General features: G+C 45.3%; 2 protein-coding genes, 1 long non-coding RNA gene and 1 pseudogene across 3 annotated transcripts; all 4 read right to left on the minus strand.

Moving 5' to 3' along the window:
- Nucleotides 1–734: 734 nt before the first annotated feature.
- On the minus strand, nt 735–5,151 carry LOC144266373 (uncharacterized). The gene is made up of 2 exons (XR_013346478.1): nt 5,011–5,151; nt 735–2,099 (listed from the first exon to the last, which is right to left on the minus strand). It is a non-coding gene; the product is annotated as an uncharacterized LOC144266373 (long non-coding RNA).
- A 27,936-nt stretch (nt 5,152–33,087) lies between these two features.
- LOC144266448 (olfactory receptor 5G9-like) lies at nt 33,088–34,020 on the minus strand. Its single transcript, XM_077819898.1, has one exon. It carries the CDS (start codon nt 34,018–34,020, stop codon nt 33,088–33,090), a length of 933 nt encoding a protein of 310 aa, XP_077676024.1.
- Nucleotides 34,021–41,676: 7,656 nt separating this feature from the next.
- On the minus strand, nt 41,677–42,615 carry LOC144266594 (olfactory receptor 5AR1-like; annotated as a pseudogene).
- Nucleotides 42,616–68,307: 25,692 nt separating this feature from the next.
- Nucleotides 68,308–69,246, minus strand: LOC144266449 (olfactory receptor 8U9-like). The gene has a single exon (XM_077819899.1). It carries the CDS (start codon nt 69,244–69,246, stop codon nt 68,308–68,310), a length of 939 nt encoding a protein of 312 aa, XP_077676025.1.
- Nucleotides 69,247–72,089: the final 2,843 nt, after the last annotated feature.

Genomic DNA, 72,089 nt, shown 5'->3' on the forward strand with positions numbered 1-72,089 from the left:
CTGGTGTAAATCAGTGTCGCTCTATTGAACTCCTGGCTGGCTAAAGGAAACTGCAGCACCATGGACAGCTCAGAAGTGGCAGGGACTGGGGAAATGAGAAAGCGCTTCTAGCTTGGCCTGGGGCAGTAGCCCAACAGAGCTGGGCCTTGGCTGCTTGGCCTAAATGTACATTTGCCCTGAGGTAAAGGAGAAGCATTACTAAAGGCTGGGGCTATGGGGCAGTAGCAGTAGGGGCAGTAGGAAGCTGAAAGCAGTTTAGTTAAAGGGACACAGTGATGTGTGGCTGCTATTCTTAAGGTCTCTGGGCCCCATGGGACCTGGAGTAGTGGTTACGCCACTGAGGAAGTGGCCTTCAATTGGACAACAGTAAAAGGGATTCAAAGTACTTCATGTCCCCGATGGATAGGTAGGGCCAGAAGAACCCAGACAAGGCAAAATCATTGCCTCCAGGGAGGAAGCCCTGGGGTATGGCCTGATCATACAATCATAGAATATCAGGGTTGGAAGGGACCGCAGGAGGTCATCTAGTCTAACCCCCTGGTCAAAGCAGGACCAATCCCCAACTGATACCAAAGCTGGGTCTGTTTAAAGATTATGGACACACCCAACCAGAAGGGGTACTTGTCAGAGATGAGTGCCACACTGCTGTTGCCGGCACCCAGTGCCGAGAGGCTGAACAACAGCTTGAGTGGTTCGTTACCCGGTGTGCTGCACCCAATAATCACAACGGGGTGGAGAAGCAGAAAAGTTTATTTGAAGCTTCAAAAAGGTACAGGGAGATTTGAATCTCAAATCCTGTACAACAAAGCAGGAAGTTACACAGGCTTTTATACATCCTTTTTCCCAGCATACTTATCCAATAGTAAGCTGCTCCAAGTATCCATATAGCCAGCCAATCCAGTTCCCAGCTAGTTCCCTGATTCTCTGTATCATTTGTTAAACTATACATAAAGCTGCTTTATTCAGCATTGTTCTTCCATATCTCCCCTGTTTGGCCTTGCTTAGTTTCAGGCAGTCTGACTCTGCAACATACTGTTGCAGATTCTCAGCATAACTGCTGTGTGTGCCTCCAGGCGGGGGGGCCAAGGACACTTGGGCCTAGCACGCAGAGCTGCTGCGAGTGCCTCCAGGCAGGAGGGGGGCCAAGGACACTGGGGCCTAGCGCGAGGGGGCTTCATCGACACTTGTGGTCTTCCATCCCCTCGAGTTACCTAGTGGCCATGCCCCAGTGTTCCCAACAACTCCCCCCTTTGAGAACACTCAACAGCCTTGGCTCTGAGTTTTCTCACTTGGGCTACTTATTTCTTTACAATATGACTTTGCATAAGCACTTTGTGATAGCCCTGAAGAGAATGACTTATTAACTTTTGCAAAAGGGCCCTGACACATGATACTGCACAGCATAATACCAGTAATACAAGCAATACAGGAAAGAGAATTTTCAATAGCAGGCTAAATAAACCACCAAGCCAAGACGACAAACCCCAGCCTGAAAACAAGGTTTGCAACCAATCGTTCTCTGGGGCAGTATAGGCAACCTGTGATCCGGCTCGGGCATGGGCCTCAGCCTGTACCACCTTTTCATAGATCTCATAACTGCACCCAGCAATCAGACTGGTTCGTTAAATTAGCAACATGGTGCGCAAGCGAAACAAAGGAGTTATGCTCCCGATATGCACAGTTTGGAAATACCAATACAGAGAATAACAATGTTACCCAATTAATTATCACCAGAGTCTTCCCAACCCAGGGTCTCCAGTACCTGGGTGGGCCCATTTTAGCATTAAGGTGCCCGCTATTTGTGTCTTTTAAACAGTAGCTTTAGCCCGAGATCATCACTAGATGAGGAGTCAGCAGATTGGACGGTCCACTGTCCTGCTGACGAGGGGGCAGGTACTGCCTTCAGACGAGAGTGATGGATCCAGTTCTTGTGTCCCTCGATCTTTGCCGCTGTATGGGAGATCAGCAGGACGGTATAGGGTCCTTTCCACTTTTCCTGGAGAGGCTCGTCTTTCCAGGTGCGAACAAGCACAGAGTCACCGGGCTGTAAGGAGTGGACGGGAGAGTCCAAGGGGAGAGGCTGGGAATCCTTGGTATACCTGTGAAAAGACAAGAGAACAGCAGACAGGGAACACATATACTGTGACAAAAAAACCATTACCCAACTCCCATTCCCCTGACAGAACCGGGGTGCCATTCATAGGCCATGCCCTTCCAAACATAATTTCAAAGGGACTGAGCCCTAATCTACCCTTTGGGAGAACGCGGATACGGAGTAGGACGAGGGGCAAAGCATCAGGCCATCGCAGTGAGGCTTCTTGGCACACTTTTGAGAGATGCCGTTTAAGGGTCTGATTGGTACGGTCCACGACACCACTGGCTTGCGGTCTCCAGGGCGTATGGAGTTTCCAGGGGATCTGTAAGGCATGTGAGATGCTTTGAATGATTTTTGACGTGAAGTGTGTCCCGTTGTCAGATTCCATCCACAGGGGGAGTCCAAAGCAAGGAATGATCTCCTTAACAAACTTGAGGGCCACTGTCCTGGCAGTGCAGTTACGGCATGGGAAGGCTTCCGGCCATCCGCTGAACCGATCCACTATAACAAGGAGATATTTGAACCCTTGGGTCCGGGGAAACTCAGTAAAGTCTATTTGCCACACTTGTCCAGGGCCCGGAGTGAGTTCTAGGGCATGGCACAGGATGTCCCGGTCGGGGGTTATTCTTTTGGCAGACTAAGCAGTCCGCTTGTACCTGGGCAGCCAGGGGTCGGAGTCCAGAAGTGATAAAGTATTTTCCCATTAGTTGGATAAGTGCTTCCCTGCCAGCATGAGTAGTTTGATGTAGTTTCTGCAGCACTGGCCGGATTAGGCCCTTTGGTAAGAGGACCTTCCCTTCTGAGGAATGGAGCCATCCCTCCTTTTCCCGGAGATTGAGTTTGTCAGTTAGCTGTCTTTCCTCCCCAGAGTACTGAGGAGTTGGAAGTTCCCCTACTGATGGGATAAGGGCATGCATATGGGCGTTCTCAGTCTGAGGGGATGGCAGGGTGGCAGCATGCTTAGCCTCTCTATCTGCCCGGGCGTTACCTCTGGCCACATCTTGATTCTCCCTTTGATGGGCTTTACAGTGTACCACCGCCACTTCTGAGGGGAGTTGTACAGCTTCTAGGAGCCGGAGGATTTGGGGCCCATACTTGACTGGGGAGCCTTGGGCTGTCAGCATTCCCCTTTGCTTCCATAGGCCAGCATGAGCATGCAGCACACCAAAAGCATACTTTGAATCAGTAAAAATGTTGACCCGCTTTCCTTTTGACAGTTCAAGTGCACGGGTCAGGGCTATTAGTTCGGCAAGCTGGGCAGAGGTCCCAGCAGGCAAACCTTCAGCTTCCACAGTGTCATGGAGGGTCACAACAGCATAACCCGCCCTCCTTTGCCCATCTATTACAGTACTGCTACCATCAGTGTACCACTCATAATCTGCATTTGCGAGGGGTACATCCTTTAAATCTGGACGGCTGGAGTACTGGACATCTATGATCTCTAAACAGTCATGTTTCTGTTCCTCTGTTTCTGGCAAGAGGGTGGCTGGGTTAAGGGAGGGGCAAGGCTGTAAGGTGACTTCAGAGTTCTCTAACAGCTTAGCCTGGTACCGAGCAATCCGAGCCTGGGTGAGCCAAAGCCCTCCCTTTGCATCCAATAAGGCTCGGACCATATGGGGAGTATAGATTTGCATAACCCCTCCCAATGTTAGCTTCTCAGCTTCCTCAAGCAATAGGGCAGTAGCTGCGACCGCCCGTAAACATGCCGGCCAACCCTTTGCAACCTGATCCAATTGCTTAGAAAAATAAGCCACAGGACGCTTCCATGCTCCTAACAGCTGTGTAAGCACTCCTAGGGCCACCCCCCTTCGTTCATGTACATACAACTGAAACGGCTTAGAGAGATCTGGCAGGCCCAGAGCCGGGGCTTCCATCAATTTTCTTTTCAGGATTTTAAATGCCCTGTCAGCCTCTGGGGTCCAATAGAAGGGGTCATGATCTGCTCCTTTTACACAGTCGTACAGGGGTTTAGCCCACAGTCCAAACTCTGGGATCCATATCCTGCAAAAGCCTGCCATACCCAGAAATGCCCTGAGCCGCTTACGGTTACTTGGGGTAGGAACTTGACAGATAGATTCCTTTCTTTTTTTTCCCACTTGAACGCTGACGCTCCCCTTGCCTTAGCTGTAACCTGATCCCTCTCCACCTCAGACAACAGGGTTCTCAGGAGGATATTACAGTCGTTTCAATCGGCTTGTGACTACTGAGGCACCCCTCAAAGACTGAAATAAACCTGCTTGCGTTCGTTGAGAATTCCCCAGCCTGTGTTTTAAAAGCTGCTAAGTCTATTGGATTGAATGGCACATGGGTGTAAACTTGCATAGTGGTAGCCTGACGTCCGTCTGCCCCTGGGCAAGCCACAACAGTCTCGGTAAGCAAAGGATAGAGTCCCACCGAGGGGGCAATCTCTGTAACCCGAGGCATCCTACCCTTATACGGTGGGAGTGTGGGGGCCGAAAGGGACACCGGCTCTGCCATTACAGTGGGGGTGGGGGTCTGGGGACTAACATTAGCTGCTACCGAACCAGTCGGAGTCAGATTACAGCGCTGTAAAATATCTGGTCGAGTACATAAAGTCAGAAACAAATGCGCATACATATGTTCATTCCATTTCCTTGTTCTCTGACAGAACAGGAGTAACTGAAGGATCGTGTTGTAATTAATTGACCCTCCTGGTGGCCACCACTCCTGGTCCTCTAGTTGATATTGAGGCCAGTCAACTGTACAGAATCGTTTTAATTGGCTCTTAGTCATCGGATCCGCACCAAATACCTTCCAGTTTGCTAGAATGCACTCTAGGGGCGTACACCGTGCCCTAACCTCTGAGCTCTGTCCCTGTCCCATACCTACAGGGTAACTCTGGGCGTCCCCAGGTTCCAACAGAGCATACAATCCGGATTTCAAAAGGTTCCTACCTTATCCAAGGGACCGGTTCTTCACCGTGGTCTGCAGCTGCTCCTCCCCCACGTCTAAGGGACCGGTTCTTCACCGCCGTCCACAACAGCTTCTCCACTATATGAGTGCGTTGCACCGTTGTACCCTCCGGGGTCGATCAAATCGCGTCTCCTCCGAGGCCCCCGATGAACTCACCGGTGCGCGCTGGGCGTCGGTTCTCGCCGCAATCCTCGACCTCCAGGAGGGGTCCGGGCAAGGCTAAATTGCAGCCTCGTCGCCCACCCAGGGACGCCAAAAGCTGTTGCCGGCACCCAGTGCCGAGAGGCTGAACAACAGCTTGAGTGGTTCGTTACCCGGTGTGCTGCACCCAATAATCACAACGGGGTGGAGAAGCAGAAAAGTTTATTTGAAGCTTCAAAAAGGTACAGGGAGATTTGAATCTCAAATCCTGTACAACAAAGCAGGAAGTTACACAGGCTTTTATACATCCTTTTTCCCAGCATACTTATCCAATAGTAAGCTGCTCCAAGTATCCATATAGCCAGCCAATCCAGTTCCCAGCTAGTTCCCTGATTCTCTGTATCATTTGTTAAACTATACATAAAGCTGCTTTATTCAGCATTGTTCTTCCATATCTCCCCTGTTTGGCCTTGCTTAGTTTCAGGCAGTCTGACTCTGCAACATACTGTTGCAGATTCTCAGCATAACTGCTGTGTGTGCCTCCAGGCGGGGGGGCCAAGGACACTTGGGCCTAGCACGCAGAGCTGCTGCGAGTGCCTCCAGGCAGGAGGGGGGCCAAGGACACTGGGGCCTAGCGCGAGGGGGCTTCATCGACACTTGTGGTCTTCCATCCCCTCGAGTTACCTAGTGGCCATGCCCCAGTGTTCCCAACACTGCTACAGACCTCTAAATCCATTAAAGGGGTCCTTTAGAGTTTGTCCTAACAGCAACCCCTTGTCCATACCCAGAAACCCAGTCAAGCTAGGGAAGAGAGAATGCGCATTATCCCCCTGCCCTCTACTGTCACACAGGAGGGTGGGGCTTCACTGAAACCTGTTTCATTCCTTAAGAGATCCACTGCGGGGAATTTTTCATTTGTTTAAACACCTCCCCAAAATGTAGAGCTGTATTCATCCCTTAATGAATGAGAGCAGAGGGATGTCAAATCTAGCAGGTCATTGATGGAGGAACACTGCGTCTGCTGAATTTGGCCCCTGTGCTAGGTCCCCTTGGAAGGCCTTTTTCATGAACTGTCTGGGATGTGGAGGTAGATCTGGACTTCACAGAGACCAGACCAGAAGTTAACAAGATTCAAATCCATGTTAACTCCTGCTGGGTCCCCTCCACATCTGGATCCCCAGGTTATGTACCAATTGGGAGCAAGTTAAACACACTATGAGCCATTGCTATGTGTTTCTTTGGAGGTGGGAGGGATGGGAGTGAAGAGTTTCATGGCGATAGAATAAATTCACATTCCCACAGACTTTAAAGGGTGTTACAGTTCAATCTAGGGGTTGTTCCCTTGGAATTTGTTCTGATTGTGCAGCTGATTACATAGGGCTATGGGTGTGGCTACACCTGTTTGGTATGCTTCACAGACAGGAGTCCTCTCGCATACTATGTTTCATATGTTCGAATAGCTGACTTTTTTGTCTTGTATTTGGAAGAGTGTAGTTTGTGGTGGGGGTGGAATTGTTTGTGGATTTGTTTGTCTTGTTTTTTGTTTTGTTTGCTTTTTAGTGTATGCCTTATAATGTATCATTTGAAAACTCATAATTTGCTGATCAGTATGGTCCTGATAAAATACGTGTGGCATGTGAAATTTTAAGATTACATTGTATGGTGTTTTCTGAAAACATCCACTCAATGTGCAGTGGCAGTCAAAAAAGTGAACAAAATGTTGGAAATAATTAATAAAGGGATAGATAATAAGACAGAAAATATCAACTTGCCTCTATATAAATCCATGGTACACCCACATCTTGAATACTGCATGCAGATGTGGTCACCCCCTCTCAAAAAAGATAAATTGGAAAAGGTTCAGAAAAGGGCAACAAAAATGATTAGGGCTATGGAACGGCTTCTCTATGAGGAGAGATGAATAAGACTGTGACTTTCTAGTTTGGAAAATAGATGACGATGGGCGGGGGATATGACAGAGGTCTATAAAATCATGAGTGGTATAAGAAAGTAAATAAGGAAGTGTTATTTACTCCTTCTCATAACACAAGAACTCGGGGCACCCAATGAAATTAATAGGCAGCAGGTTTAAAACAAAAAAAAAAGTATTTTTTCACACAATGAACAGCCAACCTGTGGAACCCCTTGCAAGAGGATGTTGTGAAGGCTAAGACTATAGCAGGGTTCAAAAAAGAGCTAAATAAACTCATGGAGGATCGGTCCATCAATGCCTATTAGCCAGGATGGGCAGGGATGGTGTCCCTAGCCTCTCTTTGCCAGAAGCTGGGAATGAGCGACAGGGGATGGATCACTTGATGATTACCTGTTCTGTTCATTCCCTCTGGGGCACCTGGCATTGGCCACTGTTGGAAGACAGGATACTGGGCTACATGGACCAGTATGGCTGTCCTTATGTTCTTAAGGTCTTATTAATATGTTTCAAACTGAGGTTGGCAAAGAGGTCTATCTTAAACAAGGAAATGTGTGCTCTGCTTAATTTTGTATTTAAGCAGTAAACAGAGATATCAAGCAGGAATTGAAACCAGAGAAGCTCAGAAAGGTGAGGAAAAAGTACAAAGGAAACATCTTTGCACATAGACATTTTGTCTCATGGTAATCAGGTGGAAATGTTTCTCAAAAAGGGGGATAGGATTATAAAAGACACCACTCACTCTGTCTCTCTCTCTCTCTGCCCGTTGATTCACTGCATGTGAAGGGATAAAGGAAGCAGCCATTGGACTGGGGGAGGGGTCCTGACCAAAGAAGTTTGGTCAGTAAGACTGCTGAAAGCATGTGGGGATGAAACTTTTGCTTTGAATTTCACATTGTTTGCTATTTTCACTCACTTAAAATCTATCTCTGTGGTCAATAATTTTTTTTTATTGTTTTATCTAATCCAGTGTGTTTAAATAGAAGTGTCTGAGAAACTAAGCTGCATGTATCTTAGTGCTACTAAAGAAATAATGACAATGTAGCTTGTATTGTCCAGGAGAGGACTGGGCAGCACAGGACGTACATTTCTGGAAGGAAATTGAAGAGTGGGGAGAGTGTTGGGGTCACCCTGCAGTATAACCAAGGGTGGTGAGAGCCTGAGTGTAACCCAACTATTCCTTACCAGACTGCAGTTACACATACACGCTCAGCGTGTGATTTGCATGTTATACAGTTGTTTGTGAGTGGCCCAGGTGGAAGCCACTTCAGCAGGGATGGACCCATGCACTGATCCATGGCTGCAGATGCACAAGGACATTGTGGTCATCACCTATCCCCAAGGAGATCCATGGCAGACCCAGTGATGACTCTTCTCTTCTTCACTATGGTAGCAGAAATTATCCCACAGGTATGCAGGCTTGGCTAGTATTATCAGGATTTAGGTGCCAGTTGCAATGCAGTCACTGTAGGAGGCGGTGGTGGTCCTTCCCTTTGTAATTTTTAGCCCAATAGTTGGGGTGTTCACCTGTGAGGTGGGAGGTGCGACTAGCCTGTAAAAACATATTACCAACGATATGCAGTGAGTTCTTTTTCAGAATTAGCTATTTTAGTCATATCTCCATTTGCATGTGTTGTTTGGAGAATTCACTTTCCCACATCCTTTTGAGTTTCTTGCAAAAACTGAGTTACTTTTGCTTCTCGAAGCAGATGGTCAGCTAATTCCTGCCAATCCAAACCGAGGGAGATGGAGAAGTTAACTAAGGGGGGCATTATGGTACTTTGGGCTCTCTCTAGCTTAGGAAGGTAATACGTGTGGTTATTTGTGTATGAAATGTTTGCATTGCATCTACACACATCCACTGGTGGCTAGCTAATGCTTTCCTCCTCACAAAATATTGTTTCCCAGGATACAACACATACACATTGTCCATTATATAAAACACGGGTTACATTTTCCAGTTCATCCTAAACACATGTGCCTAAGGATGTATCCCTACTGCATGGTTCTGTAGTGGCAGGCAGGGAGAGGCATACTCATTTGCGAGAGTCCCACTCTGTACACTGTTGTGTGTCCAATAGTCTTTTCTCTTTCACGGCCCACTAACCCGTAATGCAAGGTAACCAGAAAGATCCCATGGTTAATTTTGGTAGTGGACTGACTTTCCATAGCTCTGCCTCCACGGATTCCTGATGGGCAATTTTGACAATAATTTCTCCAAGTAGCCGTTCAGGCTTAACCATCCTGGAGACATATTGTATCCATTCATGCTTATAGGCATCAAACAAAGATCTTTTCTGTTATTTTAAAAGGTGCTCCAGTGCTTTAACATTTCCTGATATTACCCAGAACATTTCATCTTTGAGTGATGCTAAACTAAGAATTTGCATCTCAGTGCACCCCATGGCTAAGGCAGTTTTGTTTCCCAATTTCAGCTGTTCCTTGCACAGCAGCCAGGTGGTAGTGTTTAACCATTTCCACAGATTCCATGTCGCTTTCAGATTGCCTAGGCCTATTTGTACTAAATCCACATTAGCATCTGCCTGCTTGTGTATGAGATGCTCCTATAATTGTGATACGACACTCAATCTATTTCTGATTATCTCTAAATCTACCATATTCATAATCCCTGTTTGAAAACCAACTCCTCCGAATTCAGTGTCTGCTATATCCTGTTTGGTCCGACCATAGGGACTTTGGTATGTTTTCATCCAGGCTTTTAATATAGAAAGAGAGTAGGGCAAACATTCTGGCTCCACTCTTGACACATTCAGCTGGGTCCAATCCATATTAATTTTAATTTCTACGAACAAAGGATTCAGGAGGACCTTTATGGGGTCACTCTGAGTTACAAACAGTTTGGGTTTCTTTATCCTGATCGGGGTGCTTCTTTTGAAAGAAACATCTTTGGTCCAAGCCCTGGTCTACGCTGGGGGGGAGGGGGATTGACCTAAGATACGCAACTTCAGCTACGAGAATAGCGTAGCTGAAGTCGATGTATCTTACCTTGCGTCCTCACAGCACAGGATCGACTGCCACCGCTCCCCCATCGACTCCACTTCCACCTCTCGCTGCAGTGGAGTACAAGAGTCTACGGCAGAGCGATGGGGGATCGATTTTATCGCGTCTATCCCCGATAGATCAACCATGACCTGCCAATCCAGCAGGTAGTGTAGACGTACCCCAAGTCTTAGTACACGTATCTGGGAACCAAAGGTTGGATTTCTGTGGGATACTGGACAATATCCTACTATGAGAGTTAGTATTGTCCCTGTCTTAATAGGCTCATCCCACTGATATGGTAATCATGGGTAGCTGGAACTCCAGGTGGTATCACCGTAGAGACCCTCTATTTTCACCCCTATTTCGCAGTGGTTTGGTACTCCTGTGGTGTTTATAAGGTGAACCTTAAGTCCCACTTCCCCATCCCAGGCATAAATATTAGTATTTCCTATTGGCCTCAGGATTTGATTTGTATTTTTTTCATACCATTCTAAGAGGATTCCTGGTTCCCTGATGGGGATCCATGATTGATTATTTAGGGGGGAATGATCCTTGACCAGGGGAGAGATTGCAGTGGGCTCCCACAAGATATTGTTGAATATCTGGGACATACAGGCCCCCAAGAACAGGGGCTGCCAAACCTTATACTGAGGTTTCATGAATTTGGAGGGTAGAAGTGGTCGAGCAGCACCTTATGTTCCGAATCCCAGGAGTCCTTTCCTGTAAAAAGTCCAAGACATTATTTTTCATGAAAAAAGTTTAATCTGTGAAACATATACCCATTTTAATTTTCCATCCTTCTCACTCAATACAGTATATCAGTGGGCTGAGGTGGTCCACTATGGAATAGGGTCCTGCCCATTTTGATTGCAGTGAGTGGCCCCTTTTCCCCAATTTAAGACACATGACTTGATCCCCAATTTCCCATAGGGCTGTTTCAGTATGCTTTTGTGCATGGATTTTTTTTTTTATTCATTTGTTCTATAGCTTGTTCGACCCTATATTGGAAAGTGGTTTTCTCTTGTTTCAGCTGCTTAAGCCACTGTAAATATTCATGCTGTTACATTAGGGATTTCTCCCTGATCTTGTGTTAGGTGGCTAGGGTCAATCACAAGGTGCACAGAGTTTCCAAACATAATTTGAAAAGGCTGGATTTTGGTTTTCAGTCTGTTGCTGCTGCAGATATCTGCTAGAATCAGAGGCAGCTTGTTTGGCCAATCTTTTCCGGTAGGATTTACTACTTTCCGCAGTGCTTCCTTAATGGTGCATTTCATGCGCTCTACCTGACCCGAGGATTGGGGTTGGTATGATATATGAAATTTTTGTTTGATTCCTAAAGCTTGTAACACTTATGTAAAAATTTCTCCCACAAAGGCTCCCTCATTATCAGAATCTCCTGTTTCAGGGGTACCATATCTACACACCCACTTCATTAAAAAAATTCTTAGCTACCACCGTGGTGTTATTAGTTTTAGTGGGAAATGTTTCTACCAATCCTGAAAAGGAATCAATTATTACTAACAAGGATTGAAATCCTTCTTTACTTCTTGGTAACTTGTCAATAACATTAATCTGAACCGTATGCCAGGGCCCGAGCCCCTGTTGGTGCATCACGGGTTACCAGTGAGGGGGTCGTGATCTATCCTGTGCACCCCGAATGCAATTCCTTACCCATGTTCTAACTTCAACTTCCATGTTTTTTTCCATTCTGCAACTTGTCTTAACCTATGTAAGGTTCCTTTTACCTCCTCATGCATGAACTGATGGGCTACATTAATCAGTTCTTGCCTTTCCACTTTTCCTGGAGTTTGGTGATTTATAGCAGCACCCATTGGTTTGGGGGCATCAGTAGGGGTGCTTTTAGCTTGGCTTCTAGTTACAATTGCTATACTGTGTTGTTGGGCTATTGTGTCCACCCGACTGTTCCAAATGGCTTCCTTGCCTGTTCCCTTGTTGTGGGCTTTCACATGCCCGATTTTCAATTGCTTAGGATTCTCTGTTACCCACTGGTAAATCCATTTCCACTCATCTAAGTATGCAATATCTTTACCATCCGCTGCCTTCCACCCATTTCTTTTCCAGTCCTGAATCCAGAACTGAATTCCCTCTATGCAAAAATCACTATCAGGGTAAATATACACTGGTCATGGGGAGTCCTCATATTGTTTCAGAACCTGATAAATTGCATGTAATTCGGCATGTTGGGCTGACCGGTGGTCCAGCTGGCCCTGAATAATCTCCTTATCTATATTGATTGCTGCATACTTTACACACCTTTTCCCATTTATTACCATTGCACTTCCATCAGTGAACCAAAAAGGCTTCTCTTGTCCTCTGGTATCCAATTCCTCCAGTGGGGGTGCCTCCACGAAAGCAATTCTCTGTTCCAGAGTAACCTCTGGACAATCATGCCAGTTCCCTTTTTCAATTAATGCATGTGTTAACAAATCTGGTTTGGACACAGTTTCTGTGGTTACCCCTCTGTTAATTGAAATCAGAGTCCGTTGTGCCATTCGAGTATTAGAGACTTCCCCCCATCAGTTTTCCTGACAAAATGTATTTTAGTTTAGTGTGGGTGCTTTGAATAGTGACTGGAGCTATTCCTGTGAGTGGCTCAAAAGATTGCACTGCCCAGACGGCTGCCAGGCATTTATCTCATCTCCTTGCAGCTTCCTGGATTCATATGCTACTGGATCCAGTCTTCCATCCTCATTATGTTGTAAATAGTGTAGCAGCCAAGGCCACACTGTTGGCAGCCAATCGAATAACAAAAGGCTGTGACTCATTGGGAAAATGCAGGGCTGTAGTTGTGAAAGCCTCTTGCTTTAAAAGCCTTAAAGCAGCATCCTGCTCCTCTCCCCACTCCCATTTGGCCTTTTTCTTTAGTAATCGCCACAAGGGGTGCATTATTTCAGCATACTTGTACATGTGTGATCTGAGAAAGTTAAAGCCTCCCAATAGTACTCTCAAGTAATGGGCATCAGTAGGAGCCGGCATTTCTACTAGGGCTCTCAACTTGTGCTGGTCTATTTGCCTTCCTTCTTGTGCAATAATTGTACCCAAATATGAGATTTGGGGCTGCACCAGTTGAGCCTTATCCAAGGCTACCCTAAATCCTGTTTCCTGGATTAATGCTAACACCTTTTCGGTTCTCATTGAGTCTGTGCCTCAGTTTCCCCAAAGTCTATAATATCATCCACGTATGATTTTTAAACACAAATGGTCTATCTTGAGGAATCAATCTATCCAGCATATTTATCACATGCTGGTGTGCGATTGCCAGACTGTTGTGATACCCTTGGGGCTATCAACAAAAAGTCCACCGCTGTTCTTTTATAGTAAAGGCAAACTGATCCTGTGAGTCGGGGTGTAGGGGAATAGCAAAGAAACAATTGTCTAAATCGATTTCTGAAAAAATATTTCAATGTGGCTTGGACCTTTTGTATAAACTGTGTCATGTCTGCCACAATAGGAGCCATGGGTATTGTATCTTTGTTAATCCTTCACCAGGCAACTGTTAGGTGCCAGGACTGGCCGTCTGCTTTTAGTACTGACCATACAGGGGAGTTGAAGGGTGAATTTGTTTTTCAGATTACTCCCTGCTGTTCGAGCTCCTGGATAGTTTGTACCAATTGGGCCTCCACCTCCTTTGGATAAGAATATTGTTTTGGGGGAGGCACTAATTCTGCAACAATTTTTATACAGGCATTGATTTTACCACAGTTTGTTTTCTTTTGAGTCCAGACCAAGGGGAATTTCTGGTGCCATTCCTCAGTTTGCCGGGCCGATAATGCCGCAATTGGCCTTTCTCCCCCTTTTGCTAGTAATATCTTTTGACCAATTTTCCCAGAGTGGGGAGGGGAAATATACACTTTCTATCGGATACCCCTGGGCATATCTATTACTATGCGATTGGTGAACAACCAATCTGAGCCCAAAATGATTTCATCAATTGTGTCAGGAGTTTGGATCAGATCCCCAAAGGTTTTTAGTCCTTGCACCGAAAAGGGGACCTGGGCCCATTCCCAGCCATTGCTGGGGTTGCCTTGGAAGGAGTTTAAGGTGACCTGTTTAACCCCCCTTCCTGCTTTTGGAGTGTTTTTAATTAAAGACACAGAGGCTCCTCTGCCTATTAAAGCCAATGTAGGGGTATGTTTACCCTGCTGAACATACACGCATGCTCTTCCCCCAGGGTCCCAATGGACCTTTCCTATGAACTTCCACCCTTGTGCCCCTTCAGATAGTGGAAGTTCTAGATCAACGGGCCTCTCTATTCATCTGCGGGACAGGGGTATGTGTTGGGGAGAAGCTGTGGTGGTGTTGATGGTGGGGGTGCACTGGGGATTACGCAGCCTATTCCCTTGTGGGTATTTTGTAATCTTGTAGTTTCTCTAACCAAGTCAGGTGTGGGTGCCCCATCCCACTGTGCCCTGTTGTCTCCATCCTACATCAGGGTTCGCCAGGCCAGTCGGCTAACCTCATTATCAGTTAGCTCTCTCTCTTCCTCCCCATCCTTTGTCGAGAGGTGTCGGCCTGATATTGCCGGAGCTCTGGATATACCCGATCCCCCTGCTGAACCCTATTCCCTCAGCCTCAGGAACGACCTCTACCATATCCTCCCCGGGGCCTGGTAATCCCTTTTGTGCCACTTTTGTTTGTATACGTGACTGCTGGTTTTATTGCTGCCACATAAGAGACCCTTTCTTTCTTTATAGTGGGTTGTGGTCCAGAGTGAGTGGTTATTTGTTGGACCACTCCCCTTAACTCCCCTAGGATAGCTGGATTGTTATTCTGCCAAGCTGAAAGTTTACCAGAGTAATAGGGGGCCAAAGAAGCAGCGCAATCCCTTAAGGACTGGATGCCGAACAGTAGCCCATGTATCGGGGTAGCACCGTCAACTGTTACCAGACCAGCCATTACTTGCATCAGAGCCCATCTAGTTAAATAATTCTTGCGGTCCTCATAAGGCTCCTGGACAGAGTCTACAACTTGTGCTATAAAGTTACACTTGCCTATCTGTTCCCCAAATGTTGCCATTAGACCCGGGATACCAACGTCCTCGGTAATAACCAATCTATCCAGAGTGGCTCTATTTTCCAGGCTGCACATACCCCCATGAGTCGATGGACTTCCAAGGTAGTTAGCCCTTCCCTTGCTGCAAGTAAACATGCATTGGTACATCTAGAAAAGGTGTCTTGCTTCAGGGTTCCCAAATTTTCAGCCATCGTCTTTAAATCGGTGGCCAATACTGGAACTGTGGTAACGGTCGTGTTACCCCCACCATCTACGGGAGTCATTACCATGGTGCATTGGATCTCTGCTACTGGGGCTATGGGAGTGCACTCATCATGCCTACATTCCTGAGGATTATCCCATATATCCACCTCCCAAGTTTCCCTGGGGTCCTGTCATAAATATAAAGGGAAGGGTAAGCCCCTTTGAAATCCCTCCTGGCCAGGGGAAAGCTCCTCTCACCTGTAAAGGGTTAAGAAGCTAAAGGTAACCTCGCTGGCACCTGACCAAAATGACCAATGAGGAGACAAGATACTTTCAAAAGCTGGGAGGAGGGAGAGAAACAAAGGGTCTGTGTCGGTCTATATGCTGGTCTTTGTCGGGGATAGACCAGGAATGGAGTCTTAGAACTTTTAGTAAGTAATCTAGCTAGGTATGTATTAGATTATGATTTCTTTAAATGGCTGAGAAAAGAATTGTGCTGAATAGAATAACTATTTCTGTCTGTGTATCTTTTTTGTAACTTAAGGTTTTGCCTAGAGGGGTTCTCTATGTTTTTGAATCTAATTACCCTGTAAGATATCTACCATCCTGATTTTACAGGGGGGATTTCTTCATTTCTATTTACTTCTATTTTTATTAAAAGTCTTCTTGTAAGAAACTGAATGCTTTTTCATTGTTCTCAGATCCAAGGGTTTTGGGTCTGTGGTCGCCTATGCAAATTGGTGAGGCTTTTTATCCAACATTTATCAGGAAAGGGGGGGTGCAAGTGTTGGGAGGATTGTTCATTGTTCTTAAGATCCAAGGGTCTGGGTCTGTAGTCACCTAGGCAAATTGGTGAGGCTTTTTACCAAACCTTGTCCAGGAAGTGGGGTGCAAGGTTTTGGGAAGTATTTTGGGGGGAAGGATGCGTCCAAACAGCTCTTCCCCAGTAACCAGTATTAGTTTGGTGGTGGTAGCAGCCAGTCCAAGGACAACGGGTGAAATATTTTGTACCTTGGGGAAGTTTTGACCTAAGCTGGTAAAGATAAGCTTAGGAGGTTTTTCATGCAGGTCCCCACATCTGTACCCTAGAGTTCAGAGTGGGGGAGGAACCTTGACATGGTGGCATAGTGGTGGGATTAACCTGAAATCATTTTGAGATCCAGTTGAGATTTTTTGAACTAGAAATACAGATTTTAAAAAGGAATTTTTTTTCCTTTGGAAAGAAAGTCCAGAAAGCAGCTGAAACTGAAAGCAGCTTGTTTTTTCTCTGCTTTGTGGCCAAGCAGAGACAAAAGGGGATTATCTTTGTGAATTGCAGGTTTTCTTTGCCTGGAGGCAGGGTACTTAACTCCTGCAGGGAAATTCACAGTCTTCCAACCCAGAGTTTTTTTTTTTTTCTTTTCTTCCTAAAAGTAAATAGGGGGTGTGTGTTCTACCCATTTGCTTTTTCTTTGGGCTGGGTAAGCAGGTTTCCAAGTAGTTGGAGGTTTTTTGCTTTAATTTGGGCCCAGAGCAGAGACAAGGGAATTGTTTTTTTCTGTAGGCTGGCAATCACTATCAGAGAATAGGTATTCTATTCCAGCACAGCAAAATTTTACAGCCAAGTTTTGTTTGTTTATTTCTAAACCTCGGGTGTAAAGTTAGTTAAAAACAGAGAGGTTAGAATGACCAAATCTGCAGCTCGACTACAGCTGGAATTAGCCAAATTTCAGGCTGAGGAAAAACAAAGGGAACATGAAAGACAGATAGAACTCATGCGGCTGAATAAGGAGGAGAAGGAAGAAGAGAGGAAGCATGTGGAGGAGGAGAAGGAAAAAGAGAGGAAGCATGTGGAGGAGGTGGAGAGGATAAAGGCCCGGCAGATTATACCAACAAACCCTAGCAATCCTTCTCCAGGTACCACTTCCCATCCCAAAAAGTTCCCCACCTACAAGGCAGGTGATTATACTGAGGCCTTCTTAGAAAACTTCGAAAGGGCCTGCCTTGGGTACAACATCTCTACTGACCAATACATGGTAGAGCTGAGGCCGCAGCTCAGTGGACCCTTAGCTGAGGTGGCAGCTGAAATGCCTAAAGAACACATGAACAAGTATGAACTGTTTAAATCCAAGGCGAGAGTCAGAATGGGGATAACACCCGAGCAGTCTCGTCGGAGGTTCAGAGCCCTAAGGTGGAAACCAGACATGTCATTTACCCGACATGCCTACCACATTGTGAAACATTGGGATGCCTGGATATCAGGAGCAAGTGTTGAATCTCCAGAAAATTTGCCCTTCCTAATGCAAATGGAACAATTCTTAGATGGTGTTCCTGAGGAAATAGAAAGATACATCCTAGATGGGAAACCCAAAACTGTAATCGAGGAAGGAGAGATTGGAGCCAGATGGGTGGAGGTGGCAGAGAAGAAGAAAACTGGTCGCAGTTGGAGTGGATACCAGAAGGGACCACCCCAGACCACACCCTATTACCGGGGGCTGCCCAAGGCCCCACCTACCTCCCAAAGAACCCTCCAGACCCCTTATCGTCCCGCCACCCCGTTCTCCAGCAACCCTCCTCGCCCCAGTGACCCGTCAGCTGGACGATGTTTTAAATGTAATGAGCTGGGGCATGTAAAGGCCAACTGCCCCAAGAACACCAACAGATTACAGTTCATTGCACTGGAATCACACCAGAGGTCCACAGGCCCAGATACCTCCCAGATACCCTTGGAGCGGAGGGAAACTGTGAGTGTGGGCGGGAAGAAGGTCACCGCGTGGAGGGACACCGGAGCACAAGTGTCAGCTATCCATGCTTCCTTAGTGGACCCCAATTTAATCAACCCAGAGATCCAAGTGACGATTCAACCCTTCAAGTCCAACTCTTTCAATTTGCCTACAGCCAAGTTGCCTGTTCAGTACAAGGGCTTTTCAGGAATGTGGACTTTTGCAGTCTATGATGATTATCCCATCCCCATGCTGTTGGGGGAAGACTTGGCCAATCATGTGAAGCAGGCCAAGAGGGTGGGAACAGTCACCCGCAGCCAGGCTAAACAAGCCGTGAGGCCTAGCTCTGTTCCGGAAACTCCTATCAGGACCCGGTCAGAGGTGATGGACCTGGACCCCAGGCCAATGTCTGCAACAGCAGTAGTGGATCCAGTCCCAGAGACCCAGACGGAACCAGTCCCAGATCCGGAACCAGCCGAACAACCAACACCAGACCCCGTGTCAGCACTGAATCCAGTACTTGCAACCTCAACACCAGAGGGCCCCACCGAACCTGAACTGGCAGCAGCCGATAACCCTACACAAGAGGCTCAGCCGGAGCCTGAATCCCAACATAGTGCACCAGCGGAGAGCTGTTCACAGTCAACAGAAACAGCTGCATCCCCTATATCGCTTCCAGGGGGACCAAGCCTAGGTCCACAATCCCATGAGGGACTGATGTCTCCAGCATCAAGGGAACAGTTCCAGACCAAACAGGAAGCAGATGAAAGCCTCCAGAGAGCTTGGACGGCGGCACGGAGCAACCCACCGCCTCTCAGTTCTTCTAATCGATCCAGGTTTGTTGTAGAAAGAGGACTTTTATACAAGGAAACTCTTTCTGGTGGACACCAGGAAGACTGGCATCCTCAGAGACAGTTGGTAGTTCCAACTAAATACCGGGCCAAGCTCTTGAGCTTAGCCCACGATCACCCTAGTGGCCATGCTGGGGTGAACAGGACCAAAGACCGTTTGGGGGGGTCATTCCACTGGGAGGGAATGGGCAAGGATGTTTCTACCTATGTCCAGTCTTGTGAGGTGTGCCAAAGAGTGGGAAAACCCCAAGACCAGGTCAAAGCCCCTCTCCAGCCACTCCCCATCATTGAAGTTCCATTTCAGCGAGTAGCTGTGGATATTCTGGGTCCTTTTCCGAAAAAGACACCCAGAGGAAAGCAGTACATACTGACTTTCATGGATTTTGCCACCCGATGGCCGGAAGCAATAGCTCTAAGCAACCCCAGGGCTAAAAGTGTGTGCCAGGCACTAGCAGACATTTTTGCCAGGGTAGGTTGGCCCTCCGACATCCTCACAGATGCAGGGACTAATTTCCTGGCAGGAACTATGAAAAACCTTTGGGAAGCTCATGGGGTAAATCACTTGCTTGCCACTCCTTACCACCATCAAACAAATGGCATGGTGGAGAAGTTTAATGGAACTTTGGGGGCCATGATACGTAAATTTGTAAATGAGCACTCCAATGATTGGGACCTAGTGTTGCAGCAGTTGCTCTTTGCCTACAGAGCTGTACCACATCCCAGTTTAGGGTTTTCCCCATTTGAACTTGTATATGGCCATGAGGTTAAGGGTCCATTGCAGTTGGTGAAGCAGCAATGGGAGGGATTTACACCTTCTCCAGGAACTAACATTCTGGACTTTGTAACCAACCTACAAAACACCCTCCGAACCTCTTTAGCCCTAGCTAGAGAAAACTTACAGGATTCTCAAAAAGAGCAAAAAGCCTGGTATGATAAACATGCCAGAGAGCATTCCTTCAAAGTAGGGGACCAGGTCATGGTCTTAAAGGCGCTCCAGGCCCATAAAATGGAAGCATCGTGGGAAGGGCCATTCACGGTCCAGGAGCGCCTGGGAGCTGTTAATTATCTCATAGCATTCCCTACCTCCAACCGAAAGCCTAAGGTGTACCATATTAATTCTCTAAAGCCCTTTTATTCCAGAGAATTAAAGGTTTGTCAGTTTACAGCCCAGGGAGGAGACGACGCTGAGAGGCCCGAAGGTGTCTACTACTAAGGGAAATGTGGTGGTGGTGTGGAAGAGGTGAATCTCTCCATGACCCTTGGGCGTATGCAGCGACAGCAGATCCAGGAGCTGTGCACTAGCTACGCGCCAATGTTCTCAGCCACCCCAGGACTGACTGAATGGGCATACCACTCCATTGACACAGGTAATGCTCACCCAATTAGGGTCCAACCTTACCTGGTGTCTCCTCAAGCTAAAACTGCTATAGAATGGGAGATCCAGGATATGTTACAGATGAGTGTAATCTGCCCCTCTGAAAGTGCATGGGCATCTCCAGTGGTTCTAGTTCCCAAACCAGATGGGGAAATACGTTTTTGCGTGGACTACCATAAGCTAAATGCTGTAACTCGCCCAGACAACTATCCAATGCCACGCACAGATGAACTATTAGAGAAACTGGGACGGGCCCAGTTCATCTCTACCTTGGACTTAACCAAGGGGTACTGGCAGGTACCGCTAGATGAATCTGCCAAGGAAAGGTCAGCCTTCACCACACATCTAGGGCTGTATGAATTTAATGTACTCCCTTTCGGGCTGCGAAATGCACCCGCCACTTTCCAAAGACTTGTAGATGGTCTCCTAGCGGGATTAGGAGAATATGCAGTTGCCTACCTTGACGATGTGGCCATATTTTTGGATTCCTGGGCAGACCACCTGGAACATCTACAAAAAGTCCTTGAGCACATAAGGGAGGCAGGACTAACTGTTAAGGCTAAGAAGTGTCAAATAGGCCTAAACAGAGTGACTTACCTTGGACACCAGGTGGGTCAAGGAACTATCAGCCCCCTACAGGCCAAAGTGGATGCTATCCAAAAGTGGCCTGTCCCAAAGTCAAAGAAACAGGTTCAATCCTTCTTAGGCTTGGCCGGTTATTACAGACGATTTGTACCGCACTACAGCCAAATCGCCGACCCACTGACAGACCTAACCAAAAAGAAACAGCCAAATGCTGTTCAGTGGACCGGAAAGTGTCAGAAGGCCTTTAACAAGCTTAAAGCGACACTCATGTCTGACCCTGTACTAAAGGCCCCAGTCTTTGACAAACCGTTCCTAGTAACCACAGATGCATCCGAGCGTGGTGTGGGAGCAGTTTTAATGCAGAAAGGACCTGATCAAGAATTCCACCCTGTAGTGTTTCTCAGCAAAAAACTGTCTGAGAGGGAAAGCAACTGGTCAGTCAGTGAAAAAGAATGTTATGCCATTGTCTACGCTCTGGAAAAGCTACGCCCATATGTTTGGGGACGGCGTTTCCACCTGCAAACCAACCATGCTGCACTGAAGTGGCTTCACACCGTCAAGGAAACTAACAAAAAACTGCTTCGGTGGAGTTTAGCTCTCCAAGATTTTGATTTCGACATCCAACACATCTCAGGAGCTTCTAACAAAGTGGCTGATGCACTCTCCCTTGAAAGTTTCCCAGAATCAACTGGTTAAAATCGTCCTTGAGATGTGGAAAATATTGTTAGTCTTTATGTACTTGGTAGTATATTTAGAGATGCATGTGTCTTATTAACTCTGTTTTTCCTAGAGCTCCAGGAAGAAATCCCAGGCAGTGTTTCACCCTAGCTGAGATTTGGGGGGCGTGTCATAAATATAAAGGGAAGGGTAAGCCCCTTTGAAATCCCTCCTGGCCAGGGGAAAGCTCCTCTCACCTGTAAAGGGTTAAGAAGCTAAAGGTAACCTCGCTGGCACCTGACCAAAATGACCAATGAGGAGACAAGATACTTTCAAAAGCTGGGAGGAGGGAGAGAAACAAAGGGTCTGTGTCGGTCTATATGCTGGTCTTTGTCGGGGATAGACCAGGAATGGAGTCTTAGAACTTTTAGTAAGTAATCTAGCTAGGTATGTGTTAGATTATGATTTCTTTAAATGGCTGAGAAAAGAATTGTGCTGAATAGAATAACTATTTCTGTCTGTGTATCTTTTTTGTAACTTAAGGTTTTGCCTAGAGGGGTTCTCTATGTTTTTGAATCTAATTACCCTGTAAGATATCTACCATCCTGATTTTACAGGGGGGATTTCTTCATTTCTATTTACTTCTATTTTTATTAAAAGTCTTCTTGTAAGAAACTGAATGCTTTTTCATTGTTCTCAGATCCAAGGGTTTTGGGTCTGTGGTCACCTATGCAAATTGGTGAGGCTTTTTATCCAACATTTCCCAGGAAAGGGGGGGTGCAAGTGTTGGGAGGATTGTTCATTGTTCTTAAGATCCAAAGGTCTGGGTCTGTAGTCACCTAGGCAAATTGGTGAGGCTTTTTACCAAACCTTGTCCAGGAAGTGGGGTGCAAGGTTTTGGGAAGTATTTTGGGGGGAAGGACGCGTCCAAACAGCTCTTCCCCAGTAACCAGTATTAGTTTGGTGGTGGTAGCAGCCAGTCCAAGGACAACGGGTGAAATATTTTGTACCTTGGGGAAGTTTTGACCTAAGCTGGTAAAGATAAGCTTAGGAGGTTTTTCATGCAGGTCCCCACATCTGTACCCTAGAGTTCAGAGTGGGGGAGGAACCTTGACAGGTCCCATATTTCCTCCTCCCAGTCCTGGTTTCCTCTGGGCAAGGTTTGATCCCATTCTCCTGTTGTGACTGCTGCAACCTGACAGGTTGCGAAGCCTAGCTTCTGCTTAAGCTGCTTGATAACTGATTCACAGTGGTTATGGTTTGCAGGAGCTCTGCCTTGTTCTAACGTTAATTTCTTCAACATGCTCTGTAGGACTTGGTTTTCAATTGATATTTTATATTTTTCCTCTACCTGTCCAGTAATCCCTTTTCCCTTGCTTTTAGTTCCCATAGAGTGTCTTTAAGCATGTCCAATTGGCCGTGGACCCCTGTAGTCAATACTTTCCATTTATCTGCTTCTTGCTCACTTGCGCTGAGCTTTTCACACAGTTTAGTATTTTCTGCTTTGGCAATTTGCCAGCTGGAGGAACGCCTCATTACAGGCTTCGCACATTAGCCAGGGTGCCGCTGAATCCCTTTTTATTGGGGTTGAACATTTATAAATCAACAAATATTTTCCCAATTTGTCTTCTAAATCGGCTATGGTGTGGACATCTGCTATTGCTTGTTCCGTCCATGGGCAAGGGCCAAATTTCTGCAAAATTTGTAAAAAAGGAGTAATCTCTTGTACACATGGCAGCTTTTTCAGCTCCACCTAAGCATTGTCCTTAGGGGACTCCTTTCATCTGAACATTTTGTATTTAAGATCTTTGGTTGGTATTTCTAATCACTCTGAGATTCTGTGTTGCCCGTGCTTGATTCGGGACTTACAAAACCCCTTTTCACCTCTGTTACCCGTGCAAGTGCCAGAGTGCCTAAATTTAACCCGCTCCAGGCCAGAGGGAGAAATTTTAAGCCTCCCTCTATATTGCTCGGCCTACTACCACCGAGGGTCCATGCACTGGTTACTTCTTAATTGGTGTTATCTTTTGACGGCTTCTTTCATTCCAAAACACCTCCAGTAGGGTCATCCTGCCCTGGTTTCAATTTTAATAAATTATTTTGTGTTTAAGGGTGCTAGTCTCCACTTCAGGGTCATCAATCTGCCCTTCCTCAATCATGGATGGGTATTGATGATTCTTGAGTGTCGATAAGTCTCTTCACTCCTCCTCCCTTGACCATCTGGCTCTAACAATGGCCTCTACACCTTATCTTTTCCTGATGCATACATTCCTCATCCACACAAACAGTTCTTTACAGAGACCTTTAAAAGGTCACAAATAGCAGTGTTTTATGTTGAACAAGAAAGACATCATAAATTAGACCTTACTAAATCTGGTAACTATCTTTTTCAACATTGGGGCCTGTGCCTCCAAAATTCCTCTAATCTCATTAACATAGACACAGAGAAGCCCGTTTCTGTTACTTAGTTACTTACAAGGCATGAATAAAAAGAAAATAGCTAATACTAGTATCCGTTATCCTATTCATTTATTCTAACACTTTAATTCTTACTTTAAAACTTGCAATGTATATAGCCAAAACATAATCAATTATATAGCACAGTACCCATGGTACAACAGTGTGGCTGTTCTTATGTACTTAACTAAGGAGGGGATAAACTGATGGGGGCAAATTATGGGGTGGGGGATGGAGGGGCTGAAATAAGGGGGTCGACACACCAAGACCTCAGAAGTGTAGCACCATTCTACCTTCCACGATCTACAGACTGGCATCTCACCTGGTGTTATTTTGTCCCACAGAGACCAAAAGATCGAGCATCAGATGAAACAATCAGACCGTTTGGGAAATATTTAACATCTTCTTCCTTCAGCAAATTTCAAAACCCTGTTTAGAAAAAAGAACCATTTTTAAAAAAGACCCTGAAGCTAGAATGTGCAGAGGGAACAAAACCGTGAGAGTCAAAATAAAAGAAAAGGGGGCACGTGTTGGAGATAACATGTCAGTTGAAAATGGCAGCGTGAAGAAAGTGTTTTATGTGGTCTGCTCTGTCAGGGGGCCTGTGTCACACGATCAGATCAACACAGAGATATTCTGCCATCGTGAAAAGCCTGTCAGAGCACAGCCTGTCAGAGCTATAGCACCATGGTTCTCAACCAGGGGTCCAGGGCTCCCTGAGGGGCCGCAAGCGGGTTTCAGGGGGTCCGCCAAGCAGGGTGGGCATTAGACTGGCTGGGGCACAGGGCAGAAAGCTGAAAAACCACCACATGGAGCTGAAGCCCAGAATCCCAAAGGCCCCCACCCAGGGCTGAAGCTGAAGCCTGAACAACTTAGGTTCACAGGGCCCCCCATGGTGTGGAGCCTCGGGCAATTGCCCTGCTTGCTATCCCCTGAACGAAAGCCATGTCTTTTACATGCAGAAAAACAGTTGTTGTGGCACAGGTGGGCCATTGATCATGTGTGTGTGTTGGGGGGGGGAGGGGCGCTCAGAAAGAAAAAGCTTGAGAACCCTTGACCTACAACACCCAAGGCACCAGATTGCCCCTAGCCACACACCCTTTAAAGAAACACTGGACACCAGGTTGTCTTCTCATGTATCAAAAGCCTTATGTTTAAGGGGTCTGGTTCCTCTGTCTCAAACACCAGTTGTGTCAATGGTTTGTGTCAATGGTCAAACGTTTGTTTCTTCAGTCCCCACAACTTGGCCCATATAACCTCCCTTCATTAGCTGTTTGATTTTGGGTGTTGGCAAAGTCTGTTTCAAGGGACTTTTTGGGGTTTTCTTCTTTAATCAACAGGTCTTTTTGAACTGCCCATCCTCTTTGATACAAAAATTGTATTAAAAATTGCAACCACTGTCTTAATCAATCGTTTAGGGAGAAATGAATACTTCAGCAATCCATTGGGCTGTCTTCTGAGCTAAGGAGGAACTTTTGTTTGAGTTCTAGTAGGACGAGGTGGGGTGAGGGGGCTTGTGAAAAGGAAAGAAGGTAGGATGAGAACCTTCACCCCCTTAGTTGTGTATTTCAGGTTTCATACTTGTTGATAGGTCAAGTATCAAACACAAAAGACATATGTTCTTCTGACAATAGGCCCACGTACTTGTGTTGGGGTGGGGTAGTTGTATGGGCAGTGAAAAATCTGGCCCAACACAAAGTACCCCTGAACCACTCAGTTCTCCCCTTTTCATCAAGTCTTCTCTTAAATCAGACCCTTTCCCACTCTAGTTATACCTTTTTATTTTCCCTCAGTTGTTCTGCATTGGAACTTAAGTCTTACCACCATTGCTTTCAGTCATTTCTCATGTCTCTCTGTCATAAATATAAAGGGAAGGGTCAACACCTTTAAAATCCCTCCTGGCCAGAGGAAAAACCCTTTCACCCGTAAAGGGTTAAGAAGCTAGGATAACCTCGCTGGCACCTGACCAAAATGACCAATGAGGAGACAAGATACTTTCAAAAGCTGGGGGGAGGGAAAAACAAAGCCTATCTCTCTGTCTGTGGGATGCTTTTGCCAGGGACAGAACAGGAATGGAGCCTTAGAATTTAGTAAGTAATCTAGCTAGATATGCATTAGATTACGATTTCTTTAAGTGGCTGAGAAAATAAGCTGTGCTGAATGGAATGGATATTCCTGTTTGTGTGTCTTTTTGTAACTTAAGGTTTTGCCTAGAGGGATTCTTTATGTTTTGAATCTAATTACCCTGTAAGGTATTTACCATCCTGATTTTACAGAGGTGATTCTTTTTACTGTTTCTTCTATTAAAATTCTTCTTGTAAGAAACTGAATGCTTTTTCATTCTTCTTAAGATCCAAGGGTTTGGGTCTGTGGTCACCAATGCAAATTGGTGAGGATTTTTATCAAACTATCCTTAGAAAGGGGGGGTAACGTTTGGGAGGATTTTTGGGGGAAAGATATTTCCAAATGAACTCTTTCCCAGAAACCGGTGTTAGACATTTGGTGGTGGCAGCGAAAGTCCACGGGCAAAAAGGTAAAATAATTTGTACCTTGGGAAAGTTTTAACCTAAGCTGGTAAAAGCAAGCTTAGGAGGTTTTCATGCAGGTCCCCACATCTGTACCTTAGAGTTCAGAGTGGGGAAGGAACCTTGACACTCTCTTTTACTGGCTTGTATTATTTAATGACGTAAAGTATCTAAAGTTACAGCATGTGGAAGGTCAAAACATAAAGTGTTAAATAAGACCAGACAATTGATAACTGAGAGCCCTTTCAGTGTGATGCTGAAGCAAAAAAGGTCCTTGTTCTCTGCAGATGCTGCGACAAAATATCCCCAAGCGTGCCAACCCTCTCCTGATTCTTTTGCTATTTTTATTTATTTCCCACATAGAATCATAGAATCATAGAATATCAGGGTTGGAAGGGACCCCTGAAGGTCATCTAGTCCAACCCCCTGCTCGAAGCAGGACCAATTCCCAGTTAAATCATCCCAGCCAGGGCTTTGTCAAGCCTGACCTTAAAAACTTTCAAGGAAGGAGATTCCACCACCTCCCTAGGCAACGCATTCCAGTGTTTCACCACCCTCTTAGTGAAAAAGTTTTTGCTAATATCCAATCTAAACCTCCTCCACTGCAACTTGAGACCATTACTCCTCGTTCTGTCATCTGCTACCATTGAGAACAGTCTAGAGCCATCCTCTTTGGAACCCCCTTTCAGGTAGTTGAAAGCAGCTATCAAATCCCCCCTCATTCTTCTCTTCTGCAGACTAAACAATCCCAGCTCCCTCAACCTCTCCTCATAAGTCATGTGTTCTAGACCCCTAATCATTTTTGTTGCCCTTCGCTGGACTCTCTCCAATTTATCCACATCCTTCTTGTAGTGTGGGGCCCAAAACTGGACACAGTACTCCAGATGAGGCCTCACCAATGTCGAATAGAGACATCCATCATCCATGTTATCATCCATGAAACAGAGTTTAGGAATAGGAGAAGAAGCAATGGGTTTCAATTGCAGCAAGGAAGTTTTAGGTGGGACATTAGGAAAAGCTTCCTACCTGTCAGGGTGGTTAGGCACTGGAATAAATTGCCCAGGCAGGTTGTGGAATCTCCATCATTGGAGATTTTTAAGAGCAGGTTTGACACACACCTGTCAGGGACGGTCTAGATCAGAGGTGGGCAAGCTACAGCCAGCGGGCCACATCTTCCCCGCAGGAACCTCCTGCCAGGCCCCTGAGCTCCTGGCCCTGGAGGCTAGTCCCTGGCGCCTCCCCTGCTCTTCCCCCTCCCCCGCAGCCTCAGCACGCCACCGGCACAATGCTCTGGGCGGCCGGGCAGCGCAGTTCAAGAGCCGCGGCCTGACCCGGTGCTCTGGGCAGTGCGGCTGCACCGCCGCCAGCCACTGGTGCTCCAGGCAGCGCAGTAAGAGGGCACGGGGGGGTGGATAGAGGGCAGGGGAGTTCATGGGTGTGGCCAGGGTTCAGGAGTGTGGATAGAGGTCGGAGCGGTCAGAGGGTGAGGAACAGAGGGGTTGGATGGGGCAGGGGTCCTGGGGGAGCTGTCAGGAATGAGAGCGGGAGTTGGATGGGGTGGCAGGGGGCAGTCAGGCATGGGGGGTCCAGGGACAGGGAGCAGTGGGTGGTGGATGGGTCAGGATCCCCAGCGGGAATCAGGGGACAGGGAACAGGGGGGTTGGATGGGGCAGGAGTCCCGGGGGAGGGGTCTGATAGGAGGTGGGGGCCAGGACACACCTGGCTGTTTGCAGAGACACAGCCTCCCCTAACCGGCCCTCCATACAATTTTCAAAAACCAAAGTGGCCCTCAGACCAAAAAGCTTGCCCACCCCGGTCTAGAAAATACTTAGCCCTGCCATGAATGCAGGGAACTGGACTAGTTGACCCCTCAAACTTCCCTCCAGTCCGACGATTCTATGATCGCACAAACGGCTCTGCACCAGAGGGACACCAGCCTGAGCACTGGGCAGGGCAAGGGACAAACACACCTGCCTACGCTCTATTTTCAGCTCCACTGTACCCCGCATCTCACACACACACATAGTGCCCACTGCACACCAAACACACACCTAGGCAGAGTACCCACGACACACACACAGCCTGACACTGAGCTCAATCAGAATGCAGAATAATTTCTACTGGGAAGCTGGGACAGCTGGAATATTTCCAACTAACCTGAACAAAAAGAACCAAAGGGGATTCTGCTGCCCTGGAAGGGAGATAGGACTAGATTTTCAAACTGGTCTCTTCCCTCACCAGCTTCCTTGAGGCCTGGTTTATGCTTAAAAATTTGATCAATCGAGCTCTGTAGCACAGGACTGAGAAACTTTTCATACCATATTTGAGGCAGTTAGCTTGTACTGACCCTCAGTGTAATTTTTCCATTGACCTAGCTATTGTCTCTCGGGGATGTGGATTAACTAAATTGATGGAAAAACCCTTCCATGAATGTGGAAAGCATCTACACTACGGCACTGCTGCACACCATAGCTGAGTCAATGTAATGACTTTAGTATAGACATTCCCCAAATAGATGTGGGAGTTTCCCCCTTCCTATTAAAGCTATTTTTCTCTCCTTTTACAGTCACTTTTCTCCTTCCCTTGGCAAAGCTCTTTCCTTCTTTTGATAGGTAAATATGTTCAGAAAAGTTGAAAATTTTCCTCTCAGGGTAATTCCTTCTTTCCCGTCCCATGAATGTCATTTCAATTAAATGCTCTGAAACTGACTTGTTGAAATGCTGTGAAACTGACTTGTTTGCCCATGACATGGTGGAACCACTTTATTTTTCCTCCCTTCACTTACAATGAGTTGAGGACGAAAGTAGTAACTGCAAAGAATCCTAAAATCAGACTTAGAGTCAAATCTTTTCCTTAATACCTCTGGAGCTGCTTCCTTGGCCAGAGGAGGTCAAATTTGGCTTTGATGACTTTGAGATTTGATCCCTGAAGCATCTTTACTCCCAGGACAACGGTGTGCACAGCACATGCAATTAATGTAGTTGCTGTGTCTTTCCTTGTGGAAATGGAACACAGAGGGCCAGAGCATCAGCTGGTCTAGATCACTCTCTCTCCTGTGAGGTATCTTTAATATGATACAAAACTGAGGTGAATGTACTCCACTTTATTTGTTGTTCACCTCTTCAAATGTCTCTTTAAGTAATTTCCCAGCATTGGGACACAAAGGTGTCTAGAAGTGGGTGAATTTCTTCTGGACTAATCATTTATTGTCAAAAACAATACCGTTTGGATTGACCTGAAACTCTTCACAAATGCCTTACAAATACTCCAAATAGCTTTGCCCCAAAACAACGGGGAGAGGATTTAGGTGCCAGTGGTAACACATCCACTGTAGGAGGCAGTGGCCATCCTTGCCTTTGTAATTTTTAGCCCAGAATTAGGTTGTTCACCTGTGAGGTGGGAGATCCATTTTTAATTCCACCTTCTGTCCAGTGCTGGGCAAAGCTCTGTGTGACACTGCTCTCCATATCCTTTATGAAAATATGCATACGAAGATGACATCACTGGAATATGCTTTATGCTAAGTGCCCCATTTAACATATCATTATAAAGGTTTAATCAACTAAGTGTGTTCATCCTATTTGTTTACATGGATTATTTCTAGGTCTCGAGTAAGGAGAATAAGATATCAGCTTCTATTACTGATGTAGACAAATTAAGTGGAGACTATTAAAGGTGCTTCAGAATCAATGAACTGTGAATGGCCCTGTTTACCTGGAAGCCTTCCTTGTATGTGTGGGACAAACCGGGAAGAATGGAGATTGGGGTCTTACAGTGACATGTGATCATGTCACCTGATACTGAAATCCATCTTGAAGCTGGTACTTTTCCAGAGTGGGTTGAATTCGAAACAAATGTTTTCCACCTTAGGGATGTTCCACATAAAGTGGGGAAGGCAAACAGTTAGTGTCTTCACCTGGCTTAAGAGAGGGCCTCCCCACCCCACAGAGATACCTGCAGATACCTGGAAACAAAAGGACTGTAAGGACAGGGGTGGGTGAGGCCAGGCTGGACCCAGGTCAGAAAAGGCATCTGACCTGAAAAGGATTTTACCTGAAATAACAGCTGGGGTGAGAAGTTTGTAACTGATTTTTGAGTGTACTAAACTTAGCCTTGAGTGTTTTTTTTTTTTTTTTAATTTTGCTTTGTGATTTACATTACTCTGTCTGGTTTCAGAGTAACAGCCATGTTAGTCTGTATTCGCAAAAAGAAAAGGAGTACTTGTGGCACCTTAGAGACCAACCAATTTATTTGAGCATGAGCTTTCGTGAGCTACAGCTCACTTCATCGGATGCATACTGTGGAAACTGCAGCAGACATTACATACACGCAGAAATCATGAAACAATACCTCCTCCCACCCCACTGTCCTGCTGGTAATAGCTTATCTAAAGTGATCATCAAGTTGGGCCATTTCCAGCACAAATCCAGGTTTTCTCACCCTCCACCCCGCCCCCCATACAAACTCACTCTCCTGCTGGTAATAGAACATCCAAAGTGACAACTCTCTTCACAATGTGCATGATAATCAAGGTGGGCCATTTCCAGCACAAATTCAGGTTCTCTCACCCTCTCACCCCCCTCCAAAAACCACACACACAAACTCACTCTCCTGCTGGTAATAGCTCATCCAAAGTGACCACTCTCCCTACAATGTGCATGATAATCAAGGTGGTCCATTTCTAGCACAAATCCAGGTTTTCTCACCCCCCCACCCCCATACGCACACAAACTCACTCTCCTGCTGGCAATAGCTCATCCAAACTGACCACTCTCCAAGTTTAAATCCAAGTTTAACCAGAACATCGGGGGGGGGGGGGTAGGAAAAAGCAAGGGGAAATAGGCTACCTTGCATAATGACTTAGCCACTCCCAGTCTCTATTTAAGCCTAAATTAATAGTATCCAATTTGCAAATGAATTCCAATTCAGCAGTTTCTCGCTGGAGTCTGGATTTGAAGTTTTTTTTGTTTTAAGATAGCGACCTTCATGTCTGTGATTGCGTGACCACAGAGATTGAAGTGTTCTCTGACTGGTTTATGAATGTTATAATTCTTGACATCTGATTTGTGTCCATTTATTCTTTTACGTAGAGACTGTCCAGTTTGACCAATGTAAATGGCAGAGGGGCATTGCTGGCACATGATGGCATATATCACATTGGTGGATGTGCAGGTGAACGAGCCTCTGATAGTGTGGCTGATGTTATTAGACCCTGTGATGGTGTCCCCTGAATAGATATGTGGGCACAGTTGGCAACGGGCTTTGTTGCAAGGATAAGTTCCTGGGTTAGTGGTTCTGTTGTGTAGTATGTGGTTGTTGGTGAGTATTTGCTTCAGGTTGCGGGGCTGTCTCTAGGCAAGGACTGGCCTGTCTCCCAAGATTTGTGAGAGTGTTGGGTCATCCTTTAGGATAGGTTGTAGATCCTTAATAATGCGTTGGAGGGGTTTTAGTTGGGGGCTGAAGGTGACGGCTAGTGGCATTCTGTTATTTTCTTTGTTAGGCCTGTCCTGTAGTAGGTGACTTCTAGGAACTCTTCTGGCTCTATCAATCTGTTTCTTCACTTCCGCAGGTGGGTATTGTAGTTGTAAGAAAGCTTGACAGAGATCTTATAGGTGTTTGTCTCTGTCTGAGGGGTTGGAGCAAATGCGGTTGTATCGCAGAGCTTGGCTGTAGACGATGGATCATGTGGTGTGGTCAGGGTGAAAGCTGGAGGCATGTAGGTAGGAATAGCGGTCAGTAGGTTTCCGGTATAGGGTGGTGTTTATGTGACCATTGTTTACTCTGTCTGTTACTACTTAAAACCACTTAAATCCTACTTTTTATACTTAATAAAAATACTTTTGATTATTTATAAACTCAATGTAAGTAATTGTTAGCTGGGGGGCAAACAGTTGTGCATATCACTCTTTCGGTGAATAGAGGGAAAATATTTGTCTTTTTACTCTGTATAAGCTTTAGACAGAGTAAAATGGATTTATTTGGGGTTTAGGTTCCATTGGGAGCTGGTTTCAGTCTAGATCTGAAGTTTTCAGGGTGTGACCCAGACCCTGGGTCTATGTTGCCCCAGGCTAGTGTGTCTGGCTCAACAAGACAGGGTTCTGGAGGCCCAGGCTGGCAAGGAAAGTGGGCTCAGAGGAAATTTCAGCACATAGGGTGACAGTCCCAGTGAGGGTCTCTGTGACCAAACCGAGCACACTATGCACTTGGGATTCCTGCATTTCCAAAAAAAAATCCCAGCCCATCAGCAACGAGCTGTTCCACTCTCAGTTGCTCTCAACCTCTCCTTTCAATGTTGTTCTACTGTGGTTAACTAACTGAAAAACAATTGGAACAGAGACATGAAGTTGAGCATCTCACCCTCTCGGTGGGTCGCCTTAGCCACCAGGTTATACAATCATTCTCTCTCTCTGGCCCTGTGATGCTTCCCATGTTTTGTCCACTGATCTCTGTTGGGGCCAGGAGACATTGTTCAAATAAAAAAAAAAGTGATGATAATAACAATATAATAAAGAACAATACTCCCATGGGCTCTGTGAAATTACTTTGTAATGAAATGGGAATTGAATTCACCTGTTTCCACTCCCCATCACTAAACCAGTACACAGTTAAACAGATTCAAAAATTGGTTAGCAGTTTATTCATTTCTTTCCTCAGGGCATCCTTCTCCTCCTTGTTCCTCAGGCTGTAGATGAGGGGGTTCAACATGGGGATCACCAGCGTGTAAAACACTGAGGCCACTTTGTCTATGTCCATGGAATAGCTGGAGGTGGGACGTAAATACATGAAGAGGAGGGTGCCAAAAAACAAAACCACAGCGGTCAAGTGGAAACTGCAGGTGGAGAAGGCTTTGCGCCGGCCCTCAGCAGAGCGGATCTGCAGGATGGCGAAGATGATATAGACATAGGAGAGGAGGACAGTCATAAAGCTGCTCCCTGTAATGCAGCTTGTCAAAGCAAACATCACAATCTCATTGATTCTGGTGTCAGAGCAGGAGAGCGCCAACAGTGGGAGGATATCACAGAAGAAATGATTGATGATGTTGGAGCTGCAGAATGACAGCTGAAATGTACAACATGTGTGTATCATTGAATCCACCACCCCCACAGCGTATGCCCCAGCCACCAGCTGTTTACAAAGTTGCCTGGACATGGTGACCGTATAGAGCAGCGGGTTACAGATGGCCACATAACGGTCATATGCCATCACAGCCAACAAGAGGCACTCAACATCTGCAAAAAGGATAGAGAGATACATTTGCATAGCACAGGCCATGTAAGAAATGCTTTTCCTCTCGGCTAAGAAATTCAGCAGCATCTTAGGGGAAATTATGAAGGAAACAAAGAGGTCACAGAAAGACAAATTCCTGAGGAAAAAGTACATGGGGGTGTGGAGTCGGGGATCAATTCTGATTAACAAGATCATCCCCCCATTCCCCACCAGGGTGATACCATAAATCAGTAGGAACACCCCAAACAGGGGGACCTGTAGCTCCGGACGATCTGTCATTCCTGAGAGAATGAACTCAGTCGCCTCTGAGTGATTTCCCATCTCCTCTGAACAGAGATCAGGCAGCTACAGAGATGTGGACAGGTGGATGGTGAGAAAAAAACTGTCCCTTCTCTTTAATGAAGTAAGTGAAGATAAATGGAGATCAGTTTCTCAATAGACATCAGTACCCACTCAGGGAAGGGCTTAGTCCACAGAGCCAGGTGTTCACAGCTGGTCATTCGAGGTGTTTGATAAAATGCGCACTCTGTGCAAACACAATGACACGCAGGTTAATCATCCCGCCCCCCACACAAACACTCCTGTTCACTACTCTGATCAGAAATCAGTGAGTGACTTGTGACTCTGCAGGCAGAGAATCAGTCGGAACGGATTATTCCTTTGCTAAACAAGGGGTGAGAGTAAAGGAGTGTCAAACTTTCCACCTTCTTTTGGAAAGGGGAGCTCTGCGGCTTTGCATGTTGCTTTGGGGTAAAGTTGCTTACTGTGCTAATTAATTTTTTTTTTTTTTGGCATTTACTTTAGCCTGTATGAAAACCCAGAGACATAATGCAAAGCCCTGGCTTCGGTGACTATGTAATTGCTTATTTTTTTCCAACCAAAGAGGTTGATTCTTTAGCTGAAGGAGTCTGAGTTGGGACTAAGGCGTTTAGTGCTGGAGGTCTGGAATTTAATAACTGCTGATCACCACGGTGTGTGCGTGTGTGCCTGTAATTCAGGAAAGTAGCACTTACCTGCTGAGAAGAGAGAGAGATGAGGTGGTGTTACCCCATCGACAGAAACTTCACATTTGGTGCACTAAGGAAGGTTTATACTGAGATTTGTTATCTGTGGGACATAATTCCTGAAGCAACTGGGAATAACTGAGTTCAGATACCCATAAAACCTAATTAATGCATTCAGTGAACCAAAGCCACCCTCTGTGTAATTGGTGCCCTGGGGATTAATTTGTCCCACTCTTTCCTACTGTGTTATTAAATGATGCAATTTCTACCAGAGTTACAGAATATGAGGTTTGGTGTATATTTCATCCTGCTGTTTTCAGTGCAAGCTGGTTACTGCGTAGAGCTGATCCACACAAAGTTTTTTGTTTTGTTTTTTTGCTTGTTTGTTTTGTGGAGACAAAAATCTTTTTGCTAAAAAACATTTCAGATCAGAAATACCACGGGGTGTCTCAGATACCACACAACAGCAATCTCTTCCATGGGCCAGGCTCCCACGCTGGACTACATCCCACATGATGCATGATGGTTTCTCATCTTGCTGAACTGCCCTGGAACATCACCAGAGTCCCACAGCCATGGTTAGGGAGGAGGGGAGTTTGGTATTTTGATAGAAATCTTATAATTTCCAGAGAAAAGATAATTTCATGGAAAAAAGAGTTGAAAGAAAAATCCAATTTCCCATCAAAAACACTTCTCAAGAAAAATATTCAACCAGCCTTAGCAACAAATTTGGAAACAAAGGAACAGAAAGTTAGATACACATGAAACGTACTAATTATTTGCATGTGTAGCTGATATCTTCTCAGTCATTCCTGGTTCCAGAATCACTTCATTGTCCTGGCCCCAGTAGGTGGAATGTAAAACCTGTAAGACATGTAAGAGTACTCCAGATTATCATGCTATTTATAGCATGCCACTCACCATGGTATCCTATGTCCTTCCCTTGCTAGGTTACTCCCAAAGGTAGGAAAGACAGTTTCACTCATTTTGCTTGATGGAGACCACAGGATGACCACAGGAGCTCAGGGGGAGCACACAGCATGCTATGGACTTCTGCAGTTCACAAAACTATCCCTCTTCCATGCATTTTATCTGCACATAGAGCTCAGCTTTAAGATGTTAAATAAATCTATGAGTCAACTAGAAATAGTCATGGTGTCACCACAAATATTATAGTCATTCTCTCATCACAAAGGTTAATGCTTTTTTTTTTTTATAATGTATTTGAAATTATAAGATGACACTGTATCATGTTATTAGTACTTGTTCCAAATGGAGTCTGGCAAACTGGTCTGTCTTAAACTAAGAAATGTGTGTGCTGCTTATTTTTGTTTCTAAACAGTAACAAGAGTCATCAAACAGGAAGGGAAACAAAGGAAGCCCAACAAAGGTGAGGAAACAGCAGCAGGGAGCATCCTTCTACATATACATTTTGTCTTCCAGTAACCAGGTTAGAAAAGTTTCTAAAACCAGGGATAGGACTATAAAAAGTAGAGACAGACAACCTAAGCCATCCATCTCTCTCTCTCTCTCTCTCTGCCCATTGATTTACTGCATCTGAAAGGAGAAAGGAAGCAGCCATTGGACTGGGGGAGGGGTCCTGACCTAAGAAGTTTGATCAGTAAGACTGCTGAAAGCATGTGGTGAGGATAATTTTGCTTTGAATTTCACATCATTTGTTAACTTAGGCACAAGTTGCGTTGTAGCTTTATTTTTCTTGTAACCATGTCTGACTTTATGCCTCCAAATTCATACTCACTTTGTAGTCAATAAACATTCTTTTATTGTTTTATCTAAGCCAGTGAATTTCAGTAGAAGTGTCTGAGAAACGAAGTTTCAGGCATATTAGTGCTATTAAAGAAATAATCGGAAAAGTCACTTTTATAGTCCAAGAGTGGATTGCACAACACAGGATGTACATTTCTGGAGGGAAATTGAAGACTGGGGAGTGTGTTGGGGTCACCCTGCAGTGTAACCAATGGTGCTGAGAGCCTGAGTGTAACCCAACTATTCCTGGCCAGGCTGCAGTTACACCCACGTGCTCAGCGTGTGATTTGCATGCTAGACGGTTGTTTGTGAGTGGCCCAGGTGGAAGCCACTTCAGCAAGGCATTGCAAGGTTGCAGGCAGGTGTGACACAGCTCCTGATTAATCTGGGTTGGACCCTGGTAGGTCACAGCCACCAACCTAAAAGGTTTCCCAGTAACACAAAGGTGTGGTGCGAACTGACAGTAGCCTTTGATTGACATGAAAGCTAGAGGTCCCCCAATGAATGGACCCATGCACTGATCCATGGCTGCAGATGCACAAGGACACTGTGGTCATCACCTCCCCTCAAGGAGATCCATGGCACGTCCAGTGATGACTTTTCTCTCCTTCACTATGGGAGCAGAAATTATCCCCCATGGGTGTGGAGGCTTGGCTCGTATTATCAGAGCTCCAGGGCAGGTTGGTGCTCCCTTCTCCTAAGTGGTGCCAACCTGTGAGGCATTGCAGGGCTGACTGTATTAGGAGGAAAAATTGATGATCCAAATCAGCTATATTCTTTCGTATAATCTGTGGGCGAGGGGTTACAAAGAATGTACACAATCTCCTGCTTCCCTGAACACAAGTGGAAACAACCAACAGCCAGTAATCTCTGTACTCAGAAACTCCAAAGTCTGTCACCCCCGGTCTGTGCCCAGGAAACACTATGCCCCTACTTCCTCTAGGAGTCATGCTCATAAATCTTCTCCTGGATTCTCTGCCTCCTGTGACCCGGAGGTGCATGCGGCAGTCCTCACTGAAAACACCATGGTCAGGGCAGGCTGCAAAAAGGAGAATATTCCCCAAACTGGTGGTTAACACAGATCTCTGCATCATCTGTGCAGATGCTGCTACAAAATATCTCTGAGCATGCGAGCTCCCTCCAATTCTTTTGTTAATTTTATTTATTTCCTATAATTTATAGTTTGTGAAACAGAGTGTGATGTTGCACCCCATAATGCTTTATAGAAATATGCTTATGAATGTAAATATGACCTAACTGGAGTACGTTTTACGTGAGATATGCCATGTAACATATGTCTGCAAAGGTTATGATCTACTGGATATATTCATGCTATTTGCATGCATGTAAAATTTTTGTATTCAAAGTTATGAATATGTTTTATGTACCTGTTTGTTTTAAGTAGCCTCAGTGAAGCAGTTGGTCAGCTTCTTCAGAAAAGACTACTTTCTGTAAGTGCCCAGTCAAGAAACACTTAAGCTAACAATGAACTTTGAGAGATGTCAATCCACAGCTAAGCTCTCCTGGGAATGTGGCATGGGCATGTAAGGAACCGAGTCATGCATGGACATGTGACTTGCCCATGTGACTCCAAAACTCCATCTTGGAGCTGGATTCTCCATAGGAGAGGGGAAGGGGTTTCCACCCCAAGAGAGAAACTATATAAGCCCCTGGGGAAACCCCTCCATTTTGTCTTCAGCTGGCACAAGAGATAGCCTCTCCACCCCAAGAAGATCCCTGAAAGATACCTGAACAAAGGACAGTAACTACAGGGGTGTAAGTGATTGCTCGACCCAGACTAGGAGTCAGTAAAAGAGGCTTATTGGAACATCTCTGAGGGTGAGATTTACGTTGATGTTGGTGAAACTTCCCTTGTGATCCACCAGTGCTTGCAGCACTATTGAAAAGTACCCCTTGTGGTTTGTGTACTCGCCGGCTTGGTGCTCTGGTGCCAAGATAGGGATATGGATTCCGTCTGTGGCCCCAGCACAGTTAGGGAATCCCATTGCAGCAAAGCCATCCACTATGACCTACACATTTCCCAGGGTCACTACCCTTGATATCAGCAGATCTTTGATTGAGTTGGCTACTTGCATCACAGCAGGCCCCACAGTAGATTTGCCCACTCCAAATTTATTCCTGACTGACCGGTAGCTGTCTGGCATTGAAAGCTTCCACAGGGCTATTGCCACTCGCTTCTCAACTGTGAGGGCTGCTCTCATCTTGGTATTCTTGTGCCTCAGGGCAGGGGAAAGTGAAGTCACAACGTTCCATGAAAGTGCCCTTACACATGCAAAAGTTTTGCAACCACTGGGAATCGTCCCAGACCTGCAACACTATGTGGTCCCACCAGTCTGTGCTTGTTTCCCGAGCCCAGAATCAGCGTTCCAACACATGAACCTGACCCATTAGCACCATGATGCCCACATTGCCAGGGCCCCTGCTTTGAGAGAAGTCTGTGTCCATGTCCTCATCATTCACGTTACCACGCTGATGTCACCTACTCGCCCGGTATCGCTTTGCCAGGTTCTGGTGCTGCATATACTGATGGATAATGCGTGTGATGTTTAATGTGCTCCTAATTGCTGAAGTGATCTGAGCGGGCTCCATGCTTCCCGTGGTGTGGCATCTGCACAGAAAAAAGGCGCGGAACGATTGTCTGCCATTGCCCTGATGGACGGAGGGAGGGGTGACTGACGACATGGCTTACAGGGTTGGCTTACAGAGAATTAAAATCAACAAAGGGGGTGGCTTTGCGAGAAACTGAATGGCCCCATCAAGGATAGAACTCAAAACCTCAAGGATAGTACTCAAAACTGGGTTTGGCAGGCTGTTGATTTCACAGAAGGAAGGAGGGAGGGAGGAGAAAATGAATACAAAACAAATCTGGTCTATTTCTTGTTTTGAGCCACTTCATCTATCTTTATACATCTTGCTAGCAGGAGACTGTGCAGTACAACCGCTAGCCATCATCATCTCCTGGGTGCTCGGCAGAAGACGGTGCAGTATGACGACTAGCCATCATCTTCTGCTGGCTGGAGGTTAAAAGACAGTGCACTGTCGGTAGGACTGAATCGCCACAAGACGAAACTTAAAAGGGAAATGACCTGGCTGAATCACTCCCATGTTTGCCCAGGCGCCCGATTAAAAGAGCACCCAGGACTACGTCGATGACGTCTACCAGTCATACTGCACTGTCTGCTGCCAAAAGGCAATAAACTGCTGCTGTGTAGCAATGCAGTACCACGTCTGCCAGCACCCAGGAGACATATGGTGACGGTTAGCAGAGCGGGCTCCATGCTTGCCGTGGTATGGCGTCTGCACAGGTAACTCAAGAAAAAAGGCGCGAAACGATTGTCTGCCCTTGCTTTCACGGAGGGAGGGAGGGAACGGGGGCCTGACAATATGTACCCAGAACCACCCGTGACAATGTTTTAGCCCCATCAGGCACTGGGATTTCTACCCAGAATTCAGATGGGCGGCAGAGACTGCAGGAACTGTGGGATAGCCACCCACAGTGCAACGCTCTGGAAGTCGACGGTTGCCTCGGTACTGTGGACACACTCCGCCGACTAGATGCACTTAGAGCACTTGTGTGGGGACACACACAATCAACTGTATAAAACCGCTTTGTACAAAACCGACTTCTATAAATTTGACTTAATTTTGTAGTGTAGACATACCCTTAGAGGATAAATTTCAACATTTCTGAACATATTTACTTAACAAAAGAAGGAAAGAGCTTTACCAAGGGAGGGAGAAGAGTAACTGTAAAAGGAGAGAAAAATAGCTTTAATAGGAAGGGGGCAAACTTCCCCATTGATTCAGGGAATGTCTATACTAAAGCCAATACATTGACTCAGCTATGGTGTGCAGCAGCACCATAGTGTAGATGTTTTCCATATTCATGGAAGGGTTTTTCCTTCAATGTAGTTAATCCACGTCTCCGAGAGGCAGTCGCTAGATCAATGGAAAAATTACACTGAGGGTCAGTACAAGCTAACTGCCTCGCAGAGGGTGTGGAAAGTTTCCCTGCCCTGTGTGATAGAGTCTGTTGATCTACTTTTAAGCATAAACCAGGCCTCAGAAAAGCTGTTGATGGCAAAGACCTGTTGGGAAATCTAGTCCTATCTCCCTGCCAGGGCAGCAGAATCATAGTATAGAATCATAGAATCACAGAATATCAGGGTTGGAAGAGACCTCAGGAGGTCATCTAGTCCAACCCCCTTCTCAAAGCAGGACCAATCCCCAATTAAATCATCCCAGCTTCAGTTCTTTTTGTTCATGTGAGTTGGAAATATTCCAGCTGTCCCTGATTCCCAGTAGAGATTATTCTGCATTGTGATTGAGCTCAGTGTCAGGCTGTGTGTGTGTAGTGGACACTCTGTCTGTGTGTGTGTGTGTTTGGTTTGCAGTGAGCACTATGTGTGTGCATGTGGTGGGGGGCACAATGGAGCTGAATGTCAATTGGAGGCATATGTGGGTCCCTTGCCCTGCCCACTGCTCAGGCTGGCGTCCCCCCTCCTCCCAGTGCAGGGCTCCTTGTGAGATCATGGAATCATAGGACTGGAAGGGCCCTCGAGAGGTCATCTATTCCCCTCCCCTGCACTCACAGCACGACTGAGTATTATCTAGACCATCCCTGACAGGTGTTAGTCGAACCTGCTCTTCAAAAGCTCCAGGGGTGGCAATTCCACAACCTTACTGGGAAAATTATACCAGTGATTAGCTACCCTCACTGTTGGGATATATTTCCTTATGTGCAACCTGAACCGCCCTTTGTGCAATTGAAGTCCATTGGTTCTTGTGCTTTCCTACCCCCCACTTCCACCCCTCCCCACACATTGTTTTGCAATTTTATTCCTTACCTCTGCGTGAAAGGTTCAGTCACAGAAACACCTTTGGAACTGCCATCTGATGTCCTGAGACGTGAAGTTGAACATCTCTCCCTCTAGGTGGATGCCCCTGGACACCAGCTTATAAAATCATTCTCTTTTTCTTGCCCTGTGAGTCTTCCCCAGGTTTTGTCCACTGATCTCAGTTGGGGCCTGCAGACCTTGTTGGCATACCAACAAATTAATAATGATAATAATACAAGAATGAACAATACTACCATGAGCTCTGTGAAATTACATTGCAATGGGCTGGGAATTGAATTCACCTGATTCCACTCCCCATCACTAAACCAGTACAGAGGTAAACAGATTCAAGAATTGGTTAAGAGTTTATTCATTGCTTTCCTCAGGGCGTCCTTCACCTCCGTGTTCCTCAGGCTGTAGATGAGGGGGTTTAACATGGGGATCACCACTGTGTAAAACAAGGAGACCACTTTGCCTCTGTCCATGGAATAGCTGGAGGGGGGACGTAAATACATGAAGAGGAGGGTGCCAAAAAGCAGAACCACAACGGTCAAGAGGAAAGTGCAGGTGGAGAAGGCTTTGCGCCGGCCCTCGGCTGAGCGGATCTCAAGGATGGTGGAGATGATATAGACATAGGAGAGGAGGACAGGAATAAAGCTGCTCATTATAATGCAGCACGCAAAAGTAAACATCACATTCTCACTGATGCGGGTGTGAGAACAGGAGAGCGCCAACAGTGGGGGGATGTCACAGAAGAAATGATTGATGATGTTGGAGCTGCAGAATGACAGCCAAAATGTAAAACACATGAATATCATTGAATCCAAAAACCCCAGAGCGTACACCCCAGCCACCAGTTGTTTACAAAGCTGCCTGGACATGGTGACTGTATAGAGCAGTGGATTAGAGATGGCCACATAACGGTCATATGCCATCACAGCCAGCAAGAAGCCCTGAGAATCTCCAAAAGCGATAGAGAGAGACATTTGGACAGCGTAGGCAGTGAAAGAAATGTTTTTCCTCTCGGGTAAGAAAATGAGCAGCATCTGAGGGGAAATTTTCGAGGAAAGGCAGAGGTCACAGAAAGACAAATTCCTGAGTTAAAAGTACATGGGGGTGTGCAGTCGGGGGTCAGTTGTGATTAACAAGATCATCCCCCCATTCCCCACCAGGGTGATGCCATAAATCAGTAGGAAAAGCCCAAACAGGAGGACCTGTAGCTCCGGACGTTCTGTCACTCCTGAGAGAATGAACTCAGTCACCTCCGAGTGATTTCCCTCTTCCATCTCCTCTCAACAGAGATCAGGCTGCTACAGAGATGTGGGCAGGTGGATGGTGCGGAAAACCTCTCCCTTCTCTGTAATGCAGTAAGTGAAGATAAGTGGAGATCAGTTTCTCAATGGACATTAGTACCCACTCCGGGAATGGCTTATCCACAGAGCCAGATGTTCACAGCTGGTCATTCCAGGTGTTCGATAAAATGCACACGCTATGCAAATACAATGACAAGCAGGTTAATCATGCTGCACACACAAACACTCCTGTTCACTAATCCGAGCAGCAAGTAGTGACCTGCTGTGAGAGAATCAGGGTGAAAATCATCCCAGTCTGATGAAATTATTTGTTAGCGGAAGAAGAGGTGAGAGTAAAGCAGTCTCAATCTTTCTACCCTCTTTGGGCAAGGGGAGCTCTATGGCTTGGCATGTCGGTTTGAGGTAATGTTTACTAACTGTGCTAAATACGCTTTTTGGCATTTACTTGAGCCTGTATGAAAACCCAAAGACAGAATGGGAAGCCCTGGCTTCAGTGACTATGTTATTGCCTATATTTTCCAACCAAGGAGGTCGCTCCTTTCGCTGAAGTGGTCGGAGTTGGGACTAAGGCTTTTAGTGCTGGAGGTCTGGAATTTAATACCTGCTCATCCCCGTGGTGTCTGCATGTGTGTGTGACTCTAACTCAGGACAATAGCATGTAACTGCTGAGAAGAGAGAGAGAGATGTGCTGGTGTGCTGAGATGTGTGAATGATGGGACATGATTCCTGAAGCAACTGGGAATACCTGAGCTCAGAGAGACACAACACCTAATTAATGCATTCAGTGAACCAAAGCCACCCTCGGTGTAATTGGTGCCCTGGGGATTAATTTGACCTAATCTTTCTTACTGTGTTATTAAATGATGCAATTTCTACCAGAGTTACAGAGTATGAGTTTAGGGGTATATTTCATCATGCTGTTTTCAGTGCAAGCTGTGTGCTGTGAAGAGCTGATCCACACAGGTTTGTTGTTCTTGTTGTTCTTGTTGTTTTTTATAGACCAAAATCTTTTAACTAAAAACTTAATATTTTGACTCGGAAGTACCACTGGGGTTCCTCAGACACCACACACCACCAATCTCTTCCATGGGCCAGGCTCGTGATGGTGTATGACCATGATGCATGATGGTCTCTCCTCTTGCTGAGCTGCCCAGAAACATCGCCAGAGTCCCACAGCCATGGTGTAGGGAAGAGGGGTGTTTGGTATTGTCATAAATATAAAGGGAAGGGTAAACCCCTTTGAAATCCCTCCTGGCCAGGGGAAAGCTCCTCTCACCTGTAAAGGGTTAAGAAGCTAAAGGTAACCTCGCTGGCACCTGACCAAAATGACCAATGAGGGGACAAGATACTTTCAAAAGCTGGGAGGAGGGAGAGAAACAAAGGGTCTGTGTCTGTCTGTATGCTGTGCTTGGCCAGGGATAGACCAGGAATGGAGTCTTAGAACTTTTAGTAAGTAATCTAGCTAGGTATGTGTTAGATTATGATTTCTTTAAATGGCTGAGAAAAGAATTGTGCTGAATAGAATAACTATTTCTGTCTGTGTATCTTTTTTGTAACTTAAGGTTTTGCCTAGAGGGGTTCTCTATGTTTTTGAATCTAATTACCCTGTAAGATATCTACCATCCTGATTTTACAGGGGGGATTTCTTCATTTCTATTTACTTCTATTTTCTATTAAAAGTCTTCTTGTAAAAAACTGAATGTTTTTTCATTGTTCTCAGATCCAAGGGTTTGGGTCTGTGGTCACCTATGCAAATTGGTGAGGCTTTTTATCCAACATTTCCCAGGAAAGGGGGGGGTGCAAGTGTTGGGAGGATTGTTCATTGTTCTTAAGATCCAAGGGTCTGGGTCTGTAGTCACCTAGGCAAATTGGTGAGGCTTTTTACCAAACCTTGTCCAGGAAGTGGGGTGCAGGGTTTTGGGAAGTATTTTGGGGGGAAAGACGCGTCCAACAGCTCTTCCCCAGTAACCAGTATTAGTTTGGTGGTGGTAGCGGCCATTCCAAGGACCACGGGTGGAATACTTTGTACCTTGGGGAAGTTTTGACCTAAGCTGGTAAAGATAAGCTTAGGAGGTTTTTCATGCAGGTCCCCACATCTGTACCCTAGAGTTCAGAGTGGGGGAGGAACCTTGACATGGTGGCATAGTGGTGGGATTAACCTGAAATCATTTTGAGATCCAGTTGAGATTTTTTGAACTAGAAATACAGATTTTAAAAAGGAATTTTTTTTTCCTGTGGCTTTGAAGCAGCTTTGAAACTGAAAGCAGCTTGGGTTTTCCCTGCTTTGTGGCCAAGCAGAGATAAAAGGGGATTATCTTTGTGAATTGCAGGTTTTCTTTGCCTGGAGGCAGGGTACTTAACTCCTGCAGGGAAATTCACAGTCTTCCAACCCAGATGTTTTTTTTTTCTTTTCTTCCTAAAAGTAAATAGGGGGGTGTGTGTTCTACCCATTTGCTTTTTCTTTGGGCTGGATAAGCAGGTTTCCAAGTAGTTGGAATTTTTTTGCTTTAATTTGGGCCCAGAGCAGAGACAAGGGAATTGTCTTTTTCTGTAGGCTGACAATCACTATCAGAGAATAGGTATTCTATTCCAGCACAGCAAAATTTTACAGCCAAGTTTTTTTTTGTTTATTTCTAAACCTCGGGTGTAAAGTTAGTTAAAAACAGAGAGGTTAGAATGACCAAATCCTCAGCTCGACTACAGCTGGAATTAGCCAAATTTCAGGCTGAGGAAAGACAAAGGGAACATGAAAGACAGATAGAACTCATGCGGCTGAAGAAGGAACAAGAAAGGGAGGCAGCGAGAGAAGCAGAACAACACCAAGCGGCTGCTCACAGGAGAGCTATGGAAGCGAGGGACAAAGAACTGGAGGAGAAGGAAAAAGAGAGGAAGTATGTGGAGGAGATGGAGAAGATAAAGGCTCAGCAGAATATCCCAACAAACCCTAGTAATCCTTCTCCAAGTACCACTTCCCATCCCAGAAAGTTCCCCACCTACAAGGCAGGCGATGATACTGAGGCCTTCCTAGAAAACTTCGAAAGGGCCTGCCTTGGGTACAACATCTCTACTGACCAATACATGGTAGAGCTGAGGCCGCAGCTCAGTGGACCCTTAGCTGAGGTGGCAGCTGAAATGCCTAAAGAACACATGAACAAGTATGAACTGTTTAAATCCAAGGCGAGAGTCAGAATGGGGATAACACCCGAGCAGTCTCGTCGGAGGTTCAGAGCCCTAAGGTGGAAACCAGACATGTCATTTACCCGACATGCCTACCACATTGTGAAACATTGGGATGCCTGGATATCAGGAGCAAGTGTTGAATCTCCAGTAAATTTGCCCTTCCTAATGCAAATGGAACAATTCTTAGAGGGTGTTCCTGAGGAAATAGAAAGATACATCCTAGATGGGAAACCCAAAACTGTAATCGAGGCAGGAGAGATTGGAGCCAGATGGGTGGAGGTGGCAGAGAAGAAGAAAACTGGTCGCAGTTGGAGCGGAGACCAGAAGGGACCACCCCAGACCACACCCTATTACCGGGGGCCGCCCAAAGCCCCACCTACCTCCCAAAGAACCCTCCAGACCCCTTATCGTCCCGCCACCCCGTTCTCCAGCAACCCTCCTCACCCCAGTGACCCGTCAGCTGGACGATGTTTTAAATGTAACAAGCTGGGGCATGTAAAGGCCAACTGCCCCAAGAACCCCAACAGATTACAGTTCATTGCACCGGAATCACACCAGAGGTCCACAGGCCCAGATACCTCCCAGATACCCTTGGAGCGGAGGGAAACTGTGAGTGTGGGCGGGAAGAAGGTCACCGCGTGGAGGGACACCGGAGCACAAGTGTCAGCTATCCATGCTTCCTTAGTGGACCCCAATTTAATCAACCCAGAGATCCAAGTGACGATTCAACCCTTCAAGTCCAACTCTTTCAATTTGCCTACAGCCAAGTTGCCTGTCCAGTACAAGGGCTGGTCAGGAATGTGGACTTTTGCAGTCTATGATGATTATCCCATCCCCATGCTGTTGGGGGAAGACTTGGCCAATCATGTGAAGCAGGCCAAGAGGGTGGGAATGGTCACCCGCAGCCAGGCTAAACAAGCCGTGAGGCCTAGCTCTGTTCCGGAAACTTCTATCAGGACCCAGTCAGAGGTGATGGACCCGGACCCCAGGCCAATGTCTGCAACAGCAGTAGTGGATCCAGTCCCAGAGACCCAGACGGAACCAGTCCCAGAACCGGAACCAGCCGAACAACCAACACCAGACCCCGTGTCAGCACTGAATCCAGTACTTGCAACCTCAGCACCAGAGGGCCCCACTGAACCTGAACTGGTAGCAGCCGATAACCCTACACAAGAGGCTCAGCCGGAGCCTGAATCCCAACATAGTGCACCAGCGGAGAGCGGTTCACAGTCAACAGAAACAGCTCCATCCCCTATATCGCTTCCAGAGGGACCAAGCCTAGGTCCACAATCCAATGAGGGACTGATGTCTCCAGCATCAAGGGAACAGTTCCAGACCGAACAGGAAGCAGATGAAAGCCTCCAGAGAGCTTGGACGGCGGCATGGAGCAACCCACCGCCTCTCAGCTCTTCTAATCGATCCAGGTTTGTTGTAGAAAGAGGACTTTTATACAAGGAAACTCTTTCTGGTGGACACGAGGAAGACTGGCATCCTCAGAGACAGTTGGTAGTTCCAACTAAATACCGGGCCAAGCTCTTGAGCTTAGCCCACGATCACCCTAGTGGCCATGCTGGGGTGAACAGGACCAAAGACCGTTTGGGGGGGTCATTCCGCTGGGAGGGAATGGGCAAGGATGTTTCTACCTATGTCCAGTCTTGTGAGGTGTGCCAAAGAGTGGGAAAACCCCAAGACCAGGTCAAAGCCCCTCTACAACCACTCCCCATCATTGAAGTTCCATTTCAGCGAGTAGCTGTGGATATTCTGGGTCCTTTTCCGAAAAAGACAGCCAGAGGAAAGCAGTACATACTGACTTTCATCGATTTTGCCACCCTATGGCCAGAAGCAATAGCTCTAAGCAACCCCAGGGCTAAAAGTGTATGCCAGGCACTAGCAGACATTTTTGCCAGGGTAGGTTGGCCCTCCGACATCCTCACAGATGCAGGGACTAATTTCCTGGCAGGAACTATGAAAAACCTTTGGGAAGCTCATGGGGTAAATCACTTGGTTGCCACTCCTTACCACCATCAAACAAATGGCATGGTGGAGAAGTTTAATGGAACTTTGGGGGCCATGATACGTAAATTCGTAAATGAGTACTCCAATGATTGGGACCTAGTGTTGCAGCAGTTGCTCTTTGCCTACAGAGCTGTACCACATCCCAGTTTAGGGTTTTCCCCATTTGAACTTGTATATGGCCGTGAGGTTAAGGGGCCATTGCAGTCGGTGAAGCAGCAATGGGAGGGATTTACACCTTCTCCAGGAACTAACATTCTGGACTTTGTAACCAACCTACAAAACACCCTCCGAACCTCTTTAGCCCTTGCTAAAGAAAACTTACAGGATGCTCAAAAAGAGCAAAAAGCCTGGTATGATAAACATGCCAGAGAGCGTTCCTTCAAAGTAGGAGACCAGGTCATGGTCTTAAGGGCGCTCCAGGCCCATAAAATGGAAGCATTGTGGGAAGGGCCATTCATGGTCCAGGAGCGCCTGGGAGCTGTTAATTATCTCATAGCATTCCCCACCTCCAACCGAAAGCCTAAGGTGTACCATATTAATTCTCTAAAGCCCTTTTATTCCAGAGAATTAAAGGTTTGTCAGTTTACAGCCCAGGGAGAAGATGATGCTGAGTGGCCTGAAGGTGTCTACTACGAAGGGAAATGTGCTGGTGGTGTGGAAGAGGTGAACCTCTCCATGACCCTTGGGCATATGCAGCGACAGCAGATCCAGGAGCTGTGCACTAGCTACGCGCCAACGTTCTCAGCCACCCCAGGACTGACTGAACGGGCATACCACTCCATTGACACAGTGTTTCTCAGCAAAAAACTGTCTGAGAGGGAAAGCAACTGGTCAGTCACTGAAAAAGAATGTTATGCCATTGTCTACGCTCTGGAAAAGCCACGCCCATATGTTTGGGGATGGCGTTTCCACCTGCAAACCGACCATGCTGCACTGAAGTGGCTTCACACCGTCAAGGAAACTAACAAAAAACTTCTTCGGTGGAGTTTAGCTCGCCAAGATTTTGATTTCGACATCCAACACATCTCAGGAGCTTCTAACAAAGTGGCTGATGCACTCTCCCGTGAAAGTTTCCCAGAGTCAACTGGTTAAAATCGTCCTTGAGATGTGGAAAATATTGTTAGTCTTTATGTACTTGGTAGTATATTTAGAGATGCATGTGTCTTATTAACTCTGTTTTTCCTAGAGCTCCAGGAAGAAATCCCAGCCAGTGTTTCACCCTAGCTGAGATTTGGGGGGCGTGTCATAAATATAAAGGGAAGGGTAAACCCCTTTGAAATCCCTCCTGGCCAGGGGAAAGCTCCTCTCACCTGTAAAGGGTTAAGAAGCTAAAGGTAACCTCGCTGGCACCTGACCAAAATGACCAATGAGGGGACAAGATACTTTCAAAAGCTGGGAGGAGGGAGAGAAACAAAGGGTCTGTGTCTGTCTGTATGCTGTGCTTGGCCAGGGATAGACCAGGAATGGAGTCTTAGAACTTTTAGTAAGTAATCTAGCTAGGTATGTGTTAGATTATGATTTCTTTAAATGGCTGAGAAAAGAATTGTGCTGAATAGAATAACTATTTCTGTCTGTGTATCTTTTTTGTAACTTAAGGTTTTGCCTAGAGGGGTTCTCTATGTTTTTGAATCTAATTACCCTGTAAGATATCTACCATCCTGATTTTACAGGGGGGATTTCTTCATTTCTATTTACTTCTATTTTCTATTAAAAGTCTTCTTGTAAAAAACTGAATGTTTTTTCATTGTTCTCAGATCCAAGGGTTTGGGTCTGTGGTCACCTATGCAAATTGGTGAGGCTTTTTATCCAACATTTCCCAGGAAAGGGGGGGGTGCAAGTGTTGGGAGGATTGTTCATTGTTCTTAAGATCCAAGGGTCTGGGTCTGTAGTCACCTAGGCAAATTGGTGAGGCTTTTTACCAAACCTTGTCCAGGAAGTGGGGTGCAGGGTTTTGGGAAGTATTTTGGGGGGAAAGACACGTCCAAACAGCTCTTCCCCAGTAACCAGTATTAGTTTGGTGGTGGTAGCGGCCATTCTAAGGACCACGGGTGGAATACTTTGTACCTTGGGGAAGTTTTGACCTAAGCTGGTAAAGATAAGCTTAGGAGGTTTTTCATGCAGGTCCCCACATCTGTACCCTAGAGTTCAGAGTGGGGGAGGAACCTTGACAGGTATTTTGATGAAAGGTTTATAATTTCCAAAGAAAAGATAATTTCTTTAAAAAAGTAGTTAAATAGAAAATCCAATTTCTGATCAAAAAAACTTCTCAAGAAAAATTTTCAACCAGCGTTAGCAAGAAATTTGGAATCAAAGGAACAGAAAGTTATATACAGGTGAAATGTACTAATTGTTTGCAGCTGCAGATTATATCGTCTCAGTCATTCCTGGTTTCAGAATCATTTCATTGTCCTGACCCCAATAGGTGGAATGTAAAACCTATAAGACATGTAAGAGTACTCCAGATTATCTCGCTCTTTATAGCATGCCAATCACCATGGTATCCTATGTCCTTCCCTTGCTAGGTTACTCCCCAAGGTAGGAAATGTAGGTTCACTCATTTTGCTTGATGGACATCATGACCAGAGGAGCTCATGGGGAGGCCACAGCATGCTACGGGCTTCTGCAGTTCACAAAACTATTCCACTTGCATGCATATTATCTGCACACGGAGCTCAGCTGTAAAATGCTAAATAAATCTATGAGTCAACTAGAAATAGTCATGCTGTTGTTGTATATATTAATATTTTTTATAATGTATGTGAAGTTATAAGATGACACTGTATCATGTTATTAATACCTGTTCCAAAGTGAGGCTGGGAAACTGGTTTGTCTTAAACAAAGAAATGTGTGTGCTGGTTAATTCTGGATCTAAACAATAATCAGAGTCATCAAGCAGGAAGGGAAACCAACAAAGCCCAAAAAAGGTGAGGAAACAGCAACAGGGAACATCCTTCTACATAGACATTTCTTTTTTTGGTAACCAGGTGAAAATGTTTCTCAAAGGGGGGGTAGGACTATAAAAAGAAGGGGCAGACATCCCAAGGCATCCTTCTCTGTCTTCCAATTGATTCACTGCATATGAAGGGATAAAGGAAGCAGCCATTGGACTGGGGGAGGGGTCCTGACCTAAGAAGTTTGGTCAGTGAGACTGCTGAAAGCATGTGGTGAGGAAATTTTTGCTTTGAATTTCACATCATTTGTTAACTTAGGCACAAGTTGCATTCTAACTTTATGTTTCTTGTAACCATCTCTGACTTCCATGCTTCCTTATTTGCACTCACTTAAAATCTATCTTTGTGGTCAATAAACTTTGTTTTGTTATTTTATCTAATCCAGTGAATTTCAATAGAAGTGTCTGAGAAACTAAGTTGAAGGCATGTTAGTGCTATTAAAGAAATAATGGACAATGTAGCTTGCATTGTCCAGGAGAGGACTGGGTAGGACAGCACATACATTTCAGGAAGGAAATCGAAGAGTGCGGAGTGTGTTGGGGTCACCCTGCAGTATAACCAAGGGTGGTGAGAGCCTGAGTGTAATCCAATTATTCCTCGCCAGGCTGCAGTTACACACACATGCTCAGGGTGTGATTTGCATGCTAGACGGTTGTTTGTGAGTGGCCCAGGTGGAAGCCACTTCAGCAAGGCATTGCAAGGTTGCTGGCAGGTGTGACACAGCTGCTGATTAGTCTGGGTTGTCACAGCCACCAACCTAGGAAATATCCCAATAACACCAAAGGTGTGGTGCTGACTGACAGTAGTGTTTGATTGATATGAAATGGTGAGCTCACCACAGGGATAGGCCCATGCTCTGATCCATGGCTGCAGATGCACAAGGACATTATGGTCATCACCTCCCCACAAGGAGATCCCTGGCAGGTCCAGTGATGACTCTTCTCTTCTTCACTATGATAGAAATTATCCCCCAAAGGTGTGTAGGCTTGGGTGGTATTATCAGTGCTCCAGGGAATGTTGGTTCCCCCTTCTCCTAGGTGGTGCCAACCTGTGAGGCATTGCAGGATCGAATCGATTAGGAGGAAAAAATGATGACCCAGGTAAGCTATATTCTTTGGTCTAATCCTTAGGGGAGAGGTTTCAAAGAATGGACGCAAAGTCCTGCTTCCTTGAACACAAGTGTAAATAACCAACAGCGAGCAAGCCAGCTCCCTCCCTATTCTTTTGTTAATTTTATTTATTTCATATAATTTATAGTCCGTGAAACAGAGTGTGACGTTGCACCCCATAATGCTTTGTAGAAATATGCTTATGAATGTAAATATGACATAACTGGAATATGTTTAATGCGAGATATGCCATGTAACATATCTCTTCAAAGGTTACCATAATCTGGATGTACTCATCCCATTTCCATGCATTTATCATTTTTGTATTTGAAGTTATGAATATTGGCTACATACTGGTTTGATTTAAAGTAGCCTCAGTGAAGCAGTTGGTCAGCTTCTTGAGAAAAGAGTATTCTCTGTAAGTGCCCAATCAAGAAACACTTAAGCTAAAATGAACTTTGAGAGACACCAATCCACATTTGAGCCTCACTGGGAATGTGGCTTCGGCCTGTAAGGAACGGAGTCATGAATGGATATGTGACTTCTCCATGTGACTCCAAAACTCCATCTTGGAGCTGGATTCTGCATAGAAGAGGGGAAGGAGTTTCCACCTATGAGAGAGAGTATATAACCCCCTGGGAAACCCCTCCATTTTGTCTTTAGCTGGCACAAAAGATACTTTCTCCACCACAAGAAGATACCTGAAAGAAACTGGAACGAAAGACAGTAACTACAGGGGTGTGCATGATTGCTGAACCGAGACTAGGAGGAAGTCTAGTCTGTAAAAGAGGCTTATTGGAACATCTCTGAGAGTGAGATTTACGTGCATTTGGTTTTACTGTATTAGGCTTAGACTTACATGTTTTATTTTATTTTGTTTGGTAATTCACTTTGTTCTGTCTGTTATTACTTGGAACCACTTAAATCCTACATTTTGTATTTAATAATATAACTTTTTACTTATTAAGTAATACCTGGCGGGGGGGCAAACAGTGTTATAGAGGACGAACAATTCATGAGTTTACTCTGTATAAATGTTATACAGGGTTAAACGGATTTATTGGGGTTTGCAACCCATTGGGAGCTGGGCATCTGAGTGCTAGAGATAGCTGTTTTCAGTTAAGCATGCAGCTCGTGCGGGAAGTGGTTCAGACTTGGATCTGGGTTTGCAGCAGGCAATTGTACCTGGCTCATACCATTTAAGGTACTGAAGTCCCAAGCTGGAATGTAAAACAGGCTCAGAGGTAGTCTAGGCACATCAGGTGGCAGTCCCAAAGGGGTTTCTGAGATGCAACCCGTCACACAGAGTTTAAGAATATAATTGCAAAACAATGTGGGAGTAGGGGAAGGATAGGACAAGGACAGATGGACTTCAACTCCAGCATGGGCGGTTTAGATTGGACAATAGGAAAAACATCCCAACAGTGAGGGTGGCTAAGCAATGAAATAACTTTTCAGTTTTCCAGGAAGGTTCCAGGAAGGTTGTGGAATCTCCACCATTGGAGATTTTTAAAGAGGACGTTTGACAAACACCTGGCAGGGAGATAAGACTAGATTTCCCAACTGTTCTTTTTGATCGGCAGCTTCTCTGAGGCCCAGTTTATGCTTAAACATTTGTTTAACAGAGCTCTGTTTCACAGTGTGGGGAAACTTTCACACCCTGTGCGAGGCAGTTAGCTTGTACAGACCCGCAGTGTAATTCCTTCATTGATCGAGCTACTGCCTCTCAGAGACATGGATTAACTACATTGAAGGAAAAACCCCTTCCATAAATGTTGAAAGCATCTAGACTACGGCACTGCTACACACCATAGCTGAGTCAAAGTAATGGACTTAGGATAGACATTATTTGACTCAATGGGTGAGTTTTCCCCCTTCCTATTAAAGCAATTTTTTCTCTCCTTTTCCATCATTCTTCTCCCTCCCTTGGCAAAGCTCTTTCCTTTTTTTGATAGGTAAATATGTTCAGAAATTTTTACTCTTAGCGTAATTCCTTCCTTCCCCTCTCACGAATGTCATTTCAATTAAAGACTGAAATGCTCTGAAATTGACTTGTTTGCCCGTGATTTAACTGGGAATTGGTCCTGCTTCGAGCAGGGGGTTGGACTAGATGACCTTCAGGGGTCCCTTCCAACCCTGATATTCTATGATTCTATGATTCTATGACAGGTTTCAGAGTAACAGCCGTGTTAGTCTGTATTCGCAAAAAGAAAAGGAGTACTTGTGGCACCTTAGAGACTAACCAATTTATTTGAGCATGAGCTTTCGTGAGCTACAGCTCACTTCATCAGATGCATACCGTGGAAACTGCAGCAGACTTTATATATACACAGAGAATATGAAACAATACCTCCTCCCACCCCACTGTCCTGCTGGTAATAGCTTATCTAAAGTAATCTTCAGGTTAGGCCATTTCAAGCACAAATCCAGGTTTTCTCACCCTCCACCCCCCCACACAAATTCACTCTCCTGCTGGTGATAGCCCATCCAAAGTGACAACTCTTTACACAATGTGCATGATAATGAAGTTAGGCCATTTCCTGCACAAATCCAGGTTCTCTCACTCCCTCACCCCCCTCCAAAAACCCACCCCCATACACACACAAACTCACTCTCCTGCTGGTAATAGCTCATCCAAAACTGACCACTCTCCAAGTTTAAATCCAAGTTAAACCAGAACATCTGGGGGGGGGGGTAGGAAAAAACAAGAGGAAATAGGCTACCTTGCATAATGACTTAGCCACTCCCAGTCTCTATTTAAGCCTAAATTAATAGTATCCAATTTGCAAATGAATTCCAATTCAGCAGTTTCTCGCTGGAGTCTGGATTTGAAGTTTTTTTGTTTTAAGATAGCGACCTTCATGTCTGTGATTGCGTGACCAGAGAGATTGAAGTGTTCTCCGACTGGTTTATGAATGTTATAATTCTTGACATCTGATTTGTGTCCATTTATTCTTTTACGTAGAGACTGTCCAGTTTGACCAATATACATGGCAGAGGGGCATTGCTGGCACATGATGGCATAAATCACATTGGTGGATGTGCAGGTGAACGAGCCTCTGATAGTGTGGCTGATGTTATTAGGCCCTGTGATGGTGTCCCCTGAATAGATATGTGGGCACAATTGGCAACGGGCTTTGTTGCAAGGATAAGTTCCTGGGTTAGTGGTTCTGTTGTGTGGTATGTGGTTGTTGGTGAGTATTTGCTTCAGGTTGCGGGGCTGTCTGTAGGCAAGGACTGGCCTGTCTCCCAAGATTTGTGAGAGTGTTGGGTCATCCTTTAGGATAGGTTGTAGATCCTTAATAATGCGTTGGAGGGGTTTTAGTTGGGGGCTGAAGGTGACGGCTAGTGGTGTTCTGTTATTTTCTTTGTTAGGCCTGTCCTGTAGTAGGTAACTTCTGGGAACTCTTCTGGCTCTATCAATCTGTTTCTTCACTTCCGCAGGTGGGTATTGTAGTTGTAAGAAAGCTTGACAGAGATCTTGTAGGTGTTTGTCTCTGTCTGAGGGGTTGGAGCAAATGCGGTTGTATCGCAGAGCTTGGCTGTAGACGATGGATCGTGTGGTGTGGTCAGGGTGAAAGCTGGAGGCATGCAGGTAGGAATAGCGGTCAGTAGGTTTCCGGTATAGGGTGGTGTTTATGTGACCATTGTTTATTAGCACTGTAGTGTCCAGGAAGTGGATCTCTTGTGTGGACTGGACCAGGCTGAGGTTGGTGGTGGGATGGAAATTGTTGAAATCATGGTGGAATTCCTCAAGGGCTTCTTTTCCATGGGTCCAGATGATGAAGATGTCATCAATATAGCGCAAGTAGAGTAGGGGCTTTAGGGGACGAGAGCTGAGGAAGCGTTGTTCTAAATCAGCCATAAAAATGTTGGCATACTGTGGGGCCATGCGGGTACCCATAGCAGTGCCGCTGATCTGAAGGTATACATTGTCCCCAAATGTGAAATAGTTATGGGTAAGGACAAAGTCACAAAGTTCAGCCACCAGGTTAGCCGTGACATTATCGGGGATAGTGTTCCTGATGGCTTGTAGTCCATCTTTGTGTGGAATGTAGCCACGATGGATGTAGAAGCCCTCTACACCAACATTCCACACAAAGATGGACTACAAGCCATCAGGAACACTATCCCCGATAATGTCACGGCTAACCTGGTGGCTGAACTTTGTGACTTTGTCCTTACCCATAACTATTTCACATTTGGGGACAATGTATACCTTCAGATCAGCGGCACTGCTATGGGTACCCGCATGGCCCCACAGTATGCCAACATTTTTATGGCTGATTTAGAACAACGCTTCCTCAGCTCTCGTCCCCTAAAGCCCCTACTCTACTTGCGCTATATTGATGACATCTTCATCATCTGGACCCATGGAAAAGAAGCCCTTGAGGAATTCCACCATGATTTCAACAATTTCCATTCCACCACCAACCTCAGCCTGGTCCAGTCCACACAAGAGATCCACTTCCTGGACACTACAGTGCTAATAAACAATGGTCACATAAACACCACCCTATACCGGAAACCTACTGACCGCTATTCCTACCTGCATGCCTCCAGCTTTCACCCTGACCACACCACACGATCCATCGTCTACAGCCAAGCTCTGCGATACAACCGCATTTGCTCCAACCCCTCAGACAGAGACAAACACCTACAAGATCTCTGTCAAGCTTTCTTACAACTACAATACCCACCTGCGGAAGTGAAGAAACAGATTGATAGAGCCAGAAGAGTTCCCAGAAGTTACCTACTACAGGACAGGCCTAACAAAGAAAATAACAGAACACCACTAGCCGTCACCTTCAGCCCCCAACTAAAACCCCTCCAACGCATTATTAAGGATCTACAACCTATCCTAAAGGATGACCCAACACTCTCACAAATCTTGGGAGACAGGCCAGTCCTTGCCTACAGACAGCCCCGCAACCTGAAGCAAATACTCACCAACAACCACATACCACACAACAGAACCACTAACCCAGGAACTTATCCTTGCAACAAAGCCCGTTGCCAATTGTGCCCACATATCTATTCAGGGGACACCATCACAGGGCCTAATAACATCAGCCATACTATCAGAGGCTCGTTCACCTGCACATCCACCAATGTGATTTATGCCATCATGTGCCAGCAATGCCCCTCTGCCATGTACATTGGTCAAACTGGACAGTCTCTACGTAAAAGAATAAATGGACACAAATCAGATGTCAAGAATTATAACATTCATAAACCAGTCAGAGAACACTTCAATCTCTCTGGTCACGCAATCACAGACATGAAGGTCGCTATCTTAAAACAAAAAAACTTCAAATCCAGACTCCAGCGAGAAACTGCTGAATTGGAATTCATTTGCAAATTGGATACTATTAATTTAGGCTTAAATAGAGACTGGGAGTGGCTAAGTCATTATGCAAGGTAGCCTATTTCCTCTTGTTTTTTCCTACCCCCCCCCCCCCCAGATGTTCTGGTTTAACTTGGATTTAAACTTGGAGAGTGGTCAGTTTTGGATGAGCTATTACCAGCAGGAGAGTGAGTTTGTGTGTGTATGGGGGTGGGTTTTTGGAGGGGGGTGAGGGAGTGAGAGAACCTGGATTTGTGCAGGAAATGGCCTAACTTCATTATCATGCACATTGTGTAAAGAGTTGTCACTTTGGATGGGCTATCACCAGCAGGAGAGTGAATTTGTGTGGGGGGGGTGGAGGGTGAGAAAACCTGGATTTGTGCTGGAAATGGCCTAACCTGAAGATTACTTTAGATAAGCTATTACCAGCAGGACAGTGGGGTGGGAGGAGGTATTGTTTCATATTCTCTGTGTATATATAAAGTCTGCTGCAGTTTCCACGGTATGCATCTGATGAAGTGAGCTGTAGCTCACGAAAGCTCATGCTCAAATAAATTGGTTAGTCTCTAAGGTGCCACAAGTACTCCTTTTCTTTTTATGATTCTATGGTATCTCTTTCTTTTTCCTCCCTTCACTTACAAGGAGTTGAGGACGGAAGTAGAACCTTCTCAAAACCCTAAAATGAGACTAAGAGTCTAATCTTTTCCTGTTTGCTAACCACACCAACGTTACCCTTAATACCTCTGGGGCTGCTTCCTTGGGCGGCAGAGGTTAAATTTCTCTTTGATGACTTTGAAATTTGCTCCCTGGAGCATCTTTGCTCCCAGGACAACAGATGTGCACAGCACATGCAATTAATATTGTTGCCATATCTTTCCTTGTGGAAATGCAACACAGACGGCCAGAAAATCAGCTGGCCTGGATCACTGTATCTCCTGTTAGGTCATTTTAACACGATACAAAACGGAGGTAATTGTATTCCACTTTATTTGTTAAAAGAAAAGGAGTACTTGTGGCACCTTAGAGACTAACCAATTTATTTGAGCATAAGCTTTCGTGAGCTACAGCTCACTTCATCGGATGCAATGAAGTGAGCTGTAGCTCATGAAAGCTTATGCTCAAATAAATTTGTTAGTCTCTAAGGTGCCACAAGAACTCCTTTTTTTTTGCGAATACAGACTAACATGGCTGTTACTCTGAAACCTGACTTTATTTGTTGGTCACCTCTCCAAATGTCTCTTTAAGTAATTTCCCAGGGTTGGAACACAAAGGTGTCTAGAAATGAATGAATTTCTTCTGGACTAATAATTTACTGTCAAGAACACTACCTTTTGGATTGACCTGAAACTATTAATAAATGTGTTTCAAATACTCCTAAAAGCTTTGTCCCAAAACTATGTGTGTGAGGGGAGAGGATTTTGATACCGACCGCAACATAGCCACTATAGGAGGCAGTGGTGGGCCTTCCCTTTGTAATTTTTAGCCCAGTAATTGGGATGTTCATGTCTCCAAGAGGCAGTAGCTAGGTCAATGGAAAAATTACATGGAGGGTCAGTACAAGCTAACTGCCTCGCACAGGGTGTGAAAAGTTTCCCCGCCCTGGTTGATGGAGCTCCGTTGATCTAATTTTTAAGCATAAACCAGGCCTCAGAAAAGCTGTTGATGGAAAAGACCAGTTGGGAAATCTAGTCCTACCTCTCTGCCACAGCAGCAGAATCCCCTTCAGTTATTTTTTGTTCAGGCGAGTTGGAAATATTACAGCTGTCCCAGCTTCCCAGTAGAGATTATTCTGCATTCTGATTAAGCTCACTGTCAGGCTGTGTGTGTGCAGTGGACACTCTGTCTGTCTGTGTGTGTGTTTGGTGTACAGTGGGCACTGTATGTGTTTTTAGTGGGCACTCTATCTATGTGTGTGTGTTTCGTGTGCAGTGGGTACTATGTGTCTGCATGTGGTGGGGGTACAGTGGAGATGAATATCAAGTGGAGGCAAGTGTGTGTTCCTGGCCCTGCCCACTGCTCAGGCTGGCATCCCCCCTCCTCCCAGTGCAGGGCTTCTTGTGAGATCATAGAATAATAGGACTGGACGAGACCTTGAGAGTTCATCTATTCCCCTGCCCTGCATTCACAGCATGACTGAGTATTATCTAGACCATCCCTGACAGGTGTTTCTCTATCCTCCTCTTCAAAATCTCCAATGGTGGTAATTCCACACACTTACTGGGAAATTATACCAATCCTTAGCTACCCTCACTGTTGGGTTGTTTTTCCTTATGTCCAACTTAAACAGCCTTTGGTGCAATTAAAGTCCATTGGTTCTTGTGCTCTCATAAAATCATAGAACCATAGAATATCAGGGTTGGAAGAGACCTCAGGAGGTCATCTAGTCCAACCCCCTGCTCAAAGCAGGACCAATCCCCAACTAAATCATCCCAGCCAGGGCTTTGTCAAGCCTGACCTTAAAAACGTCTAAGGAAGGAGATTCCACCACCTCCCTAGGTAACACATTCCAGTGTTTCACCACTCTCCTAGTGAAACAGTTTTTCCTAATATCCAACCTAAACCTCCCCCACTGCAACTTGAGACCATTACTCCTTGTCCTGTCCTCTTCTACCACTGAGAATAGTCTAGATCCATCCTCTATGGAACCCCCTTTCAGGCAGTTGAAAGTAGCTATCAAATCCCCCCTCATTCTTCTCTTCCGCAGATTAAACAGTCCCAGTTCCCTCAGCTTCTCCTCATAACTCATTTGTTCCAGTCCCCAATCATTTTTGTTGCCCTCTGCTGGACTCTTTCCAATTTTTCCACATCCTTCTTATAGTGTGGGACCCAAAACTGGACACAGTACTCCAGATGAGGCCTCACCAATGTTGAATAGAGGGGAACGATCACGTCCCTCGATCTGCTGGCAATGCCCCAAATTATACATCCCAAAATGCCATTGGCCTTCTTGGCAACAACGGCACACTGTTGACTCATATCCAGGTTCTCGTCCATTGTAACCCCTAGGTCCTTTTCTGCAGAACTGCTGCTGAGCCATTTGCTCCTTTGTCTATAGCGGTGCATGGGATTCTTCCATCCTAAGTGCAGGACTCTGCACTTGTCCTTGTTGAACCTCATCAGATTTCTTTTGGCTCAATCCTCCAATTTGTCTAGGTCCCTCTGTATCCTATCCCTACCCTCCAGCCTATCTACCTCTCCTTCCAGTTTAGTGTCATCTGTAAACTTGCTGAGGGTGCAATCCACACCATCCTCCAGATCATTTATGAAGATGTTGAACAAAACCAGCCCCAGGACCGACCCTTGGGGCACTCCACTTGATACCGGCTGTCAACTAGACATGGAGCCATTGATCACTACCCGTTGAGCCTGAAAATCTAGTCAACTTTCCATCCACCTTATAGTCCATTCATCCAGCCCATACGTCTTCAACTTGCTAGCAAGAATACTGTGGGAGACCATGTCAAAAGCTTTCCTAAGTCAAGGAACAACACGTCCACTGCTTTCCCCTCATCCTCCCCACCCTCCCATACACATTGTTTTGCAATTTTATTCCTAAACTCTGTGTGACGGGTTGGGTCACAGAAACCCCTTTGGAACTGCCACCCGATGTCCTGAGACATGAAGTTGAACATCTCTCCCTCTAGGTGGATGCCCCTAGACACCAGCTTATAAAAATCATTCTCTCTTTCTGGACCTGTGAGTTTTCCTTAGGTTTTGTCCACTGATCTCAGTTGGGGCCTGAAGAACTTCTTGGACTACCAACAAATTAATAATGATAATAATACAAGAATGAACAATACTACCATGAGCTCTGCGAAATTAAATTGAATTCACCTGTTTCCACTCCCGATCACTCAATCAGTACAGAGTTAACCAGAATCAAGAATTTCTCAGGAATTTATTGATTGTTTTCCTCAGGGCATGTATCACCTCCTTGTTCCTCAGGCTATAGATGAGGGGGTTCAACATGGGGATCACCACCGTGTAAAACACGGAGGCTATTTTGTCTCTGTCCATGGAATAGCTGGAGGTGGGATGTAAATACATGAAGAGGAGCGTGCCAAAAAGCAGAACCACAGAGGCCAAGTGGAAACTGCAGGTGGAGAAGGCTTTGCGCTGGCCCTTGGCTGAGCGGATCTGCAGGATGGTGGAGATGATATAGACATAGGAGAGGAGGACAGTCACAAAGCTGCTTATTATAACGCAGCACACGAAAGTAAAGATCACATTCTCAGTGATGTGGGTGTCAGCACAGGAGAGTGCCAACAGTGGGGGGATATCACGGAAGAAATGATTGATGATGTTGGAGCTGCAGAATGACAGCTGAAATATAAAACATGAGTTTATCATTGAATCCACCATCGTCACAGCGTATGCCCCAGCCACCAGCTGTTTACAGAGCTGCCTGGACAAGGTGACCGTATAGAGCAGCGGGTTACAGATGGCCACATAACGGTCAAACACCATCACAGCCAGCAAGAGGCACTTAGCATCTCCAGACATGATAGAGAGATGCATTTGCACAGCGCAGGCAGTGTAAGAAATGCTTTTCCTCTCGGCTAATAAATTCAGCAGCATTTTAGGGGAAATTATCAAGGAAAGACAGAGGTCACAGAAAGACAAATTCCTGAGGAAAAAGTACATGGGGGTGTGGAGTCGGGGATCAATTGTGATTAACAAGATCATCCCCCCATTCCCCACCAGGGTGATACCATAAATCAGCAGGAACACCCCAAAGAGGGGAACCTGCAGCTCCGGACGATCTGTCAGTCCTGAGAGAATGAACTCAGTCACCTCCAAGTGATTTCCCTTTTCCATCTCCTCTGAACAGAGATCAGGCTGCTACAGAGTTGTGGGCAGGTGGATGGTGTGGAAAACCTGTCCCTTCTCTGTAATGAAGTAAATGAAAATAAATGGAGATCAGTTTCCTCATGGACATCGGTACCTGCTCAGGGAAGAGCTTATTTCACAGAACCAGTTGTTCACAGCTGGTCTTTCCAGTTGTTCGATAAAATACACACTGCATAAATACAATGACAGAGGATAATCATGCCCCACACACGGAGACTCCTGTTCACTAATCCCAGCAGCCAACAGTGACTTGTGACTCAGCTGTGACAGAATCGGGGCAAAAACCATCTCAGCTTGAAGAGATTATTCCTTCCTAAAAGAAGGGGTGAGAGCAAAGTAGTGTCAAACTTTCTACTGTCTTTGGGCAAGGGGAGCTCTATGGCTTGACATGTCCTTTTGGGTTAAAGTTGTTTACTGTGCTAATTAAGCTTTTTGGCATTTACTTGAGCCTGTATGAAAATCCAGAGACATAATGGAAAGCCCTGGCTTTGGTGACTATGTAATTGTCTATTTTTTCCAACCCAGGAGGTCGCTCATTTAGCTGAAGGGGTAGGAGTTGGAACTGAGGCGCTAAGTGCTGGAGGTCCTGAATTGAATACCTGCTGATAAACATCGTGCCTGAATGTGTGTGTGACTGTAATTCAGGACGATAGCACGTACCTGCTGAGAAGAAAGAGAGAGATGTGGTGACATTTCCCCATCAGTAGAAACTGCCAGTTTGGAGCATATAGGAAATTTTATACTGATATGTGTGATCTATGGAACATGATTCCAGAAGCAACTGGGAATACCTGAGCTCAGAGAGACACAACACCGAATTAATGCATTCAGTGAACCAAAGCCACCTTGGTGTAATTGGTGCCCTGGGGATTAATTTGACCTACTCTTTCTTACTGTGTTATTAAATGATGCAAATTCTACCAGAGTTACAGAGTATGAGGTTACGGTATATTTCATCCTGATGTTTTCAGTGCAAGTTGGGTACTGTGTAGACCTGATCCACAAACTTTTTTTTTCTTTGTGGAGAATGAAATCTTTTTGCTAAAAACTTAATATTTCAACCCAGAAATACCACAGAGGTGCCTCAGATACCACACACCACCAATCTCTTCCATGAGCCAGGCTCCCAGGCTGGACTACATCCCCCTATTATGCATGATGGTCTCTCCTCTTCCTGAATTGCCCTGGAACTTCAGCAGAGTCACATAGCCATGGTTTAGGGAGTATGGGAGTTTTTTATTTTAAAGGAAAGCTGATAATTTCAGGGGGAAATAAGTTCATGAGAAAAATATTTGAATGCAAAATCCAATTTCCCACAAAAAAAGATCTTTATAAATTTTTCAACCAGCCTTAGCAAGAAATTTGGAATCAAAGGAACAGAAAGTTAGATACAGGTGAAACCTACTAATTGTTTGCAGCTGCAGATGATATCATCTCAGTCATTCCAGGTTTCAGAATCACCTCATTGTCCTGACCCCAATAGGTGGAATGTAAAACCTGTAAGACATGTAAGAGTACTCCAGATTATCTAGCTATTTATAGCATGCCAATCACCACGGTATCCTATGTCCTTCCCTTGCTAGCTTACTCCCCAAAGTAGGAAAGCTAGGCTCACTCATTTTGCTTGATGGAGACCACATGATGACCAGAGGAGCTCAGGGGGAGACCACAGCAGGCTACAGACTTCTGCAGTTCACAAAACTATCCCTCTTGCATGCATATTATCTGCACACAGAGCTCAGTTTAAGGTGCTAAATAAATCTATGAGTCAACTAGAAATAGTCATGCTCTCATCACAAATATTAATACTTTTTTATAATGTATGTGAAGTTATAAGATGATACTGTATTATGTTATTCATATATGTTCCAAATTGAGGCTGGCAAACTGGTCTCTCTTCAACAAAGAAACGTGTGCTCTGATTAATTTTGTATCTAAACAGTAACTAGAGTCATTAAGCTGGAAGGGAAACAAAGGTAGCCCAAAAAGGTGAGGAAAAAGCAGAAGGGAACATCCTTCTACATTGACATTTTGATTCCTGGTAACCAGGTGGAAATGTTTCTCAAAGTGGGGACAGGACTATAAAAAGAAGGGGCAGACATCCCAAGGCACCACTCTCTCTCTCGTTCTCTCTCTGCCTGCCCATTGATTCACTGCATGTGAAGGGAGAAAGGAAGCAGCCATTGGACTGGGTGAGCGGTCCTGACCTAAGAAGTTTGGTAAGTAAGACTGCTGAGAGCAACTGGTGAGGAAACTTTTGCTTTGAATTTCACATAATTTATTAATTTAGGCACAAGTTGCATTCTAGCTCGATTTTTCTTCTTACCATGTGTGACTTCTTTGCCTTCTCATTTGCACTCACTGAAAATCTATCTTTTTGTTCAATAAACTTTGTTTTATTCTTTTAACTAATCCAGTGTGTTTAAATACAAATGTCTGAGAGTTGTATGCATATTACTGCTGAGAAAGAAATAATGGAGAACGTAACTTGTATTGTCCAGGAGAGGACTGGGGAGCACAGGACAGACATTTTGGGTGGGAAATCGAAGACTGGGGAGTGTCTTGGGGTCCCCCTACAGTATAACCAAGGGTGATGAGAGTCTGAGTGTAACTCAACTATTCCTGGCCAGGTTGCCGTTACACGCACATGCCTCGGGTGCGGTTTGCATGCTTGAATGTTGTTTGTGAGTGGCCCAGGTGGAAGCCACTTCAGCAAGACATTGCACGGTTGCAGGTCAGTGTGACACAGCTGCTGATTACTCTGAGTTGTACCATGGTATGCCACAGCCACTAAACTAGAAATATATCCCAATAACACCAAAGGTGTGGTGCTGACTGACAGACGTCTTCGATTGACATGAAAGGGTGAGGTCACCACAGGGATGGGCCCATGAACTGATCCATGGCTGCAGATGCGCAAGTCCATTGTGGTCATCACTTCCCCCAAGGAGAATCAATGCAGACTCATTGATAACTTTTCCCTTCTTCACTATGATAAGAGAAATTATTCCCCAAGGGTGTTCAGGCTTTCCTGGTATTATCAGTGCTCCAGGGAATGTTGGTGCCCCCTTCTCCTAAGTGGCACCAAAATCTGAGGCATTGCAGAGCCGATTGTATTAGGAGGAAAAATTGATGATCCAAGTCAGCTATATTCTTCAGTATAATCTGTGGCCAAGGGCTTACAAAGAATGTACATAACGTCCTGCTTCCCTGAACACCAGTGGAACCAACCAGAAATTTCAGTACTCAGAAACTCCAAAGTCTGTCACCCCAGGTCTGTGCCCAGGAAACACTATGCCCCTATTTCCTCTAAGAGTCATGATCATAACTCCTCCTCCTGCCTTTCTGCCTCCTGTGACCAGGAGGTGTCTGGGGCAGTCCTCACTGAAAATGCCAAGGGCAGGGCAGGCTGCAAAAAGGAGAATATTCCCCAAATTGGTGGTTAACAATCAAGATCTCTGCAGCATCTCTGCAGATGCTGCTACAAAATATCTCCGAGCAGGCCATCTCCCTTCTGATTCTTTTGTTAGTTTTATTTTATTTATTTCCCATAATTTATACTCCATGAAACAGAGTGTGATGTTGCACCCCATAAAGCTTTATAGAAATATGCTTATGAATGTAAATATGACATAACTTGAATATGTTTTATGCCAGATATGCCGTGTAACATATCTCTGCAAAGCTTATGATCTACTGGATATATTCATCCTATTTGCATGCATGTAACATTCTGTTTTTGAAGTTGTGAATACCTGTTATGTATTCACATGAAGTATTCGGATGAAGTGAGCTGTAGCTCACGAATGCTTATGCGCTCATAAATTTGTTAATCTCTAAGATACCACAAGTCCTCCTTTTCTTTTTGCTGAACTTTTCCCTGGTTGATAACCACACCAGTGTTGCCCTTAATACCTCTGGAACTGCTTTCTGGAATGACTTTTTGATTCGCTCCCTGGATTATCTTTGCTCCCACAATCACAGGTGTGCACAGCACATGCAGTTAATATTATTGTCATGTCTTTCCTTGTGGAAATGGAACACAGAGGGCCAGAGCCTCAGCTGTTCTCGATCACTGTCTCTCCCGTGAGGCCTTTTCAATATAATATGAAACTGTATTCTCCTTCATTTGTTGGTCACTGGTGGTTAACACTGAAGATCTCTGCAGCATCTGTGCAGATGTTGCAGCAAAGTATCTTCAAGCATGTCACCCCGTCCCTCCCTCCTGTCATCTGATGTGCTGTTTTCCCTGCCAGCCTGGGCCTCCAGAATCCTGCCTTTTAGAGCCAGACACGCTAGCCTGCTGCAACACAGACCCAAGGTCTGGGTCACACCCCCAAAACTGCAGATCTAGACTGAAACCAGCTCAGGAGGATACCTGTCTCCAGTGCGAGGACACCCAGCTCCCAAAGGGATCTAAACCTCAAGCAAATCCATTTTACTCTATATAAAGCATATACAGGGTGAAATGATGTATGTTCATCCCCTATATCACTGCAAGAAAGATATGCACAGCTGTTTCACCCCAAGGTAACAATTACTCACACTGAGTTTATAAATAAACAAAAGAGATATTATTAAGTATAAAAAAGTTGGATTTAAGTAATTTTAAGTCATAACAGATAGAACAAAGTAAATCACAAATTAAAACGCACAAGGCTAAGCTTAATACCCTCAGAAATCAGTTACAAATGTTAACTTCTCACCCCAGTTGTTATTTCAGGTAAAATCCTTTTCAGATCAGATGCCTTTTCTGACCTGGGTCCAGCCTGTTCTCACCCAGCCCTGTGGTTACAATCCTTTTTTTTTTTTCCAGGTGCTTGCAGGTATCTCTGTGGGGTGGGGAGGCCATCTCTTAAGACAGATGAAGACACTCATAGTTTGCCTTCCCCACTTCATATAGAACTTCCCCAAGGTGGGAAACATTTGTTTGGAATTCCACCCCCATCAGGAACAGTACCAGCTTCAAGATGGAGCTCAGTATCTGGCGACATGGCCACATGTCACTGTAAGACCCCAGTCTCCACTCTTCTTGGGTTGTCTCACAGGTACACAGGAAGGCTTGCAGGTAAACAGAGCATTTACTGTTCATTGATTCTGAAGCACCTTTAATGGCCTCCACTTAAAATGTCTACATCAGTAATACAAGTTTATGCCTTATTCTCCTAACTCCGGACATAGAAATAATCCATGTAAAGAAATAGGATGAACACACGTAGTAGATTATAACCTTTATAATGATATGTTACATGGGACACTTAGCATAAAGCATATTCCAGTGATGTCAAATTCATGAGCATATTTTCATAAAGCATATGGAATGTAATGTCACACATAGCTTTGCCCAGCCCTGGACAGAAGGGAGAATTGAACCTGGATCTCCCACCTCACAGGTGAACACCCCAACTCTTGGGCTAAAAATTACAAAGGGAAGGACCTCCATCGCTTCCTACAGTGGCTGCGTTGCGACCGGCACCTAAATCCTCCCCCCGCACACACTTGTTGTTCTGGGACAAAGCTATTAGGAATATTTGTAACACATTTGTGAATTGTTTCAGATCAATTCAAAACGGTATTGTTTTTGAGAATAAATAATTAGTCCAGAAGAAATTCACCCATTTCTAGACACCTTTGCATCCCAATGCTGGGAAATTACTTAAAGAGACATTTGGAGAGGTGACCACTAATAAAGTGGAATACAGTCACCTCAGTTTTGTATCATGTTAAAATGACTTCACGGGAGAGACAGCAATCCAGGCCAGCTGGTGCTCTGCCCATACATGTTCCATTTCCGTCGGTTCTTGTGCTCTCCTCCCCACTCCCCACCCACACACACCCACATTGTTTTGCCATTTTATTCCTAAATTCGTTGTGAAGGGTTGGGTCACAGAAACCCATTTGGAACCGCCACAAGATGTCCTGAGTCACGAAGTTGAACATCTCACCCTCTAGGTGGATGCCCCTAGCCACCAGCTTATAGAAACATTCTCCCTTCTGAACCTGTGAGTCTTCCTCAGGTTTTCTCCACTGATCTCAGTTGGGGCCTGCAGACCTTGTTCTTATAGAAACAAATTAATAATAATAACAATACAATAATGAACAAATGAACAATACTCCCAGGGGCTCTGCAGAATTACTTTGTAATGGTCTGGGAAATTGAATTCACCTATATTCACTCCCCACCACTAAACCAGTACTGAGTTAATCAGATTCAAGAATTGGTTAGCAGTTTATTCATTGCTTTCCTCAGGGCATCCTTCACCTCCATGTTCCTCAGGCTGTAGATGAGGGGGTTCAACATGGGGATCACCAGCGTGTAAAACACTGAGGTCACTTTGTCTCTTTCCATGGAATAGCTGGAGGTTGGACGTAAATACATGAAGAGGAGGGTGCCAAAAAACAGGACCACAGAGGTTAAGTGGAAAGAGCAGGTAGAGAAGACTTTGTGCCAGCACTCGGCAGAGCAGAACTGCAGGATGGTGGAGGTGATATAGACATAGGAGAGGAGGACAGTCACAAAGCTGCTCACAGTAATGCAGCTCATGAAAGCAAATGTCACAATCTCATTGATGTGGGTGTCAGAACAGGAGAGCGCCAACAGTGGAAGGACGTCACAGAAGAAATGATTGATGATGTTGGAGCTGCAGAATGACAGCTGAAATGTACAACACGTGTGTATCATTGAATCCACAATCCCCACAGCGTACACCACAGCCATCAGCTTTTTGCAAAGCTGCCTGGACATGGTAACCATATAGAGCAGTGGGTTACAGACGGCCACATAACGGTCATACGCCATCACAGCCAGCAAGAGGCACTCAACATCTCCAAAAATAATAGAGAGATGCATTTGCACAGCACAGGCAGTGAAAGAATTGTTTTTCCTCTCAGCTAAGAAATTCAGCAGCATCTTAGGGGAAATTATCAAGGAAATGCAGAGGTCACAGAAAGGCAAATTACTGAGGAAAATGTACATGGGGGAGTGGAGTTGGGAATCCATTTTGATTAACAAGATCATCCCCCCATTCCCCACCAGGGTGATACCATAAATCAGTTGGAACACTGCAAACAGGGGGACCTGCAACTCCAGACGATCTGTGAGTCCTGAGAGAATGAACTCAGTCACCTCTGAGTGATTTCCCTCTTCCATCTCCTCTGAACAGAGATCAGATAGCTACACAGATGTGGGCAGGCGAATGGTGCAGAAAAGCTGTCCCTTCTCTGTAATGAAGTAAGTGAAGATAAATGGAGATAAGTTTCTCAATGGACATCAGTACCCTCTCCGGAAAGGGCTTTGTACACAGATCCAGAAGTTCACAGCTGATCATTCCAGGTGTTTGATAAAATGCAGACACTGTCCAAACAGAATAACACGCAGGTTAATCATGCCCTCCACACGAACACTGCTGTTCACTACTCCGAACAGAAAACTGGGACTTGTGACTCTGCTGGGAGAGAATCAGTCTGAAGGGATTATTCCGTAGCTAAAGAAGGGGTGAGAGTAAAGGAGTGTCAATCTTTCCACCCTCTTTCAGCAAGGGGACCTCTATGGCTTGGCATGTCGGTTTGGAGTAAAGTTCCTCACTGTGCTAATTAAGCTGTTTGGCATTTACTGGAGCATGTAAGAAAACCGAGAGTCATCATAGGAAGCCCTGGCTTCAGTGACTAGGTAATTGCCATTTTTTTCCTACCCAGCAGTTCGCTCCTTTAGCTGAAGGGGTCAGAGTTCAGGCTGAGGCTTTTGGTGCTGGAGGTCTGGAATTCAATAGCCGCTGATCCACATGGTGTCTGCATGTTTGTCTGTGTGACTGTAATTCAGGACAATAACACGTAGCTGCTTAGAAGAGAGAGAGAGAGAGAGAGAGAGGTGTGCTGGTGTTTTCTCATCGAAAGAAACTGCCATTTAGGAGCATTCAGGAAGTTTTATACTGAGACGTGTGTTCTATGGGACATGATTCCTGAAGCAACTGGGAATCCCTGAGCTCAGAGAGACACAACACTGAATTAATGCATTCAGTGAACCAAAGCTACCCTCAATGTAGTTGGTGGCCTGGAGATTAATTTGACCTACTCTTTCTTACTGTGTTATTAAAGGATGCAATTTCTATCAGAGTTACAGAGTATGAGGTTTGGGGTATATTTAATCCTGCTGTTTTCAGTGCAAGCTGTGTTCTGTGTGCTGCTGCTTCTCAGAGCCAGGCTGCTGCCTCTTTCCACACAGGATTTGTAAAGGTGGCTTCTAAACAACCAAGCAGTGAGCATATGCATGCTGTTAAACTGAATGGAAAGTACTCCTTGGATTAAGGGGCACGGGTGCAGAGTTTTCTGTGGTCAGGAGGGACCTGATCCAGGAGAAAGATTTGTTTCCTTGGAAAATGACAGAACCAGAATGGATCCCAGGGAGGGAAGTTCAGATGGAAGCTGAGGGGGGATCGGAGAGTCTGCCCACCTCTTGAAGGGAGACTGTGCACCCTCCATACAATTCCTAACAATGAAAATATGACCACATTGGTCACAAAATTGACTGAAAGAGCTCTGGACATATTCATTAAGATTCCTATTGATGATTCTTATTGATGATGCTTCAAACTATGGTAAATTTAAGGAACTGGTTTTGAAACAGTTTCATATGACACATGAAACCTACAGGGTTAAATTCAGGAGTCTTAAGTGGGGATCTTGATTGAGTAATATGACTTATGTAAATGAAGTGAGAGATTTGTTAGATAAGTGGGTGACGGGGAGAAGGCATTACAAGCTTGGAAGAAATGTGTGATTTGGTTACTCAGGAACAATTCCTAAATATGTGCAGTGATGATGTAAAACAGTATTTGTGGCATGCTATGGACTTCTGCAGTTCACAAAACTATCCCTCTTCCATGCATATTATCTGCAAACAAAGCTCAACTTTTACATACTAAATAAATCTATGAGTCAACTAGAAATAGTCATGCTCTCACCACAAATATTAATATATATTTTTTATAAAGTATGTGAAGTTATAAGATTACACTGTAACTTGTTATAAATACATGTTACAAACTGAGGCTGGAAAACTGGTCTGTCTTAAACAAAGAAATGTGTGCTCTGCTTAATTTTGTATCTAAACAGTGACCAGAGTCATCAAGCAGGAACGGAAACAAAGGTAGCCTAAAAAGGTGAGGAAAAAGCAGCAGGGAACATCCTTCTACATAGACATTTTGTCTTCTGGAAACCAGCTGGTAATGTTTCTCAAGGAGGGATAGGACTATAAAAAGAAGGGGCAGACATCCCAAGGCATCTCTCTCTCTCTCTGCCCATTGATTCAGTGCATCTGAAAGGAGAAAGGAAGCAGCCATAGGGCTGGGGGAGGGGTTCTGACCTAAGAAGTTTGGTCAGTAAGACTGCTGAAAGCATGTCGTTAGGAAACTTTTGCTTTGAATTTCATATCATTTGTTAACTTAGCCACAAGTTGCATTCTAGCTTAATTTTTCTTGAAACCACGTCTGACTTCTATGACTCCTTATTTTCACTCACTGAAAATCTATCTTTGTGGTCAATAAACTTTGGTTTTTTGTTTGATCAAATCCAGTGTGTTTAAATAGAAGTTTCTGAGAAGGTAAGTGGCAGGCACATTAGTGCTATTAAAGAAAGATCTGCAGAAGATGCTGCAAAATATCTCTGAGCATCCCAGCTCTGTCCCGATTATTCTTCTCTTAATTTTATTTATTTCCTATAATTTATAATCTGTGAAACAGACTTTAGGAATAAAACAGCAAAGTAACGTCTTGGGGGGGGGGGGACGACAGGATAGGACAAGAACCGATGGATTTCAATTGCAGAAAGGGTGGTTTAGGTTGGACATTAGGAAAAACATCCCAACAGTGAGGGTGGCTAAGCACTGGAATAACTTGCCTAGGAAGGTCGTGGAATCTCCCCCATTGTAGATTTTTAAGAGCATTTTAGACAAACACCTATTAGGGATGGTCTAGGTAATGCATAGTGCTGCCATGA

The sequence above is a fragment of the Eretmochelys imbricata genome, chromosome 6, assembly GCF_965152235.1.
Source record: "Eretmochelys imbricata isolate rEreImb1 chromosome 6, rEreImb1.hap1, whole genome shotgun sequence".
NCBI classification, from domain to species: Eukaryota; Metazoa; Chordata; order Testudines; family Cheloniidae; genus Eretmochelys; species Eretmochelys imbricata.

What these genes read in the sequence shown, in the direction of transcription:
- LOC144266448 (XM_077819898.1), bottom strand. Translation starts at nt 34,020, where the DNA reads ATGGGAAATCACTCAGAGGCGACTGAGTTCATTCTCTCAGGAATGACA.
- LOC144266449 (XM_077819899.1), bottom strand. Translation starts at nt 69,246, where the DNA reads ATGGAAGAGGGAAATCACTCAGAGGTGACTGAGTTCATTCTCTCAGGA.